Genomic DNA, 71,422 nt, shown 5'->3' on the forward strand with positions numbered 1-71,422 from the left:
CACCTCTGCCATGGCAGCTCTGCTCTTCGTTCCGCCTTGTCGGTTTATGTAGGCCACTGTGGTCACGTTGTCCGACTGCACCTGAACAGCCCGATCCTGTAGAAGGTGTGCTGCTTGTAGAAGGGCGTTGTAAACGGCCCTGAGTTCCAGGATGTTTATTGGGAGAAGTGACTCTTGATCCGACCATCGTCCTTGAAAGGATTCCCCCAGAGCGACTGCTCCCCAACCTCTTAGACTTGCATCTCTGGTCAAAAGGATCCAGTCTTGAATTCCGAACCTTCGCCCTTCCAGAAGGTGTGGAAGTTGCAGCCACCAGAGGAGTGAAATCCTGGCTTTCGGCGACAGGCGTATCCTCTTGTGCATGTGTAGGTGAGAGCCCAACCACTGGTCCAAGAGGTCCAGTTAAAAAGGTCGAGCATGAAACCTGCCATACTGCAGAGTCTCGTAGGCGGCAACCATCTTCCCCAGAAGGCGTATGCATTGATGAACCGATACCCGGGTAGGCCGTAGGACATCTCAGACCATTGTTTGAATCACCAACGCTTTCTCCACCGGGAGAAATACCCTCTGCACTTCCGTGTCGAGGATCATTCCCAGGAAAGAAGCTGCCTTGTCGGCTCCAGATGAGACATTGGAAGATTCAGGATCCAACCGTGCTTCCTGAGCAGCTGTGTCGTGAGTGCGATGGACCGCAACCTCTCCCTGGATGACGCCTTGATCAGGAGATCGTCCAGATATGGAATTATGTTCACCCCCTGTTTGCGGAGAAGAACCATCATCTCCGCCATCACCTTCGTGAAGATCCTTGGTGCTGTTGAGAGGCCAAACAGCAGCACCTGGAACTGATAGTGATCGTCCATCAGCGTAAACCTGAGATAAGCTTGATGCGGCGCCCAAATTGGAATGTGGAGGTAAGCATCCTTGATGTCCAGGGACACCAGGAACTCCCCCTCCGACAGCCCTGAAATGACAGCTCTCAGAGATTCCATCTTGAATTTGAACTCCTTGAGATAAGGGTTCAAAGATTTTAAATTTAGAATAGGCCGTACCGAACCATCCGGTTTCGGTACCACAAAAAGGTTTGAATAATAACCCTTGTTCCGTTGCTGAAGAGGGACCTGAACAATGACCTCTGACACCACCAATTTCCTGATGGCCTCCAGAAGAATCGTCCTGTCCGCCAGCAAAGCTGGTAAGCCTGACTTGAAGAAACGGTGAGGCGGGGGCTCTTGAAACTCCAGTCTGTACCCCCTGGACACTATATCCAGAACCCAGGGGTCCAGACCTGACGACACCCAGACGTGGCTGAACAGCCTGAGTCTCGCCCCCACCTGACCTTCCTCCAGGCCTAGCTGTCCACCGTCATGCGGAGGACTTAGGGGTATCAGAAGCGGGCTTCTGGGTCTGGGAACCTGCGGGAGCGGTTTTTTTTCCTTTGGCACGACCACCTCTGAAGAAGGTGTTCGAAGGCTTATTCTTTCTAGGCCTCGCGGCCCGAAAGGACTGTGACGTGTTAGATGAAAAGGGCTTCTTCGTAGCCGGTGCAGCTGAGGGGAGAAAAGGAGACTTACCCGTGGTAGCCGTGGCAATCCACGCATCCAGCGCCTCCCCATATAGAGCGTGACCTTTGTACAGAAGTCCTTCCACACACTTCCTGGATTCCACGTCCGCAGACCAGTTGCGCAGCCAGAGACCTCTGCGAGCCAGGACTGACTTGGAGAAGATCTCCGCAGCCATGGAACCCAGGTCCTTCATGGAATCCACCAGGAACCCTGCAGAATCCTGAATATTACGCAACTACAAATCAACGCCACCTTTGTCCAGCGTAGACAATTCCTCCTGCAGAGTGATCGACCACCTGGCAATAGCTTTAGCAATCCAATCACAGGCTATAGTAGGCCGCAATATAGCTCCCGAAGCCGTGTAAATGGATTTCAATGTAGCATCCACCTTGCGATCCGCCGGGTCCTTTAACGCGGTAGATCCCGGGACCGGTAAAACTACCTGTTTGGGCATCCTGGATACAGAGGCGTCGACTATCGACGGGGACTCCCACCTCGTCCTATCTTCCTCTGGGAAGGGAAAAGCCACCAACACCCTCTTGGGAATCTGGAATTTCTTTTCCGGAGTTTCCCATGCCTTTTCAAAGATAGCATTCAATTCTTTGGATGGTGGTAAGGTGAGGGGGGGCTTCTTATTATCTGTGAAGAAGGCCTCCTCCACCTGTTCCGGAGCTGTGTCTGAAATGTGTAAAACATCCCTAACAGCCTCAATCATCAACTGCACCCCCTTGGCAAGTGATGCCGTCCCCCGCAACACATCCCCATCACCGTCTGCAGCGTCAGAGTCGGTGACTGTGTCATCCTGCATAATTGCAAGCGCACGTTTATGAGAATGTACCGCCGGGAACCCCGAGGAGGCAGAATCAGACCATACCACCATAGAGGACTGGAGGACCTGAGTGGCGTGCTCAGTCCTAGCAACTCTATCAGAAATCTGGGAAATAGTCCCCCTCAGAGAGACTAACCATTCTGTCTCTCTAGCTGGGAACTGCGCTAAAACTGTGCAATCCTGATTACATGGTATGGAGTCCTCATGGGAGGACAAATCCTCTGCAGCATATGACACATTGTCCCTAGACATGTTACCACACACACACACACCCCACAAACACATAGGGTATTATGCAGGCAGAGTTTCCCCCTCAAGAAAGGCAGAGAGACACAGAGATTGGAGCCAACCCACACACAGCGCTTTGTAGGCAAAGTGAGTCCCTTCCCAGCGCTGACTGTGTCCCTTAATAGGTGACACAGCCTATTATGCAGCCTCCCCTCCCTTCTACAGCCCCCTGGTACCGTACAGACTGCTGGAGAAAGCTCTGGAGGGACCTGGATCCAGTGGATAGCGACTGCAGGCAGAGAAAATGGCGCTGAACGCTGGGTCCGCTCTGAGGAGAAGCTCCGCCCCCTTCAATGGCGCCGGCTTCCCGCTCTCAAGATTATACTGGCCTGGAGGATTTGGCTGACCTGGATCCGCAGATCCCGACATGTAGGAAACGACCAGTGCAGGGTCCGGCGCTGGCCCAGGGTGCTCCCCCCAGCGCCGCATCAAGGTACTGCTGAGCCTTCCAGGAGCGCAGTTAAGACCGTGCTCCTAACCCTCTAGCCGCCCACTTCACACTGTCCCCCCGCTTGCAGTGACTCACTCGCCATCTTCAGCTCCTGAGGGGGTGGTGGCTGGCTGCTGGGGCGAGCGTTCCCCTGCGGCGGGGCGCGATCGGACCCCTATGGAGCTAGTGCTCAGTCAGCGGGAGCAGTAGCTCAAGACCCCGCGGGGTGGACACTGCTCCCCCCTCCTTAGTCCCACGCTGCAGGGAGGCTGTCACCAACAGCATCCCTGTAAAATAAAAAAACTGAAAAGGAAGAAATAAACTCTTTTACTAAGAGAACTCTGTAGAGCTCCCCTAGCTGTGACCGGCTCCTCTGGGCACATTTTCTAAACTGCGTCTGGTAGGAGGGGCATAGGGTGAGGAGCCAGCCCACACTATTAAACTCTTAAAAGTGCCAATGGCTCCTGGTGGACCCGTCTACCCCATGGTACTAATATGGACCCCAGCATCCTCTAGGACGTTAGAGAAAATAGATTTCAGGCATCCCTCCACATGCTTATCTGTCGGTTCCTTCAATGAAGTGACAGTGGTGACAGGCAGAGTGGACGACACCACTAGGCGGGTGACATGAGAATCCACCGGCGGTGAATCTTCCCACTTGTTACATAACTCTGCAGGGACAGGATAGTGAGCCAAGGCCCATTTAGACAGAGGGAATTTCTTCCCTGGATTAGACCAGTGCTCCTGCCTGATGGCCACTAAATGGTCAGAATGGGGTAACATATTTTTAACTACCTTCTGCCGTTTAAACATATCAGTTTTCTTAGCCACAGTAGTGGAATCCTCATCATCAGTGATTTGTAGGATCTGCTTAATAGCAACCACAAGGGCAAGGACAATTTGCAAAGGAGAATCCTCGTCAGAAACACCTGATTCAGTGTCTGACATGACAGTATGTTCCCCCTCCTCTTCAGATGAAACATCTGAGAGATTGTGGATTGTGAGGAGGAAGCAGCTCGCTTAGATGACCAAGAGACACTAGAGTGACCTGGAGTAGATTTTTGTCTGACTAAGGAATGATTTAATTGCTGCAACTGGTTAGACAAATTTTCCGCCCAAGGCGGATTAACCATGGGGACAATGTGTGGCTGTAATGGCACAGGTGGTCCTATAGGGGCGTAAGGCGTTCCACCAGAGTACCCAGTAGGTTTGTTAACACAGCCCAGGGTGGCTCCTGATTGGTTACAGGAGCTGCGGACTGACTGAGAGATGTATGATACATAGTACACAGACCATCATACACAGCTTCCCCTTATGGTAAATCTTTGTCGCATGCTCTACATGATGTAAGAGCGTTCACAGACTTACTGCCCTTCCTGTTAGACATTGTACACAAATGCAACAACAGAGCGTATTAGTACGATAAAGCCAGACAGAGTACAATACCTGCAAATAAATCCGTTAGTATGTGACTGATAAATACGTTAGTATGTGACTGTAGACAAAGTACACAACACCAGCGAATAAATCTGGTATTATGTGACTGATTACACAGTAGAATACATGTAATAGGTAAATACTGTGACGCGCTATGTATATGACCCTGACGCACCTAGTCCCCTGGGGTACAGAATATAGTGATAGATATATCTGGGAAACACTGAAAGTGAAACCACACAGCAGATACAGGCAAACACAGTCACAGGCAATGCAGATAATTATTATGACAATAAAACTGCACTGGACTAGTATATGTACAGGTATATATATAAAACACAGCACGGTCCTAGACCCGAGGTATATATCAGAATACTCGTACAATATATCCTGTAAAAGGTACACTTTTTCTTAACCAACGCTGTCTGTATAAAAACATGTAGAATACTCTAGTGCAGTGTTTTTCAACAGGTGTGCCGTGGCACACTAGTGTGCCGCGGGGGATTGCCAGGTGTGCAGCCATCGCCCGCCCGTGATGCCCGCCGCCGCCCACCAGAGACCCGCCGCTGCCGCCAGCCAGAGGTGCCCTCCGCCGCCATTAGAGACCCGCCGCTGCCGCCGGCAAGAGGTGCCCTCCCGGCCGCTGCCGCCAGCCAGGGTTGCCCTCCAAAGCCATTAGAGACCTGCCGCTGCCGCCGGCCCCAGATGACTTCCGCCGCCCTTACTATCCAGAGCACGGGTAGCACAGCGCTACACTTCCATGAGAGCAGGCCTGTTTTCACGGAAGTACAGCGCTATGCTACCCAGGCCGTTCCATTCATGTCTGCCCGCCCACTGCTGCTCCTCGCTCTGTGCTGCCTGCTTTCACTTCTCCCCACTGAGAGGGAAATATTTCAGGTTCCCTTTGCACAGGTACTGTGTAACTGTATATCAAAATATATATATTAATCTGTGCAATTACAGTGGGTGGGGGCAGGCAGGCAATGTGTGGAATTACGGGGGGGGGGGAGGGCAGGTGTGTTGCATTACTATAGGGGGCAGGTGTGTGGTGTGTGGCATTACTGGGGGGCAGGTGTGTGTCATTATTATGGGGGCAGGTGTGTATAAGTACTATGGGGCAGGCGTGTATAACTACTATGGGGGCAGGTGTGTATAATTACTATGGGGGCAGGTGTGTGGCATTACTATAAATCTGTTTTATTACAGTGGGAGCTAATGTGTGGTATTACTGTGGGGGCAAATGTGTGGCACTACTGCGGGGGGGGGGGCAATGTGTTCAATTACTGCGGGGACCAATGTGTGTGTTTTATCCCCGTGTGGGCCAATGTGTGGGGGTTTTTTTGTGGTTTTTTTTTGTGGGGGGGAGTGTTACTGTGGTGTGCCTTGGCAATTTTAAGATCTTGGCTGGTGTGCCGCAATTTGAAAAAGGTTGAAAATCACTGCTCTAGTGTTTATAAAGTCACAGTGCTGTATACAGGCGGCTTTACAAGGAAGACCTTGCCCTGCAGTCCCAGAGACTAGCCGCAACTATGCTTATAAGATGGCGCCCAGCATCTCATTCAGGGTGTGAGGGAGAGTGTGAGGTAGCTCCAGGGCAGGAAAATCTACAGTCGCCCTGGGCCGGGGAGAGGCTACAGGTCAAGCGCCAGCTCCCCTATGCTGGACTTCTACCCCAGGTACTAGCGAGCCTTATTAAATGGGGCTTTAGTACACCCGATCTGTGCTCTATTGCCCTGGTGGTCTAGTGGGGTCCCTGCTCGGTGACAGTGTCCACGCTAGCGCCGCAAAACATCTCCCTAGATCGCGGACGGAACGCGATTTAATGGCGGGTCCCGCCTGGGGGACCCTCTTATCTGTTCCCGTAGCAGCCACGCGAACCAGGAGAGCGACTGGGACCGTGTGCCTAAAGCCGGAGCATCTCCGCCACAAGTACCCGGGAACAGGCCGCAGGAGGTATGTGACGCTGCTTCTGAGGTGATGGAGCTGCAGCGCTGAAGTATCACCATGAAATACAGCTCTGACAGCCCAGTTTTGAAGAAATTTTCTATCAGGAAAAGCTTTTTCAGGGCTGCCCAGTACAACTCACCTGTTAAGTGACCTGCTGCTGCAGACACCAACTGAAACTGAGCTCACAGTGCCTGGAGGCGTGGTTATAGAGGAGGCCCCAATGCATCCTGGGACAGCCTAAAGCTTTAGCCTGTTGGTGCCTCTTGATCAAGATCCACTCTACACCCCAGTGTTTCCCTGTGGAAACCAATGTAACCTGCTGCAGAAATATGGGGTCTTATACATTCCAGTCTTTCCCTTATCACCAACATGAGGTTAACGAGTATTTATCCCTACCTGGGTGTCAGGTTGTCAACCAACCCTTTTCCTTTGCTTCTTGTGTCACCCCTCCCCACTTTAGTGGTAGGATACTGCCAAAAATAATTTTCTGTTGACAAGTAGAATCTTAGCTCATTTGCTTTGACACAGGAAGCAAAGGAAAAGGGTTGGGTGACAACCTGACACCCAGATAGGGATAAATTCCATATCCCGCATTCAGAAATTTGTACAATTCTTTGGAGCCAATCTGGCATTAGTAATTGCTCCATCATCTTGTGTCTCACCGCAAACAGATTAATATTAATTAACAGTTATTCTTTTTTGTTTATAATGAAATTATTTGCTTAAGCCTATCTTTGCATGTCATTCTTATTAATTATTTTTGTATGGACTTTAAGCATTATGAGTATCTCATTTCTGTACTGTCCATGAAGCCACGCCTCCAGGGATAATCCAGTCTCATCTTGAGTTTTGCAGATGTGACTCACCGGAACTTGATGTTCTTGGCTGCAGTGCAAACCATGCATTAAATATATGCAACACTGTACTTTGCAGAAAGCCCGGCACTGTGTGTAAATCACGGGTATGGGTCGACTCAACTTAGGTCGATAGTCATTAGGTCGACCACTGAAAGTCGACATGGGCATTATGTCGACATGGGAATTAGGTCAACATGTACTAGGTCGACAGGTGAAAAGGTCTACATGAGTTTTTGGACTGTTTTTGGTGTCGTTTTCTTTGTAAAGTGACCGAGAACCCCAATTAGTGCAGCAAACTTCGGGCAAGGTGCCTCGCTCCACTACCGCTTCGCTCGACACAGGTTACCGTTCCAATCGTAGTCCACGTGGATCGTCAAGTATGGAAAAATCCAAGAAAATGAAAAAAAATTTTTTTTAAACTCATGTTGACCCTTTGACCTGTCGACCTAGTACATGTCGACCTTCAGTGGTCGACCTAATGACTGTCGACCTCAGCTGTGTCGACCTAACGACTGTATCCCGTAAATCACAATGCACTACAACCACAGGCCTGATGATCTAGCATTTTATACACAATTGAAGGAATTTATTAAATACATTATAAGACTTGCCGAGTGTCACCCCTCCTGCCTATTTAAACATATTCCGTTCCCACTCCATTACCCTGCTATTTACACTTCACCTTTACACACTGCACCAGGGGTTTAATATTTTAAGTCCACTTGGAGGTGCGACCACAACATGTGGGTCACCAGGGCACCATGTCCCAATAATTTGGATTTTGGTCTCACAGTCCTTTGGGGTTACCAGAAGTTCTCTGAAGTCCATCTACATTGCAGAGGGCATTATGTTTAATTCTGAAGGTTTCACAGTAAGAGTCTGCAATTATCTCTTGAGGTGTGTAGCTACTTTATAGGGTAGTGTTTAGTCACCACAGTAAAATACTGGTCATGCTAATAAGGCTGGAAGGTCTTCACAGCCCAAACAGTTGCCAAACTTACTGGCACAGTGCTGCTCTGTACTGACACGTCAGTTGTATAACCAATTTTTTTTATCAGAATTTGGTCATGATCAGTACTAGAGTTTCTACCACAGTTGGTTTCAGCACCTGAAATGTCAACTCACAAGCAGGTGTCCAGTCAACTGTCTCTGGAAGTTTCTTCTAAAGGTGCATACACAGGTGAGATTTTGACTATCTTTGATTTTGACTTTGCGATTTCCCCAGAACTCCCCAGAGCCCTGACCCACCGCTATTGACTATCTTTACTTGAGATTTTGACTAAGTGCCAATTTTGACTATACGATCTACTAGATTGTACACTATATAGTCAAGACTGACTTTCCTGCACAGTCTATCTTTCCTTGTGATACCGAACCTGCGGGAGTGCACACTGGTATCGCAGCTAGCTAAACACAGTCCGATTTGCACAAACTTTCCTTGCGATTTTGACTATATCGGCAAAATCAAAAGGATAAATCTCACGGTGTGTACACAGATTTTGATCTATCAGAGGTTTCGCCACAGAACTAGTCAGGTTACAAAGCATCTGTAGTAATCTGCAATCCCTTCGACGGCCTGGACTTTTCTCTGGCTTGCGGGCGTAGGCCAGTCTTGAATTGCCTCCTTTACCATTGCTGGTTTGGGCTTAACCTGCCTGTCCCCACACAATGCCCAAGTACTGTACCTCTGAAATACCATTTGGCACTTGTCTGCACTGATGATTAGACATGTTTGCCAATTCCTTTTTAACCTAATACCACATATCTCAGCTTCAACTAAAGATGGTGAAGTCATCCAAGTAGGCCTAACCAAAATCTCTGAAACCCTTAAGCAGTACATTGACTATACTCTAGAAGGTGGCTTACTATTGTTCATCTCAAATGGTGTGTTCTTAAACTCGAACAGGCCAAATAGGATGACATTTCCTTACCCTCAATGGTCATTGGTATTTGCCAATACTCCTTTGCTTAAGTTAAAAGTAGAGATGCACTTTGCCCCTGCCGACTCATCTAACAGTGCAGCAATGTGAGCTAGGAGATAAAGGCGTCTATTTACTAAGCCTTGGATGGAGATAAAGTCGCTGGAGATAAAGAGGGGCAGATGTATTAACCTGGAGAAGGCATAAGGAAGTGATAAACCAGTGATAAGTGCAAGGTGATAAACGCACCAGCCAATCAGCTCCTAACTGTTAATTTACATATTGGCGCTTATTGGCTAGTGTGTATATCACCTTGTACTTATCACTGGTTTATCACTTACTTATGCCTTCTCCGGGTTAATACATCTGCCCCAAAGTACCAGCCAATCGGACCTGCTATGCCACAGGCTGTGTTTGAAAAATGACGTTAGGAGCCGACTGGCTGGTATTTTATCTCCAGCGACTTTATCTCCATCCAAGGCTTAGTAAATAGACCCCTTTGTGCATCAATGTGGGGCATCAGTTTGGAAAGCAGTTATGCAGTCAACAATAATGCTGTCCAGTCAATATGTCGTCAGTTTATCCAGACAGGACAATGCAGGCGCAGCAGTAGTGGTATTTAAAGCTTTTTTAACCATATCGGCATTATTACTTTAAACACAATTTTTTAAAGTGATGTTTAAGGTTATAATCCAAACACGCTTAAAATGCTCTGAATAGCATTACAACCATGTTGGCATTCTCCCGTGGGCATCCCATTGGTATTCTCGATCACACTTATGCATCTGTTTGGATTTGACATTACAGCCAGTTTGCTGCTTACTGATGGAGGAATTGGAAAGTCAACCAATTCCTGATCTGGCAAATGCCAGAGGTGAGGGTGGTGTAGAGGAAGTGAGCTGAAGTGATGAACTAGGTGGACTGATTTCCATGCGCAAATCAGTCGCAAATGGCCGCGGCGGACATTTTCCAAGTGATTTCTGTCCATAGTGCAGAGCCGTTGCCGCAGGACTCCGGAGGGGTAAGTATAATATATCAGTGCAGTGGGTGTGTGGGCCCCCCTTGACCCAAGGGCCCATGTGCACCTTACCAAATGAACCTATTATAGAAACGCCTATGGGTATATAGTAAAATAAGAATTTACTTACCGATAATTCTATTTCTCGGAGTCCGTAGTGGATGCTGGGGTTCCTGAAAGGACCATGGGGAATAGCGGCTCCGCAGGAGACAGGGCACAAAAAAGTAAAGCTTTACTAGGTCAGGTGGTGTGCACTGGCTCCTCCCCCTATGACCCTCCTCCAGACTCCAGTTAGGTACTGTGCCCGGACGAGCATACACAATAAGGGAGGCATTTTGAATCCCGGGTAAGACTCATACCAGCCACACCAATCACACCGTACAACTTGTGATCTAAACCCAGTTAACAGTATGACAACAGAAAGGGCCTCTTAAAGATGGCTCCTTAACAATAACCCGAATTAGTTAACAATAACTATGTACAAGTATTGCAGATAATCCGCACTTGGGATGGGCGCCCAGCATCCACTACGGACTCCGAGAAATAGAATTATCGGTAAGTAAATTCTTATTTTCTCTATCGTCCTAAGTGGATGCTGGGGTTCCTGAAAGGACCATGGGGATTATACCAAAGCTCCCAAACGGGCGGGAGAGTGCGGATGACTCTGCAGCACCGAATGAGAGAACTCCAGGTCCTCCTTTGCCAGGGTATCAAATTTGTAAAATTTTACAAACGTGTTCTCCCCCGACCACGTAGCTGCTCGGCAGAGTTGTAATGCCGAGACCCCTCGGGCAGCCGCCCAAGATGAGCCCACCTTCCTTGTGGAGTGGGCTTTTACAGTTTTAGGCTGTGGCAGGCCTGCCACAGAATGTGCAAGTTGAATTGTGTTACAAATCCAACGAGCAATCGACTGCTTAGAAGCAGGTGCGCCCAACTTGTTGGGTGCATACAATATAAACAGCGAGTCAGATTTTCTGACTCCAGCCGTCCTTGCAATGTATATTTTTAAGGCTCTGACAACGTCCAACAACTTGGAGTCCTCCAAGTCGCTAGTGGCCGCAGGCACCACAATAGGTTGGTTCAGATGAAATGCTGATACCACTTTAGGGAGAAAATGCGGACGAGTCCGCAGTTCTGCCCTATCCGAATGGAAGATTAGATAAGGACTTTTATAAGATAAAGCCGCCAATTCAGATACTCTCCTGGCAGAGGCCAGGGCTAGTAACATAGTCACTTTCAATGTGAGATATTTCAAATCCACCTTTTTCAATGGTTCAAACCAATGGGATTTGAGGAAATCTAAAACTACATTTAGATCCCACGGTGCCACCGGAGGCACCACAGGAGGCTGTATATGCAGTACTCCCTTGACAAAAGTCTGGACCTCAGGGACAGAGGCCAATTCTTTTTGGAAGAATATTGACAGGGCCGAAATTTGAACCTTAATGGATCCCAATTTGAGACCCATAGATAATCCTGATTGCAGGAAATGTAGGAAACGACCCAGTTGGAATTCCTCCGTCGGAACCCTCCGATCCTCGCACCACGCTACATATTTTCGCCAAATGCGGTGATAATGTTTCACGGTGACTTCCTTCCGTGCCTTAATCAAGGTAGGAATGACTTCTTCTGGAATGCCTTTCCCTTTTAGGATCTGGCGTTCAACCGCCATGCCGTCAAACGCAGCCGCGGTAGGTCTTGAAAAAGACAGGGACCCTGCTGTAGCAGGTCCCTTCTCAGAGGTAGAGGCCACGGTTCGTCCGTGAGCATCTCTTGAAGTTCCGGATACCAAGTCCTTCTCGGCCAATCCGGAACCACTAGTATTGTTCTTACTCTTCTTTGCCGTATGATCTTCAATACCTTTGGTATGAGCGGCAGAGGAGGAAACACATACACTGACTGGTACACCCAAGGAGTTACCAGTGCGTCCACAGCTATTGCCTGTGGATCTCTTGACCTGGCGCAATAATTGTCCAGTTTCTTGTTGAGGCGAGACGCCATCATGTCTACAATTGGTCTTTCCCAACGGTCTATTAACATGTTGAAGACTTCTGGATGTAGACCCCACTCTCCCGGATGAAGATCGTGTCTGCTGAGGAAGTCTGCTTCCCAGTTGTCCACGCCCGGGATGAACACTGCTGACAGTGCTATCACGTGATTCTCCGCCCAGCGAAGAATCTTGGCAGCTTCTGCCATTGCACTCCTGCTTCTTGTGCCGCCCTGCCTGTTTACATGGGCGACCGCCGTGATGTTGTCCGACTGAATCAACACCGGCTTTCCTTGCAGGAGAAGTTCCGCCTGGCTTAGAGCATTGTAGATTGCTCTTAGTTCCAGAATGTTTATGTGAAGAGACTTTTCCAGACTCGTCCATACTCCCTGGAAGTTTCTTCCTTGTGTGACTGCTCCCCAGCCTCTCAGGCTGGCGTCCGTGGTCACCAGGATCCAATCCTGAATGCCGAATCTGCGGCCTTCTAATAGGTGAGCCTTCTGCAACCACCACAGAAGTGACACCCTTGTCTTTGGTGACAGGGTTATTCGCAGGTGCATCTGCAGATGCGACCCTGACCATTTGTCCAACAGATCCCTTTGGAATATTCTTGCATGGAATCTGCCGAATGGAATTGCTTCGTAAGAAGCCACCATTTTTCCCAGGACTCTTGTGCATTGATGTACTGACACTTTTCCTGGTTTTAGGAGGTTCCTGACCAGATCGGATAACTCCTTGGCTTTTTCCTCTGGAAGGAAAACCTTTTTCTGAACCGTGTCCAGAATCATTCCTAGGAACAGCAGACGAGTTGTCGGGATTAAATGGGATTTTGGAATATTCAGAATCCACCCGTGTTGTCTTAGCACCTCTTGAGATAGTGCTAAAGCTGTCTCCAGCTGTTCTCTGGACCTTGCCCTTATTAGGAGATCGTCCAAGTATGGGATAACTAATACGCCTTTTCTTCGAAGAAGAATCATCATCTCGGCCATTACCTTGGTAAAGACCCGAGGCGCCGTGGACAATCCGAACGGCAGCGTCTGAAACTGATAGTGACAGTTTTGAACAATGAACCTGAGGTACCCCTGGTGTGCGGGGTAAATCGGAACGTGTAGATACGCATCCTTGATGTCCAAGGATACCATAAAGTCCCCTTCTTCCAGGTTCGCTATCACTGCTCTGAGTGACTCCATCTTGAACTTGAACTTTTTTATGTAGAGGTTCAAGGACTTCAGATTTAGAATAGGCCTTACCGAGCCATCCGGCTTCGGTACCACAATAGAGTGGAATAATACCCCTTTCCTTGTTGTAATAGGGGTACTTTGACTATCACCTGCTGAGCGTACAGCTTGTGAATGGCTTCCAACACCCTCTCCCTTTCGGAAGAGACGGTTGGTAAGGCAGACTTCAGGAAACGATGAGGAGGATCCGTCTCTAATTCCAACCTGTACCCCTGAGATATTATCTGCAGGATCCAGGGGTCTACCTGCGAGTGAGCCCACTGCGCGCTGTAATTTTTGAGACGGCCCCCCACTGTCCCCGAGTCCGCTTGAGAGGCCCCAGCGTCATGCTGAGGTTTTTGCAGGAGCCGGGGAGGGCTTCTGTTCCTGGGAAGGAGCTGCCTGTTGGTGTCTCTTCCCTCTTCCTCTGCCTCGTGGCAGGTACGACAAGCCCTTTGCTCTCTTATTTTTGTAGGAGCGAAAAGGCTGCGGTTGAAAGGTCGGTGCCTTTCTCTGTTGGGGAGTGACTTGAGGTAAAAAAGTGGATTTCCCGGCAGTAGCCGTGGCCACCAAGTCTGACAGACCAACTCCAAATAACTCCTCCCCTTTATACGGCAAAACCTCCATGTGACGTTTTGAATCCGCATCGCCTGTCCACTGTCGTGTCCATAAGGCTCTTCTGGCTGAAATGGACATAGCACTCACCCGAGATGCCAGTGTGCAAATATCCCTCTGTGCATCACGCATATAGATAAATGCATCCTTTATTTGTTCTAACGACAGTAAAACATTGTCCCTATCTAGGGTATCAATATTTTCAATCAGGGATTCTGACCAAACTACTCCAGCACTGCACATCCAGGCAGTTGCTATAGCTGGTCGTAGTATAACACCTGCATGTGTGTATATATTCTTTTGAATAACTTCCATCTTTCTATCTGATGGATCCTTAAGTGCGGCCGTCTCAGGAGAGGGTAACGCCACTTGTTTGGATAAGCGTGTGAGCGCCTTGTCCACCTTAGGGGGTGTTTCCCAGCGCGCCCTAACCTCTGGCGGGAAAGGGTATAATGCCAATAACTTTTTTGAAATTATCAACTTTTTATCAGGAGCAACCCACGCTTCATCACACACGTCATTTAATTCTTCTGATTCAGGAAAAACTGTTTGTAGTTTTTTCACACCATACATAATACCCTGTTTTACGGTATCTGTAGTATCAGCTAAATGTAACGTCTCCTTCATTGCCAAAATCATATAACGTGTGGCCCTACTGGAAAATACGTTTGAATTTCTACCGTCGTCACTGGAATCAGTGCCCGTGTCTGGGTCTGTGTCGACCGACTGAGGCAAAGGGCGTTTTACAGCCCCTGACGGTGTTTGAGGCGCCTGGACAGGCATTAATTGATTGTCCGGCCGCCTCATGTCCTCAACTGACTGTTTAAGGGAAGATAAACCATCACGTAATTCCACAAATAAAGGCATCCATTCTGGTGTCGACCCCCTGGGGGGTGACATCTGCATATTTGGCAATTGCTCCGCCTCCACACCAATATCGTCCTCATACATGTCGACACCACGTACCGACACACACCGCAAACTCACAGGGAATGCTCTAATGAAGACAGGACCCACTAGCCCTTTTGGGGAGACAGAGGGAGAGTCTGCCAGCACACACCACAAAGCGCTATATATACAAGGGATATCCTTATATTAAGTGCTCCCTTATAGCTGCTTTAATATATATATATATAGCCATTAATGTGCCCCCCCTCTCTGTTTTACCCTGTTTCTGTAGTGCAGTGCAGGGGAGAGACCTGGGAGCCGTTCTGACCAGCGGAGCTGTGACAGAAAATGGCGCCGTGTGCTGAGGAGATAGGCCCCGCCCCTTTTTCGGCGGGTTCTTCTCCCGCTATTTTTCCAGTCAGGCAGGGGTTAAATATCTCCATATAGCCCCTATGGGCTATATGTGAGGTATTTTTAGCCTTGTATAAGGTTTATATTTGCCTCTCAGAGCGCCCCCCCCCAGCGCTCTGCACCCTCAGTGACTGCCCAGTGAAGTGTGCTGAGAGGAAAATGGCGCACAGCTGCAGTGCTGTGCGCTACCTTATGAAGACTGAGGAGTCTTCAGCCGCCGGTTTCCGGACCTCTTCACGCTTCAGCATCTGCAAGGGGGTCGGCGGCGCGGCTCCGGGACCGGACTCCACGGCTGGGCCTGTGTTCGATCCCTCTGGAGCTAATGGTGTCCAGTAGCCAAGCAGCAAATCCACTCTGCATGCAGGTGAGTTTACTACTTTCCCCCTAAGTCCCACGTTGCAGTGATCCTGTTGCCAGCAGGACTCACTGTAAAGAAAAAAACCTAAACTAAACTTTCTCTAAGCAGCTCTTTAGGAGAGCCACCTAGATTGCACCCTTCTCGTTCGGGCACAAAATCTAACTGGAGTCTGGAGGAGGGTCATAGGGGGAGGAGCCAGTGCACACCACCTGACCTAGTAAAGCTTTACTTTTTTGTGCCCTGTCTCCTGCGGAGCCGCTATTCCCCATGGTCCTTTCAGGAACCCCAGCATCCACTTAGGACGATAGAGAAATCTGCTCCTATTATACTCCACTGGCATTCCATTTAAGCAGACCAGAGCTGGCATAACGTTTAGTATCTCCCATAATAATCTATGTAGGCCTAGTATAGATTTATCTTCTACATTTTTCAACTGTCTCATTGTTTTATTAAATGTCATAGGTGCTCTGGTGAAGGACTAGCATACTGTACCTAAACTGCCTGAGAACACTGTCCATGCGCACATCTGCTGGGAATAGTAACCTGTGGCGGCAGCGTGGCGAGCGGTGCCAGCCGGCGAATGGGACACGTTATGTTTCACTGTCCAAACAAGTTTAATGATGCCTGAAACAGCTTAGTTATGCTAACCCAGGGGGTCCCATGTCCTGAACTTGAACCAAATTATTAATAAAACGAAATACAACGAGTCTTTGTTCTTAGGAGATAAAAGCTATTGTATGACTAGCATTTGGAACTACTTGGAAAATATTAACGTGCCGAATGCATTCATCCCCGGAAAGCTAAACAATGGGCAGATGCAGGGATGTAGCTGGTACTGCACACATTGCCTGTCAGCCATACGTCGTGTACCAACGCAATGAGATTCAGGGGCACAATTTACTAAACGCCTTCTTATTAACTTTGGCGTCACTCGGAGCCCGTTGGCTGCGCTCTCTATAATATCACGTGTTGCGGGGCAGCCTCAGTCCTCGGGTCGCATGGAGTTAGCTGCGGCAGGAGTGGGGCAGTGGGAGCCGCTGGAAGAAGCCGAGTGTCGGGGAAGCCCCGGGGATAGCGGCCACGTCTCACAGAGTCACAGCGTCTGCAGTAGTGCCTCCGTGGGTCTCCTGAACGATGAGGAAGTGGTCGGCGCGGAGTCATGTGACTGTATACTCAGGACAACAGCGGCTCAGCTGTCCGGCTACCTCCTCCCAGCAGAGCAGGCGGCAGAGGTGAGGGCGTGGCTCATTGCGTCGCCGCGCAGCTGCCCAGGAGGGGGCGCCCCTCTTCTAGTTCCATATGACGGCAATCATGGGTAGTGAGAGCACCCATATAGCTGGCTCCTGTGTATGTGCGCTCCCTGCGACTCAAGTCACAGCACATACATCATGTATTGGCACAGGAAAATGGCACTTTAGGTTGAAGCGCCACGGGGCTGCAGCTGTGTCACTACTTTGGCTGCATTACCACTAATTTTATTCCCCGTAGCCAGAGCTCTGCTTGGCTAGTGTTTTGCGATCTGTATACTGTATGTATATAAAATAAAGAAATAAGGCACAGAAGTGCTCTTGGTGACGCTAAAAATTAAATATAAGTCCTTTAAAAAACACATTACATATATGGATTAAAATGTTTGAACAAATAAAGTGTAACAAGTGCATAACATTGTATAACAAATAACAATTGTGACTTCTCTTTTGGTAAAGTGATACGGGTAAATTTACTAAGCTCCCGCGTGTCCAGGCTCGGACTGGCCCACAGGGGTACAGGGGAAACCACCGGTAGGCCCCACTGCCTGGGGACTGGGGGGCCTTCCTCCTCTAGGGATCAGGTTTTAGACTGCACTTGAATTATATACAGTGGCGTCACAAGGGGGGTGCGGGGGGTGCGGCCCCTCTCCCGGGTGTCACCCGCCGAGGGGTGACACCAAAATGCCGGCTTCTGCAAAGTGACAGAAGCCGAGTGCTGCACTGTTATATTATGTGCAGCACGCCACTCGGCTCCTGTCACTGTGTAGGAGCCAGCACTGCAGGGACAGCACCTCCCGGGAGTCAGCCCTCACCTCCCACACCCCCTAGTGATAAAAAAAAACGGGTGTCGGGATGCGAAGCCCTGCCCCTCCGCAAAGCCCCGCCCCCTTTGCGTGCCTGCAATTGTCTAAAAATGGGTCCCGTCCGCGAAGCCCCGCCCCTCTATTTAAGCCACGCCCATTCCAGTGAAGCCCCACCCCCTTTATCCTCGCTGCCGCACCGGGTGTCACAGAGGCGAGTGACGCCTCTGATTATATATTATACATATGTTACCGTATACTGCACAGGATTATGATGTATTCACTACAGTACATTGCTGTCATTAATCTCACACATTATCATGCATGCACTAGCATTAATTACTATATAAATTATCAATGAGTCCAGACCAGGTAATGTAATGGTTAGCCAAACCTCTGTGGTGGCTGGCCACACCTCTAATCATGGGCCCCTACCACTGCATACCCCCTGTGGGCCCTTCATGCTCCAGTCCGACTCTGCGCGTGTCTGCCACATCCAACCAAGGGGTATATTTACTAAGCTCCCAATTGTGACCGATTATTTTTTTTTATTTTTTTTTCAAAGTGTCATCTCGGGAATTTACTAAACAGAAATCTCGGCAGTGATGAGGGCATTCATATTTGTTTTGACGGCAGAGAACACAAATACGAATGAATACACCATCGGTCAAACATGCCTGTTTAGGTATACAACTCGGTAATTTACTGAGAATTCGTATTCACAATCACTGCCGGCAATAGACAAACACTGCCAGGAAATGTTAGAATTCGTAAAAAAAAAAAAAGCAGTTTTCACATAGACCTGCTTTTTTTTTAATCCGTATTCTGATAGGCATGCACGGATCAGTGAGATCCGTGCATGCTTATCAGTGGGAAGGGGTGTGAATGTGTTTAAAATAAAAATTTGTGAGGTTCCCCCTCCTAAGCATAACCAGCCTCGGGCTCTTTGACCCTTATGGGTGGCTGGAGGGGGGGGGGGGGGCCCTTGATTTGAAGGGGTCCCCACTCCTCCATGGTACCCCGGCCAGGGGTGACTAGTTGATGGGGTAATGCCACGGCCGCAGGGACCAGTATAAAAGTGTCCCCCGGCTGTGGCATTATCTCTCTGGCTAGTGGAGCCCGGTGCTGGTTTAAAAAATACGGGGGACCCCTACGTCTTTTGTCCCCCGTATTTTTTGAACCAGGACCGGACGCAGAGCCCGGTGCTGGTTGTTTAAATATGGGGGGACCCCAGTAATTTTTTCACCTGTATTTTTTCAACCAGGACCGGCTCAAAGAGCCCGAGGCTGGTTATGCTTAGGAGGGAGAACCCACGCAATTTTTTTTTCGATTTTTAACACTTTACAGACTTCATATAATGTACACAATGAAGCCCTGCATGGATCTCACTGATCCGGCCGAGATTTATTGTGTTAAATCCGGCAGTGTTTTACTATTCACTCCCGTAAAACACTGCTCGACAATACGAATCACATAGACATCGGAAAATACAAAAGAAGACAACTCGGCAGCTTAGTAAATTACATGCGCTTTATTCAAAAAGTTGAAAAAAAACACGAACGATGTAATTCGAGTTTAATCTCTCACCAAATAACTACAAATACGAACCTTAGTAAATATACCAAGATCAATCTCTGCTGACATCAGCCGTTTTCATGTCTATTTTTCAGCAAACAGACACGATAATTTACTAAACTCTCGTGTTTCTCTAATTCGTGTTTTCCGATGTCGATGTCTTCATAACCCAGAGCAGTGTTTTATGGGGGAGTTTTGTAAAACACTGCCGAACAAGAAGGCATGAAGCCCGGCCGGATCAATGAGATCTGTGCAGGGCTTCATTGTGTTAAGTAATGAAACAGTTAAAAATCAGAAAAAAAACCCAGCTTGAGGTCCCCCCTCCTAAATATAACCAGCCCGGGCTCTTTGAGCCGGTCCTAATTCTTAAAATACAGGGGGAAAATTGAGTAGGGATCCCCCAGTATTTTAAGAACCAGCACTGGGCTCTTGGACGGTCCTGATTCCAAAAATATAGGGGGGGAAAGGACATAGGGGTCCCCTGTATTTTTTAAACCAGCACTGGGCTCCACTAGTCAAGAAGATAATGCCACAGCCGGGGAACACATTTATACAGGTCCTTGGGGCAGTGGCATTACCTCCCCCCACAACTAAACAGCCCTGGCTGGGGTTCCATGGGGGAGTGGGGACCCCCTAATGAACGGCCACCCCCCTCCACGCACCCAAGGACCAGGGCTGAAGCCCGAGGCTGTCCCCAGCATCCGTGGACTGTGGGTGCCGGGGCTGATAGCCACTGTGTTAAAATCAGAAAAAATATTGTCTTTAACGTCCTAAGTGGATGCTGGGGACTCCGTAAGGACCATGGGGATTAGCGGCTCCCCAGGAGACTGGGCACAACTATAAAGAAAGCTTTTAGACTACTGGTGTGCACTGGCTCCTCCCACTAAGACCCTCCTCCAGACTTCAGTTAGATTCTTGTGCCCGGCTGAGCTGGATGCACACTAGGGGCTCTCCTGAGCACCTAGAAAGAAAGTATATTTAGGTTTTTTATTTTACAGTGAGATCTGCTGGCAACAGACTCACTGCAGCGAGGGACTAAGGGGAGAAGAAGCGAACCTACCTAACAGGTGGTAGTTTGGGCTTCTTAGGCTACTAGACACCATTAGCTCCAGAGGGATCGACCGCAGGACCCGATCTTGGTGTTCGTTCCCGGAGCCGCGCCTCCGTCCCCCTTACAGAGCCAGAAGCAACGAAGAGGTCCGGAAAATCAGCGGCAGAAGACTTCGGTCTTCACCAAGGTAGCGCACAGCACTGCAGCTGTGCGCCATTGCTCCTCATGTACACCTCACACTCCGGTCACTGATGGGTGCAGGGCGCTGGGGGGGGGCGCCCTGAGGGCAATATATGACACCTTGGCTGGCAAATATACATCATATATAGTCCTAGAGGCTATATAGATGTAAAATTACCGCTGCCAGTATTCCAGAAAAAGCGGGAGAAAGTCCGCCGAAAAGGGGCGGGGCTTCTCCCTCAGCACACTGGCGCCATTTTTCCCTCACAGTTCCGCTGGAAGGAAGCTCCCTGGCTCTCCCCTGCAGTCTGAATGCTACAGAAGGGTAAAAAAGAGAGGGGGGGGCACTAAATTTAGGCGCAGTATAGATAATATATATATATAAGATATATATAAAAAAGCAGCTATAAGGGAAAACACTCATTGATAGTGGGATCCCAGTGTTATATAGCGCTCTGGTGTGTGCTGGCATACTCTCTCTCTGTCTCCCCAAAGGGCTTTGTGGGGTCCTGTCCTCTGTCAGAGCATTCCCTGTGTGTTTGCGGTGTGTCGGTACGGCTGTGTCGACATGTTTGATGAGGAGGCTTATGTGGATGCGGAGCAGATGCCTGTAAATGTGATGTCACCCCCTGCGGGGTCGACACCTGAGTGGATGGTGCTGTGGAAGGAATTACGCGATAGTGTCGACTCCTTACATAAAAGGTTTGACGACATACCAAATGTGGGACAGCCGGCTTCTCAGCCTGTGCCTGCCCAGGCGTCTCAAAAGCCATCAGGGGCTCTAAAACGCCCGCTACCTCAGATGGCTGACACAGATGTCGACACGGATACTGACTCCAGTGTCGACGACGATGAGACTAATGTAACTTCCAGTAGGGCCACACGTTACATGATTGAGGCAATGAAAAATGTGTTGCACATTTCTGATGTTACCCCCGGTACCACAAAAAAGGGTATAATGTTTGGAGAGAAAAAACTACCAGTAGCTTTTCCTCCATCTGAAGAGTTAAATGAAGTGTGTGAAGAAGCGTGGGCTTCCCCTGATAAAAAGCTGGTAATTTCTAAGAGGTTACTAATGGCGTACCCTTTCCCGCCAGAGGATAGGTCACGCTGGGAAACATCCCCTAGGGTGGATAAAGCGCTCACACGCTTGTCAAAGACGGTGGCACTACCGTCTCCGGATACGGCCGCCCTGCAGGAATCTGCTGATAGAAAGCAGGAGGCTATCCTGAAATCTATATATACACACACAGGTGTTATACTGAGACCGGCTATAACTTCAGCATGGAGGTGCAGTGCTGCTGCTGCGTGGTCAGATTCCCTGTCAGAAAATATAGATACCCTAGACAGGGACACTATATTGCTAAACGTAGAGCATATAAAAGACGCACTTTTATACATGAGGGATGCACAGAGGGATATTTGCCGGCTGGCATCCAAAATTAGTGCAATGTCCATTTCTGCCAGGAGAGGGTTATGGACTCGGCAGTGGACAGGAGATGCAGATTCCAAACGACACATGGAAGTTCTGCCTTATAAGGGTGAGGAATTGTTCGGGGATGGTCTCTCGGACCTCGTTTCCACAGCAACAGCTGGGAAGTCTACATTTTTACCCCATGTTCCCTCACAACCAAAGAAAGCACCGTACTATCAGGTACAGTCCTTTCGGCCCAATAGGGGCAAGCGGGTTAAAGGCGCGTCCTTTCTGCCTAGAGGCAGAGGTAGGGGAAAGAAGCTGCAGCATACAGCCAGTTCCCAGGAGCAAAAATCCTCCCCCGCTTCCTCTAAGTCCACAGCATGACGCTGGGGCTTCACAGGCGGAGCCAGGTACGGTGGGGGCTTGTCTCAAAAACTTCAGCAATCAGTGGGCTCGCTCACGGGTGGATCCCTGGATCCTTCAAGTAGTATCTCAGGGGTACAAACTGGAATTCGAGACGTCTCCCCCCCGCCGTTTCCTCAAATCTGCCTTGCCAACCACTCCCTCAGGCAGGGAGGCAGTGTTACAGGCAATTCACAAGCTGTATTCACAACAAGTGATAGTAAAGGTGCCCCTACTTCAACAAGGAAGGGGTTACTATTCCACAATGTTTGTGGTACCGAAACCGGACGGTTCGGTGAGACCCATTTTAAATTTGAAATCCTTGAACACATATATAAAAAAATTCAAGTTCAAGATGGAATTGCTCAGGGCGGTTATTGCAAGCCTGGACGAGGGGGATTACATGGATGTCACTGGACATCAAGGATGCTTACCTACATGTCCCCATTTACCATCCTCACCAGAAGTACCTCAGATTTGTGGTACAAGATTGTCATTACCAATTCCAGACGTTGCCGTTCGGTCTATCCACGGCTCCGAGGGTCTTTACCAAGGTAATGGCCGAAATGATGATACTCCTTCGAAAGAAGGGAGTTTTAATTATCCCGTACTTGGACGATCTCCTGATAAAGGCGAGGTCCAGAGAGCAGTTGTTGGTAGGGGTAGCACTATCTCGGGAAGTGCTACAACAGCACGGCTGGATTCTAAACATTCCAAAGTCACAGCTGGTCCCTACGACACGCCTGCTGTTCCTAGGGATGGTTCTGGACACAGAACAGAGAAAAGTGTTTCTCCCGGAGGAGAAGGCCAAGGAGCTGTCATCTCTAGTCCGAGGCCTCCTAAAGCCAAAACAGGTGTCGGTGCATCACTGCACGCGGATCCTGGGAAAAATGGTAGCTTCCTACGAAGCGATACCATTCGGCAGGTTTCATGCTAGAACCTTTCAGTGGGACCTGTTGGACAAGTGGTCCGGATCGCATCTTCAGATGCATCGTCTGATAACCCTGTCTCCGAGGACAAGGGTATCTCTGCTGTGGTGGCTGCAGAGTGCTCATCTTCAAGAAGGCCGCAGATTCGGCATACAGGACTGGGTCCTGGTGACCACGGATGCCAGCCTTCGAGGCTGGGGAGCAGTCACAGGGAAGAAACTTCCAAGGACTATGGTCAAGTCAGGAGACTTCCCTGCACATAAATATTCTGGAACTGAGGGCCATTTACAATGCCCTAAGTCAGGCAAAACCCCTGCTTCAAAACCAGCCGGTACTGATCCAGTCAGACAACATCACGGCGGTCGCCCATGTAAATCGACAGGGCGGCACGAGAAGCAGGACGGCGATGGCAGAAGCCACAAGGATTCTCTGATGGGCGGAAAATCACGTGTTAGCACTGTCAGCAGTGTTCATTCCGGGAATGGACAACTGGGAAGCAGACTTCCTCAGCAGGCACGACCTCCACCCGGGAGAGTGGGGACTTCATCCAGAAGTCTTTCAAATGATTGTAAACCGGTGGGAAAAGCCACAGGTGGACATGATGGCGTCCCGCCTAAACAAAAAGCTCGAAAAATATTGCGCCAGGTCGAGAGACCCGCAGGCGATAGCTGTGGACGCTCTAGTAACACCGTGGGTGTACCGATCGGTTTATGTGTTCCCTCCTCTTCCTCTCATACCAAAGGTACGGAGGATAATAAGGAGAAGAGGAGTAAGAACTATACTCATTGTTCCGGATTGGCCAAGAAGAGCGTGGTACCCGGAACTTCAAGAAATGATGTCAGAGGACCAATGGCCTCTACCGCTCAGACAAGACCTTCTGCAGCAGGGGCCCTGTCTGTTCCAAGACTTACCGCGGCTGCGTTTGACGGCATGGCGGTTGAACACCGGATCCTGAAGGAAAAGGGCATTCCGGAGGAAGTCATTCCTACGCTGATTAAAGCTAGGAAAGAAGTAACCGCAAACCATTATCACAGCATATGGCGAAAATATGTTGCGTGGTGTGAGGCCAGGAAGGCCCCAACGGAAGAATTTCAGCTGGGCCGTTTCCTGCACTTCCTACAGTCAGGGGTGACTATGGGCCTTAAATTGGGTTCCATTAAGGTCCAGATTTCGGCTCTATCGATTTTCTTCCAGAGAGAACTGGCTTCACTACCTGAAGTTCAGACTTTTGTTAAGGGAGTGCTGCATATTCAGCCCCCTTTTGTGCCTCCAGTGGCACCTTGGGATCTCAACGTGGTGTTGGATTTCCTAAGTCACATTGGTTTGAGCCACTGAAAACCGTGGATTTGAAATATCTCACGTGGAAAGTGGTCATGTTGTTGGCCTTGGCTTCGGCCAGGCGTGTATCAGCATTGGCGGCTTTGTCATGTAAAAGCCCTTATCTGATTTTCCATATGGATAGGGCAGAATTGAGGACTCGTCCCCAGTTTCTCCCCAAAGTGGTATCCGCTTTTCATCTGAACCAACCTATCGTGGTGCCTGCGGCTACAAATGACTTGGAGGCTTCCAAGTTGTTGGATGTAGTCAGGGCCCTAAAAATCTATGTTTCCAGGACAGCTGGAGTCAGAAAGACTGACTCGCTCTTTATCCTGTATGCGCCCAACAAGTTGGGTGTACCTGCTTCAAAGCAGACTATTGCTCGCTGGATCTGTAGTACGATTCAGCTTGCACATTCTGCGGCTGGACTGCCGCATCCTAAATCAGTAAAAGCCCATTCCACGAGGAAGGTGGGCTCTTCTTGGGCGGCTGCCCGAGGGGTCTCGGCTCTTCAACTTTGCCGAGCAGCTACTTGGTCGGGGTCAAACACGTTTGCTAAATTCTACAAGTTTGACACCCTGGCTGAGGAGGACCTTGAGTTTGCTCATTCGGTGCTGCAGAGTCATCCGCACTCTCCCGCCCGTTTGGGAGCTTTGGTATAATCCCCATGGTCCTTACGGAGTCCCCAGCATCCACTTAGGACGTTAGAGAAAATAAGAATTTACTCACCGGTAATTCTATTTCTCATAGTCCGTAGTGGATGCTGGGCGCCCATCCCAAGTGCGGATTGTCTGCAATACTTGTATATAGTTATTGCTTAACTAAAGGGTTATTGTTGAGCCATCTGTTGAGAGGCTCAGTTGTTATCATTCTGTTAACTGGGTATTGTATCACGAGTTATACGGTGTGATTGGTGTGGCTGGTATGAGTCTTACCCGGGATTCAAAATCCTTCCTTATTGTGTCAGCTCTTCCGGGCACAGTATCCTAACTGAAGTCTGGAGGAGGGTCTTAGTGGGAGGAGCCAGTGCACACCAGTAGTCTAAAAGCTTTCTTTATAGTTGTGCCCAGTCTCCTGCGGAGCCGCTAATCCCCATGGTCCTTACGGAGTCCCCAGCATCCACTACGGACTATGAGAAATAGAATTACCGGTGAGTAAATTCTTATTTTTACAGTGGAACTATAGGTTCCAGCAAGCCCCCCCCAACCCCCCCCTGCATGCTGGTACTTGAAGAATCACATTTACGGGCCTGCTGGTACCTGTAGTTCTACAGTAAAATAAATATTGAAATAAACACAGGACACACACCTTACACAGTATATCTTGAAAATAAAGCATGCTCAGAGCCGGCCCTAGGCATAGGCAAACTAGGCAAATGCCTAGGGTATTTGGTATGCCTAGGGGCACAAGCAGATTCTGCTGATTAAAATGATATGCGTCATGACTGTGTGTGACTGTATCTGCATATGAAATGCTACATTACAGCGTATTCCTGGAAATCACTGTAACGTAGCATTTCGTATGCAGATACAGCCACAGTGGCACACAGAATATAGGCATGCTACATATCATTTTAATCAGTAGAAGCTGCTTGTACGTTCTAGTCACATAGCAAAGAAAATTAGATTAATTTTTTATGCATAAAAAGGCGCCCAAGGTTATCAGAGCTGGACGGGAGCTGCATGACATATTGAGGCAAGATGTATAAGGACAAATCTGTATCCAAGCAGAGGAAGAGGTCATAGTGTTAGCAGTCATGTGAGTGCTGTGTGTGGGTAGGTTCGTTGTGCAATAATGTTCGGCGTATGTGTAAGAGGCATTATGTGTGTCATGTGTATAAATGCATTAATAAAGGTTGGCATAATGTGTAAGGCGTATTATGTTTATAAGGACATTAATAATGTGTGTCATATGTGTAAGGGGCATTACTGTGTGCTATTATGTGTAGAAAGGCATTACTAATGTGTGGCATTATGTGTATAAGGTGCTCTACTGTATGGCGTAATGTATAGAAAAGGCACTACTGTGTGGTCTAATGTGAATAAAGAGCAATATGGTGTGGCGTAATTTGAATTGGGGGCACTATTGTGTGACCATGCCCCTTCCCAAAAGAACACGCCCCTTTTTGGGCTGCACGCTTAATGTGCGCACTGTTCCTAATTAAAATATAGGGGGTAGGAGCACCAAAATGAGGACTGCTATGACTGAGGGGTGATGGGAAAGGGGTGCAGGGTCAGAGGCGGAACTAGCAGCGGTGCTAGGAGGCACCTGTCAAAATCTTGCCTAGGGCATCATATTGATTAGGGCCAGCTCTGAGCATACTTACACACTCACACTTACATATACTGTAATTACCTACATCCCACGTGGGTGGTCTTCAGTATGCCGAATGTCGGGATCCCGGCGCACAGTATACCGGCGCCGGAATCCCGACACCCGGCATACTGACAGCTGTTCTCCCTCGTGGGGGTCCATGGCCCCCCTGGAGGGAGAATAAAATAGTGTGGCGCGCGCAGCGCGACACCGTGCCCGCAGCGTGGCGAGTGCAGTGAGCCCTCAAGGGGCTCCTTTGCGCTCGCCACGCTGTCGGTATGCCGGCGGTCGGGCTCCCGGCGCCGGTATGCTGGTTGCCGGGAGCCCGAGCGCCGGCATACTGTACTACACCCTCCCACGTAGCCATTCACGTCCATTTGTCCACAATACAAATTCATAGAGTAAAAAAAAAAAATTATACTCCCCTAATCCAGTATAGATTAGTCCTCTTCGTTCCATGTAGGCATCCCTGGGTTTAAAAAAAAATAACCCGAGCCAAGTGTATGTACATGTACATGTACACTTCTACTACACAAATAACGGCCTCCACATGACTGTCACTAGAGGGACCCAGCAGCCAATCAGGAGCTGCTGCCATAGCAACAGCTTCCTGATAGGCAGACCCCAGGTAGACCAAAGCCAATCACAGTTTGCCCATAAGAAAGAATGGAGACACTCTGATCCATTCACATCTATGGTGTTGCATTAGAAAAAAACCAAAAATAAAATATTTTTGGTATTAAAACAGTGTTAGATTAAGTGTTGCAGTTTGATGCCCAAAGCGGCCAGGCCACACCAACCTGGGTATGGGTCATTAGGTCGACCACTATTGGTCGACATGGTCATTATGTCGACATGAACAAGGTCAACATGGTTTTTTTTTGTGTCGTTTTCTTCGTAAAGTGACAGGGACCCCCAATTAGTGCACCGTGTCCCCTCGCATGGCTCGCTTCGCTCGCGATGCCTCAGGCAAGGTGCCTCTCTGCGCTCGGCACAGGTTACCGTTCCCAATTGTAGCCTACATGGATCGTAAAGTATGAAAAAGTAAAAAAAATGGAAACATTTTTTGGAAAAACTTACGTCGACATTTTTTCATGTCGACCAATAGTGGTCGACCTAATGACTGTCGACCTAATGACCACAAGCCCTAAAACTGACAAATTGTAAAAATGTATTCAGGACTTCGGGCCTGATTCAGGTTGGATTGCAAATTCTGCTAAGTAGCAGAATTTAATGCACAAATATTGGAAAGCTGCTCAATCAGATGTAATATCAGTCAGGTGCTAAAAGGGAGGGGTAATTCTGTGTAAAAAAAAACAATTTGTGTTCCCTAATGCACACTGAGTGAGTAATAATACTACATAATAATAGATAATACGGAGATCTTAGTTGCGTATATCTGCAGATATAGGGTTAAGCCCCCAGGCCGATCGACAAGGCTTCTCCGTCACTGGGGGTCCCTAATACTAGGTATGGGTCCGGGGTGCAGGACCCCATCATGCCGGCACAGGTCGGCTACCCCAGGTCAGCACACAGGTGAAAATTAATAAGGGTTAATAAGAAGCACAGAAGTGCTATATAAGTGAAGTGTGATTAAAAAACCAAAAATATATACAAAGTGATAGGGAAAATCATGAGTGTTAATAAAGTGTTAGGGTGTGCCGACCTGAAGCCGCCCAACCATACCGACACAGGGGCCACCGCACCCCACACCCACCCCATAAATAATTACATATATGTCTGGGTCTAAATGCCCAGTGTAAGGCCACATGATAATGGCTCCTACAGCATCTGAGAGCCAGCTTACCTGGAGACACCCCTGGCTTCTCCAATGGCACTCTGGAGTCAGCAATCCCTCCTAATGCTGACCCATCCATGCCTCTCTAAATACAATGCACAAATATTGGAAAGCTGCTCAATCAGATGTAATATCAGTCAGGTGCTAAAAGGGAGGGGTAATTCTGTGTAAGAAAAAAAAATTTGTGTTCCCTAATGCCTGGGGGCTTAACCCTATATCTGCAGATATACGCAACTAAGATCTCCGTATTATCTGATTATTATGTAGTATTATTACTCACTCAGTGTGCATTAGGGAACACAAATTGTTTTTTCTTACACAGAATTACCCCTCCCTTTTAGCACCAAAGTGCGCCAAAGAAAACATGTCTAAAGCAGATTGCCCAAGACCTTCATCCATTGCACTTCCATATTGATGATGCCAGGCAAGCCGCACTAAACCGATCCCAGTGGTGTACATTTATTAGAGATTCCCTGCCTTTGGCTGGCACAGTGTGGGCAAGCTTACCATACCAGCATTAACAAATTAAATCTAAGGGTAAGAGAACATTACACACGAGAGGTCTTGTTACCTTACTTATTGAACTACCCTAGTAGACTCCATGTGACTGGCTGCACGTTGTGACCCAACGCCCTAATAAATAACTGGGATTTCTATTTTTTTTTTTCTTGCTTTGTCCACTCTATATCTGCGTTACTGAAATAATGTAATTTCTAAATATAATTTTAGTTTTCTTTGCATTTAAAAAAATAATTTCAGTATTTCTTTATGAGAAATATCCTTTTCTAACATGAAACTTATTGGATTTATAATTTCTGCAAAGCAGGTTGATCTTTATAAACCTTACTATTCAATGTATATGTTTTTGTTTTTTTCAGATTGAGAATTTGGACAAGAGTTTAGAAGATCTTCTTGTCAGAGTTGACGAGTTTGTTGGGATGTTGGATATGGTAAGTACCATGCTTACACTGAGAGCATTAATATGGGACTTTTAGACTTCATCTATTTTAATACTAATCACAATTATTATCAAACAATGACATAAGTGTAGTGAATATTTTTATTATCTCTTTTGTAAAGATAATGCTGAATGAGATAAGGGGAAGTAACAGAATGACAAATGTAGAAAGTCAATTATTTAAGGCATGAGGAGAAGGATTCTGTGATTAATCAAATGAGTTCTAAAATCTGCTGATAGGGGAAAACATGGCACTGTACAGGGTAAGATGCTGAAAAGGTACCAATAAATGAATAGCTAACCGAAACCATCAACTACATTTCAAAATTTTACTTTGTAAAAACAGAAAAAGAGGAATTGATCTCACAGCTCCAAATTCACATTGTCTAATACCGCACCTTATCTTGTATTGTGCCATCAATTCATCCATCGCCTGATTTTACAAATATAAATATATATATTTATTTGTTCTCTTAGATTATTTGACATAGAGTATTTTGTGTTTATTTGACGTAAATCTGAGCAAATTATTTTTTTCCAAGATGCAATGCAATTAAATGAAAAAAATGGAAAAAAAGCAGCTTGAATACTTTTCTATTTATTTTTTTACAAAAATATATTCTTTCATGAACAGAGCAAGTATTCAAAAAACAAGTAATCAAACATTGTAGATCATACAAGATTAGTAGGGGATAGTGGAGGAAGAGAGGGAGGCAGCCAATTTGAGGGGGGATACAATCAGTACAGTAAATGAGTCACATAATAGAGGGATAACCCTTTGGTGACCTGCACTCTGTGTGGCAGCAGTGGCCGCACCGCCCTAGATATGGCCCTGGGTATTCTAAAAACTGGTGGTACCTCTAGTTGAATTGTTCATGTTCTTCTAGTATTCGTGGATTTCAGCTCAGGTCCACCATATATTCCACGGGGTGCCCCTTTGACTGCAGGAGTGCCACACATAAGTCAGACAATGTAGAAACATTGGAGAAGGGATGAGTAGGTACCAGAGACCATCTCAAACAGTTTGATTGCATTTGATAGCTAATAACGAATGTTGCATTTTTCTTGGTGATATATTTCTTTGTTGATTTTAACTTTTTTTTTTTTTTTTTTTTCCCCTCCCCTAAGATTCGGAATGACACCTCTCAAGTGGTTAATGAAAAAGTACCTCAAATTTACACTAAAGCAGCAGAAATGAGAAAACTGTATCAGAAAATTGACTTGCTTGAGGTAGGAAAGTGTATGCAGCAAGTACAAGCATGTTATGAAATTGCATACGTTCAGTCACTCTCACCGCCAATTTCTCCTTGCATAGATGAGCTTTAGAAGCCCGGTGTTGCAGAAGCAGCAGCAATCGGCAAGATTGACATCTTTCGTCTCTGCAACGTGTATTTATCTCCACTTTATCTCCACCAGAGGCTTAGTAAATAGACCCATAAGTGAGGATACTAAGGGGCATTGCAGGAGGTATGATGTAGCGTGTGGGGTCTCGGCAGTTAAAGAACAAGTGGCGATGTCTGATGGCATGTAATGTCCATTGTGGGAGGTCTCATGACATGTAGGAGGTATTATGAGGGGATGCGGTCAACATCCCGCCGGACGGAATCCCGGCGGTCGAAATACCGACACCGGAATCCCGACCGGCACAATCCCGACATATTCTCCCTCCGTGGGTGTCCACGACACCCATAGAGGGAGAATATAATAGTGTGCCAAGCGTAGCGAGGCACCGCACCCGCAGCGTGGAGAGCAAAGCGAGCCCGCAAGGGGCTGCGTTCCACTCGCCACCCTTGTCAGGATTGTGTGGTCGGGATTCCGGCGTCGGTATTTCGACCGCCGGGATCCCATCCAGCCGGATTACGTACTGATCCCATTATGAGATGTCTGATGTCATATAGGGGGGGACTCTGATGGGCATGTGGGAAGAATAACTTGAGTGTATTAAAGATGGGCATGTGAGGATCTCTGATGGCATTTGGGTGCTTGTCTGGTTGCATTGAAGGGGCCAGTGAGGAGGCCCAATGGGCCTATGGTGTATCATTTGGGCATGTGAGGGAACTTATTACGTGTGTGTGTGTGTGTGTGTGTGTGTGTGTGTGTGTGTGTGTGATCTTATAGTGAGTGCTTAAATGTGAGAGGATTGTGGCCATTTAAAAAAAAAAATTCCCTGCAGCTCGTGTGTATTTCTCTGACGTCCTAGTGGATGCTGAGAACTCCGTAAGGACCATGGGGAATAGTGGCTCCGCAGGAGACTGGGCACAAAAGTAAAAGCTTTAGGACTACCTGGTGTGCACTGGCTCCTCCCCCTATGACCCTCCTCCAAGCCTCAGTTAGATTTTTGTGCCCGGCCGAGAAGGGTGCACACTAGGGGGTCTCCTGAGCTTCTTAGTGAAAGTTTTAGTTTTAGGTTTTTTATTTTCAGTGAGACCTGCTGGCAACAGGCTCACTGCATCGAGGGACTAAGGGGAGAAGAAGCGAACTCACCTGCGTGCAGAGTGGATTGGGCTTCTTAGGCTACTGGACACCATTAGCTCCAGAGGGACCGAACACAGGCCCAGCCTCGGAGCTCGGTCCCAGAGCCGCGCCGCCGGCCCCCTTACAGAGCCAGAAACAAGAAGAGGTCCGGAAAAATCGGCGGCAGAAGACATCAGTCTTCAACAAGGTAGCGCACAGCACTGCAGCTGTGCGCCATTGTTACTCAGGCACACTTCACACTCCGGTCACTGAGGGTGCAGGGCGCTAGGGGGGGGGCGCCCTGAGCAGCAATGTAAAACACCTTGGCTGGCATAAATACACCACATATAACCCCCAGGGCTATATGGATGTATTTTAACCCCTGCCAGAACTTACAAAAAAGCGGGAGAAAAGGCCGCCGAGAAGGGGGCGGAGCCTATCGCCTCAGCACACAGGCGCCATTTTCCATCACAGCTCCGCTGGAAGGACGTCTCCCTGACTCTCCCCTGCAGTCCTGCACTACAGAAAAGGGTAAAAAAGAGAGGGGGGGCACTAATTTGGCGCAGTTTTGATACTAACAGCAGCTATAAAGGGAAAAGCACATTTTATAGTGGTATTCCTGTTTATATATAGCGCTCTGGTGTGTGCTGGCATACTCTCCCTCTGTCTCCCCAAAGGGCTAGTGGGGTCCTGTCCTCTATCAGAGCATTCCCTGTGTGTGTGCGGTGGGTCGGTACGATTGTGTCGACATGTTTGAGGAGGAAAATGAGATGCAGGCGGAGCAATTGCCTATTATACAGTTGTCACCCCCTAGGGAGTCGACACCTGAGTGGATGAGATTATGGAAGGAATTGCGTGACAGTGTCAGCTCTTTACGACAGACAGTTGACGACATGAGACAGCCGGCTACTCAGCTTGTGCCTGTCCAGGGGTCTCAAACGCCATCAGGGGCTTTAAAACGCCCGTTACCTCAAATGGCAGACACAGACACGGATACTTACTCCAGTGTCGATGATGAGGAGACAAACGTGACTTCCACTAGGGCCACACGTTACATGATTGAAGCAATTAAAAATGTATTGCATATCTCTGATAATACAAGTACCACTAAAAAGGGTATTATGTTTGGTGAGAAAAAACTGCCTGTAGTTTTTCCTGTATCCGAGGAATTAAATGAAGTGTGTGATGAGGCGTGGGTTTCCCCCGATAAAAAACTGATAATTCCTAAAAGGTTATTGGCATCGTACCCTTTCCCGCCAGAGGATAGGGCACGTTGGGAAACACCCCCTAGGGTGGATAAAGCGCTCACACGTTTGTCAAAACAGGTAGCACTACCCTCTCCTGATACGGCCGCCCTAAAGGAACCTGCCGATAGAAAGCTGGAGAATATCCTAAAATGTATATACTCTCACACGGGTGTTATACTGCGACCAGCAATCGCCTCAGCCTGGATGTGCAGTGCGGGCCTGGCGTGGTCGGATTCCCTGACTGAAAATATTGATACCCTAGATAGGGACAGTATATTACTGACTATAGAGCATTTGAAGGATGCATTTCTATATATGCGTGATGCACAGAGGGATATTTGCCGACTGGCATCAAGAGTTAGCGCGCTGTCCATTTCTGCTAGAAGAGGTTTATGGACGCGGCAGTGGTCAGGTGATGCGGATTCTAAAAGGCACATGGAAGTATTGCCTTATAAGGGGGAGGAGTTATTTGGGGTAGGTCTATCAGACCTGGTAGCCACGGCAACTGCTGGAAAATCCACATTTTTACCCCAGGTAGCTTCTCAACCTAAGAAGACGCCGTATTATCAGGCGCAGTCCTTTCGGCCCCATAAGGGCAAGCGGGCAAAAGGCGCCTCATTTCTGCCCCGTGGCAGAGGGAGAGGAAAAAGGCTGCAACAAACAGCCAGTTCCCAGGAACAAAAGCCCTCTCCCGCCTCCGCAAAGTCCTCAGCATGACGCTGGGGCTTTACAAGCAGACACGGTGGGGGCCCGTCTCAAGAAGTTCAGTGCGCAGTGGGCCCACTCGCAAGTGGACCCCTGGATCCTTCAAGTGGTATCTCAGGGGTACAAATTGGAATTCGAGACGTCTCCCCCTCGCCGTTTTCTAAAGTCTGCTTTACCGACGTCTCCCTCAGACAGGGAGGCAGTATTGGAAGCCATTCACAAGCTGTATTCCCAGCAGGTGATAATCAAGGTACCCCTCCTACAACAGGGAAAGGGGTACTATTCCACACTATTTGTGGTACCGAAGCCGGACGGCTCGGTGAGACCAATTTTAAACCTAAAATCCTTGAACACTTACATACAAAGGTTCAAATTCAAGATGGAGTCACTCAGAGCAGTGATTGCAAACCTGGAAGACGGGGACTATATGGTGTCTCTGGACATCAAAGATGCTTACCTACATGTCCCAATTTACCCTTCTCACCAAGGGTACCTCAGGTTTGTGGTACAGAACTGTCACTATCAGTTTCAGACGCTGCCGTTTGGATTGTCCACGGCACCCCGGGTCTTTACCAAGGTAATGGCCGAGATGATGATACTCCTTCGAAGGAAGGGAGTTTTAGTTATCCCTTACTTGGACGATCTCCTGATAAGGGCAAGATCCAGGGAACAGTTGGAAGTCGGGGTAGCACTATCTCAGATAGTGCTGCGCCAGCACGGTTGGATTCTCAATATTCCAAAATCTCAGCTGATCCCGACTACCCGACTTCTATTCTTAGGGATGATCCTGGACACAGTCCAGAAAAAGGTGTTTCTCCCGGAGGAGAAAGCCAGGGAGTTATCCGAACTAGTCAGAAATCTCCTAAAACCAGGCCAAGTCTCAGTGCATCAATGCACAAGGGTCCTGGGAAAGATGGTGGCTTCTTACGAAGCAATCCCATTCGGCAGATTCCACGCAAGAACCTTCCAGTGGGATCTGCTAGACAAATGGTCCGGGTCGCATCTTCAGATGCATTAGCGGATAATCTTGTCACCAAGGACAAGGGTGTCTCTCCTGTGGTGGTTGCAGAGTGCTCATCTTCTAGAGGGCCGCAGATTCGGCATTCAGGACTGGGTCCTGGTGACCACAGATGCCAGCCTGAGAGGCTGGGGAGCAGTCACACAGGGACGAAATTTCCAGGGCTTGTGGTCAAGCCTGGAGACATCACTTCACATAAATATCCTGGAGCTAAGGGCCATCTACAATGCTCTAAGCCTAGCAAGACCTCTGCTTCAAGGTCAGCCGGTGCTGATCCAGTCAGACAACATCACTGCAGTCGCCCACGTAAACAGACAGGGCTGCACAAGAAGCAGGAGGGCAATGACAGAAGTTGCAAGGATTCTTCGCTGGGCGGAAAATCATGTGATAGCACTGTCAGTAGTGTTCATTCCGGGAGTGGACAACTGGGAAGCAGACTTCCTCAGCAGACACGACCTCCATCCGGGGGAGTGGGGACTTCACCCAGAAGTCTTCCACATGATTGTGAACCGTTGGGAAAAACCAAAGGTGGACATGACGGCGTCCCGCCTCAACAAAAAACTGGACAGGTATTGCGCCAGGTCAAGGGACCCTCAGGCAATAGCTGTGGACGCTCTGGTAACACCGTGGGTGTACCAGTCAGTGTATGTGTTCCCTCCTCTGCCTCTCATACCCAAGGTACTAAGGATCATAAGAAGGAGAGGAGTAAGGACTATACTCGTGGCTCCGGATTGGCCAAGAAGGACTTGGTACCCGGAACTTCAAGAGATGCTCACAGAGGACCCGTGGCCTCTACCTCTAAGAAAGGACCTGCTTCAGCAGGGACCCTGTCTGTTCCAAGACTTACCGCGGCTGCGTTTGACGGCATGGCGGTTGAACGCCGGATCCTGAAGGAAAAAGGCATTCCGGATGAAGTCATCCCTACCCTGATCAAAGCCAGGAAGGATGTAACCGTGCAGCATTATCACCGTATTTGGCATAAATATGTTGCGTGGTGCGAGGCCAGGAAGGCCCCTACAGAGGAATTTCAACTGGGTCGTTTCCTGCATTTCCTGCAAACAGGACTGTCTATGGGCATAAAATTAGGGTCCATTAAGGTTCAAATTTCGGCCCTGTCGATTTTTCTTCCAGAAAGAACTGGCTTCAGTTCCTGAAGTTCAGACGTTTGTCAAGGGGGTACTGCATATACAGCCTCCTTTTGTGCCTCCAGTGGCACCTTGGGATCTCAATGTAGTTTTGGGGTTCCTAAAATCACATTGGTTTGAACCACTCTCCACTGTGGACTTAAAATATCTCACTTGGAAAGTGGTAATGCTGTTAGCCCTGGCTTCAGCCAGGCGTGTCTCAGAATTGGCGGCTTTATCCTATAAAAGCCCTTACCTAATTTTTCATACGGACAGGGCAGAATTGAGGACTCGTCCTCAATTTCTCCCTAAGGTGGTTTCAGCATTTCACTTGAACCAGCCTATTGTGGTACCTGCGGCTACTAGGGACTTGGAGGACTCCAAGTTGCTGGACGTAGTCAGGGCCCTGAAAATATATGTTTCCAGGACGGCTGGAGTCAGGAAATCTGACTCGCTGTTTATCCTGTATGCACCCAACAAGCTGGGTGCTCCTGCTTCTAAGCAGACTATTGCTCGTTGGATTTGTAGTACAATTCAGCTTGCACATTCTGTGGCAGGCCTGCCACAGCCAAAATCTGTAAAAGCCCATTCCACAAGGAAGGTGGGCTCATCTTGGGCAGCTGCCCGAGGGGTCTCGGCTTTACAACTTTGCCGAGCAGCTACTTGGTCAGGGGCAAACACGTTTGCTAAATTCTACAAATTTGATACCCTGGCTGAGGAGGACCTTGAGTTCTCTCATTCGGTGCTGCAGAGTCATCCGCACTCTCCCGCCCGTTTGGGAGCTTTGGTATAATCCCCATGGTCCTTACGGAGTTCCCAGCATCCACTAGGACGTCAGAGAAAATAAGAATTTACTTACCGATAATTCTATTTCTCATAGTCCGTAGTGGATGCTGGGCGCCCATCCCAAGTGCGGATTGTCTGCAATACTTGTACATAGTTATTGTTACAAAAATCGGGTTATTATTGTTGTGAGCCATCTTTTCAGAGGCTCCTCTGTTATCATGCTGTTAACTGGGTTCAGATCACAGGTTGTACGGTGTGATTGGTGTGGCTGGTATGAGTCTTACCCGGGATTCAAAATCCTTCCTTATTGTGTACGCTCGTCCGGGCACAGTATCCTAACTGAGGCTTGGAGGAGGGTCATAGGGGGAGGAGCCAGTGCACACCAGGTAGTCCTAAAGCTTTTACTTTTGTGCCCAGTCTCCTGCGGAGCCGCTATTCCCCATGGTCCTTACGGAGTTCCCAGCATCCACTACGGACTATGAGAAATAGAATTATCGGTAAGTAAATTCTTATTTTCGTGTCCAAAACAATATTTTGCCTAGAGTCCGACGGCGCCTTAGGGGGATATCCTATTAGCCCCAGTAAAACATTGGGTGCGAAAAAAGTATGTTTTTCGCTATTTTTCCCAATGTTTCACCAGTATTATTTTTTTACAGGCTATCCAGATTGATCGCCTGTAAAAAAAAAAAAAAAAAAGCCCTTTCTCCCGAAAACACACAGGTTCAGTGAAACGTGTGTTTTCGGTAGAAACAGCGGAACATGGCTCTTTCTGGGGATTCAGTTTCGCCTGCCTGAATCAAGGCGAATCAAAATCCCAGATGACGCCGGACAACCTGTAGCGTCCCATGCCCGCTGCAGCAGCAGGCTGGGACTGCAGGCATGGCGCCGCTGCCCGGAAGCTGCCACTCGGTATGGTGGCCCCCGGCAGGGAAGCCGGAGCAGCGCCGTGACCACATTGCCCCACCCCCGGCAGTGGTTACATGACGGGGGAGTGTCCATGTGACCGGGGGGAGCCGGAGGAGCAGCGCTGCAACGGGAGCTGTCAGGCTTATCGGGGGAAATAGTATAGGCCCTTTGTGATCCAGGGGTCTCACTATCAGTTTTGAGCTCTTCCATTCGGGCTATCATCAGCGCCCAGGGTCCTTACAAAGGTAATGGCAGTTATGATTGCTCATCTGTGCTCTCGGGGTGATCATAATAGCTTACCTGGACGATCTCCTACTCAAGTCCCCTTCATAGGAAAAGTTGTTGGCGGATGTAGCCCTATCACATCACTTTTTTTCTCCAGCATGGATGGATCATCAACTTCCTAAAGTCCAGCCTGGTGCCGTCTCAATGTCTCCAGTTCCTAGGGATGATTCTGGACACATCATTGCAGAGGGTGTTCCTTCCTGCGGAAAAAGCTTAGGCAATCCAGGACATGGTCTGTTTGGTGCTCATGTCGAAAAAGGTGTTTGTTCATCTTTGCATTCGCCTTCTCAGCAAGATGATGGCTACATTTGAAGCCATAGAATTAGTCTGGATCCATTCCAGACCATGCTAGCTGGACCTCCTGTCTCAGTGGACGGGTTCACAGGCATCGGCTGGTACGTCAGGCATCCAGGACCCACATTTCTCTCCTTTGGTGGTTCCAGATCAACGATCTGTTGGCAGTTCGTCGCTTCGGCATTCGGGACTGGGTTCCCCTGACGACAGACAGTCTCCGGGGCTGGAGTGCGGTGGTGTTGGACCCATTTCAGGGTCGCTGGTCTCAACACGAGGGTTTCCTGCCAATCAATGTTCTCGAGCTCAGATCTGTTTACAATGCCTTCCTCATGGTGTTTCCCCTACTGAACAGACTGCCCATTCAGGTACACACTATGCCACTGGTATGGCTTACATCAACCGATAAGGCGGAACTCGAAGTCGCATGTCCAGGCGCAAATTCAGTCGCATCCTGCAGTAGGTAGAAAGACATGCCATGGCGGTCTTTGCTGTGTTCATACCCAGCGTGGAGAATTAGGACTACCTCAGTCGCCAGGACCTTCATTCCGGGGAATGGGCTCTTCATCTGTAGTAGAACATACGCAACCTCAAAAAACAAACAAAAAAAAACAAAACTTGAGATTAATATTATTTACCCACATGCAAAAAAGTTAGTGTGTGTTTTAATAATTAGGTATTTTTGCTAGTAGATTTATATGCACATTAGCAAGAATTTTATGTTTTTGAAAATGCTTTTTTGGTGCATTTCAAATGCTTTTTTTTTTTTTACTTCTTGGATGATTGGGGAGTTTGACTGGAGCGGTACACCTGTAAAACCGTAACACAGATATCCTTAGGCGAGCTCAGGAAGAACAGTAGCCTCCCGTGGAGCAAAAGGGTAAAAGCTTGTCTCGAGGGATGACTATCAATAAAATGTCGATCGGCCCGTGGTTATATAGAATCTCCTGATGATTGTTTTATTGTTTGGTGTTAGTCAAAACCTTTTTTCTATATATCTTCTAAACAGGCCTTTGTTAAAAAGGTTGGAAGTGATGTCGCTCTGATGGAAGAGCAGGTTACGCAGGCGGAAACAAACCTGGGAAATTTCCATAATCCTCTCAAGAAAATCTTCCAAAATATCAGTGCCTCTCCTCTCTTTTCACCAGCTGTGAGTATCTGTGTGGGTCTCCCATACTGTTCTTGGTGCTGTAATTACAGTACATTGCTATATAGGGGGTGCTAACGTAAGTGTGGCCCAGAAAAATGCCCTGTTCCATATGATAGTTATTTGCATTACTCTATAAAAGTATGGATCAGAATGCTTAGAATTGCTGCTAAATAATGTCCCCAGACATTGGGCCTAATTCGGCATGGATCGTAGATGTGCGCAAACACGCAAACACATCGCACAACGGCGATGCTCTTGCATGTTTAGAATTGCCCTCTGTCTACGCAGCCTAGCTGCTAGGGCAGATGGCAACCCGACATATTTTGGGTCGCAACGGTTGCGTGCAAACGGTCCAAACACTCCTGCATTGTCTGGACCGCCCCCCCCCCCCCCCCCCCAATACCGCAACGCTGCCCACGAAACGCCAACACGACGCCCCCTCTCGCCCCGCGAATGCCTCTGCCTGTACTGTCAGGCAGGGGTATTTGCACATGTGAGCTGCCGACGCATCTCGCTGTGTGCGGTTTCTGGGCATGCGCACACTGCACAGGGCATCATCATGCATTATCCCTGCTGAATTAGGCCCATAATGAAGTACCTCCTACTATAGGAACTGGGAGGAATGGAAAACCAAGGTTAGTGTGTGGAAAGAAATGGTTCATTTTTTAAATTTGTGTATTTCAGGTTTGGTGCCCCAGCATTTAAAAATAACCCTAACCTGTAATAATGCATCAGGAGTTTTGAAAAGCATTGCTTATTTAAAGCATAGAGATAGACCCTTATACTTTGTCCTTGCTGCTTTCAATAATGTGTGTCTAGGGCACCTTGCAGCATAGTGCTCTGAGAGTTAACGCATATGAACATGGCATGCAGTGTTGAAATTGACACAGTGTGTAATAGACTTTAAGGGCGATATTCAAATCTTTTCACCCCCTTCCACACCCATTCTGTTTCTGCTAACGGGCGTGGTATAATAATTTCAGCTCGCTACCGTTCCAAATATGTTAACTATTTATTTGAACTGTAGTTGTATGGGTGGTCTCTTTTAAGGGGAAGCATCATCCAAACAGGAACTTTAAATGCAGATTTGCTGATAATCGTAGTAATTCAGTTGTTTTACCAGGCGCACAAATTACTAGGTGCTCATCAGACCAATTCAATTGTTGCTCTGATCTAGCGCCAATTACTTTACGTGCGACCAAAAGCATCCGGTGTAGCCGCATATAGTGGCTAAAGCCATCTAAAGTGCTGGTTAGGGCGCCCACACCACTGACTCTTCGCACATTTCTTCTCGCCACCTCAGAAAGCAGCTAAAAGAAATGCATCTCCCAGGGTTAATGGGCTCCCGATTGGAGCAAAAATTGAATTCCTCCATTAGGTTCCCATTAGTTAAGATGACCGGTAAAACAATTGCATTCCCCCATTAGAGTGATATTGTAAATTTCTGCTGCGAGGTACACTGGGCTCCACAAGGAATGCATACCTCCCAACTGTCCCGATTTTCGCGGGACAGTCCCGTTTTTTGGGGGCTGTCCCACCCGCGGGCCGCAGTGTCCCGCGGTGGGGGGGGCAGTTGGGAGGCTCCTGCACGCGCTGCTCTGCTTAGCAGAGCAGCGATGAATAGACGCTGTGCGCATGCGCACAGCGTCTATTCAGTGCAGACAGAGGGAGAGAGGGCATGCCAGCAGCTCACGGAGCGCTGGGCATGCCCCCTCAATGACGAAATCGGGGGCGTGGCTCGCGATCGCGGGTCCTCCCGTGAGGCCACGCCCCTTTCCCATAGGCCACACCCCTTTTTCGGGGGGGCGCGCGACTTCGCCGCGCGTGTGTCCCTCTTTACAAGCGGCTAAAGTTGGGAGGTATGAGGAATGGACAATGGGGGTGTAGAGTAGGATCTTGATCCGAGGCACCAACAGGCTCAAAGCTTTGACTGTTCCCAGAATGCATAGCACCGCCTCCTATATCACCCCGCCTCCCTGCACAGGATCTCAGTTTTGTAGTTGGTGCTGTAGTAGCAGGCACTTAACAGAGGGGCTGCTCCAGGCAGCCCTAAGAAGAGCTTTTTTTCTGAGGAAAAAAGTGAAGACTTCAAGGGCAGCAGCAGTGTTACATGTCAGTGGACATTCACGGCTGCAGCTCCAGCTCTCCCCAGCGGCGCTGTACACTCCTGAGCCCTGGTTGGCGGGTAACTACAGCAGGAGGTTCCGGTTTTCTTCTTGTCAGGCACACACGACGGGGGCTCTCCGGGATCGCGTGGCCGTGCTTCTGGAGGTGGTAAGTGGGTCCCGCTTGCGGGACCCGGTCTTTATCGCGATCCTGCGCGGTCAGTGGGAGGCGGGCCACGCGCGCTGGTGGTGGACACTGTGGCAGTACAGGGCATGGGACAGGTTAGGTTTTCTCTATAAACCGTTTTATTAGAGCCCGCAGTACCTAGTGGTTTTGCCAGCAGGGGGATAGAGCTTGGACCTGAAGCCCCTCCCCCAGCCCCAGGGCACCATTTTATGCAAATGTTCCTGCCCTGGAGCTGCATATCTGTCTCTCCCTCACTCCCTGGCAGTGTCTGCGGCGCCATTATCCCTCAGCTCACTGTTCCTGGGAATGCTTGGGCAAATCCTCCTATGTAAAGCCGCCTGGTTGTCAGTGCTGTGACTTTACAAGACACTTAAGTATTCTACCTGCCTTTTTTAGTCAGTGTTAGTTAAGAAAGAGTGCACTTAGTCAGGGTTTCCTAGTACAATTACCCTGTGATATACATCCAGTTCTTACTGTGTACTGTTATATCTATTGTTATATAGCTGTGTAAGCTAGTCCAGTGCAGTATTATTGTTAGTAATAACCTCTGCATTGTACAGACTGTGACTATTTGTGTGTGCATTTGATATCTGAGTGGTGTCCATTTCGTGTCTTTCACTCAACCTGCTATCCCTATATTCTATAACCTTGGTGCGTCAGGTTTTATCTAATATAGGATTTTCACAAAGATATACTGTTACGTATTTTTCTCTGTGATTTAGTCACCATATCTCTCCTTTATCTCTGCTGGTGCTGACTACACTGCGCAGGGGTTTGGGCTAGAGGTATTGTGCTGCTGACAAATTGTACTGTGTTACCTGATACTGCAAGTTATATCATGTCTGCTTCTGAGGGTAACGGTTCTGTGGCTGAACACACTGCCGGTGTTGCTGAAGCCGCAGATACCTATGAGGAGAATATAGCAGCTTTGGGCTCTGGTTCTGAAGGCTCCTTGCCCCCCAGTGGGACGGTGGCAACGGAGGCAAATAATGATCCGCCGTGGGCCGCTTTTTCCACGCTTCTGCATACGCTAGTTCATAAACTGACACCCCCTATGGGACCCCCAATGCCGATGCAACCGTTTGTGGTCCCTGCAGCTATCCCGCCATGGGCGGACGATTTATCTGCTCAAATAAAGAAGTTGAACCAGTCCCTGACTACTAAAAAGTCTGACCGTCGCTCGCCTACGTCCAAGGGGACGCTCGCCTACGTCCGAGCGCTTGTTTCCTCACAATCCACTGCTGTCACTGACACCTCGTCGGATGAAGACGGCACTTACACTGACCCCACAGGTTCTGACTCCGATACGGCTGATGGGGAGGTTGGTTCACATGTGGATGTTCCTGATCTTTTGGAGGCTATTAAGTTAATTTTACAGATTACGGATGATCCCGAGCCATCCGTTCCTCCTAAGAAACCAGATAGGTTCAAGCGTCAGAAGGTGATTAAACAAGTTTTACCTCACTCTGACCACCTAATTGATATACGTCAGGAACCCTGGGAACACCCGGGTACGAAGTTTGTGCCTCAAAAGAAGATGCTGGCTCGCTATCCCCTCGCGCCGGAGCTGTCTAAGAATTGGGAAACGCCTCCTCCAGTGGACTCGCATGTGGCTAGGATGGTGGTTTCCTCAGCTCTACCGGTCACCACTGTCACGTCTCTAAAAGAGCCTACGGATAAACGTGTGGAGGGTTGTCTGAAAGCGATTTACACCCTCACGGGTGCTGCACAAAGGCCCACTATTGCAGCTACTTGGGCTGCAGAGGCCATTGAAGCATGGGCATTGGAGTTAGAGGCTGAAATCTCCTCTGACCATGCTAGACAATGCTTGTCTTATATTGTCACAGCTTCTCGTTATATTAAATAGGCGGCTTCTGATGCCGGTATCCTGGCAGCCAAGGCCTCTACTACGTCAGTCCTGGCTCGCCGGATATTGTGGCTGAGATCCTGGTCTGTGGATCTGGACTCTAGAAAAACCCTGAAGGTACTCCCTTTTAAGGGAGATATTTTGTTTGGGGAGGATTTAAATAAGATTGTGGATGACTTGGCTACTGCCAAAACTGCCTGTCTGCCAAGTACTGCTCCTTCTGTGTCTAAGGCTAAAGGTACTTCCTTTCGCCCCTTTCGTCCTTCAGGTAAAGCAAAAGGTCAGGCGTGCAACAAGCAGGCCCGCACTTCCAAACCTGGTAAGCCTAAGCCCAAAAGAGCCTGGGCGGCCCGTCAGCCAGCTTCCAAGACAGATAAGCCTGCCGCATGACGGGGCGGGCCTCCCTCTGGGGAATCCCAGGATGGGGGGCCGGCTTCTAGGGTATACCTAGATGCCTGGGTACGGGAAGTCGTCACTCGAGGTTACGCCATAGCCTTCAAAAACCGACCCTCTCATCGATTTTGCCAGACAGATGTCCCGTTGGACAAGACAAAGGCAAACACTCTACAATCGGTGGTACAGACCCTCCTGGATACAGGAGTCGTAGTACAGGTGCCTCTTGCGCAGAGGGGCCGGGGGTACTATTGTCCGCTGTTTCTAGTCCCGAAACCGAATGGGTCCTTCCGGCCCATTCTCAACCTCAAGGCATTGAACAGGTTTGTGAAGGTTTCCAAGTTCCAAATGGAAACCCTTCACTCTATAGTTCTGGCCTTGGAACCTGGGGACTTTATGGTCTCCCTGAATATACAGGATGCTTACCTGCATATTCCTATAGCAGTGTCTCATCAGCAATACCCGAGATTTGCGATTGGCAACTGCCATTACCAGTTTCGGGCGTTACCTTTTGGTTTAACAACGGCTCCGCGAGTCTTTACAAAAGTCATGGCGGTGATGACGGTGGTACTCCGCCGTCAAGGGGTCAGGATACTGCCATATTTGGACGACTTGTTAATCCTGGCAAATTCCCCAGAACTTCTTCTGCGTCATCTAGATGTGACGGTCCGGTTTCTGCAAGCCCACGGGTGGCTCATCAACTGGAAGAAGTCATCCCTGCTCAGAGCATGGTGCATCTGGGAGCACTATTGGACACTCACAACCAACGGTTGTTCCTGTCTCAGGAGAAAGTCCTGAAACTTCAGGACAGGATTCGTTGCTTCCTATCTCGTCCGCAAGTGTCGATATATTCGGCGATGCAGGTGCTGGGCCTCATGGTGTCAGCATTCGACATGGTGGAGTACGCTCAATTTCACTCTCTCCCTCTCCAGAGGCTGATTCTAGCCAAATGGGACGGCCTGCCTCACCGGATCAGGTCTCGAATGATCTCATTGACTCCGGAGGTCCGTCTGTCGCTGTTCTTGTGGCTCCCGCACCAACAACTGTGCATGGGCCATCCGTTCTGGATATCCGACTGGGTCCTGTTGATGACAGATGCCAGTCTAAGAGGTTGGGGCGCGGTGTTGGAGCAACACTCCCTTCAGGGGCGGTGGACCAAGGAGGAGTCCCTCCTCTCGATCAATATTCTGGAGTTGCTGGCGGTCTTCAATGCCTTGAACCTAGCCCAGCATTTAATTCAGAACCATCCTGTTCAAGTACAGTCGGAGAACGCCACCACAGTGGCTTACATAAATCATCAAGGCGGCACTCGAAGCCGCCTAGCAATGAAGGAAGTCTCACGGATTCTACAGTGGGCAGAACGCCATCTACCGGCCATATCGGCAATATTCATTCCGGGAGTCCTGAATTGAGAAGCAGACTTTCTCAGTCGTCAGGACGTGCATGCCGACGAGTGGGGCCTCCATCCAGAAGTGTTTCAACTCCTAGTGGAAAGGTGGGGCCTTCCAGACGTAGATCTGATGGCGTCTCGACACAATCACAAGGTTCCGGTCTTCGGAGCAAGAACAAGGGATCCTCAAGCAGCATTCGTGGATGCGCTGGCGGTACAGTGGAGGTTTCGGCTGCCGTACGTGTTCCCTCCGGTGTCACTCCTGCCCAGGGTAATTCGGAAGTTCAAGCAAAAAAAAGGAATTCTGCTTCTCATAGCTCCAGCGTGGCCCAGATGGCACTGGTTCTCAGACCTGCAAGGCCTATCGTCAGAGCGTCCAATTCTACTTCCACAACGCCCAGACCTCCTCGTTCAGGGCCCCTGTGTCTACCAGGACCTAGCCAGGCTGTCTTTGACGGCGTGGCTCTTGAAGCTTCCGTCTTAAGGGCTAAAGGGTTTTCTGAGGCGGTCATTCAAACTATGTTGCGGGCCGGATTTACTATAGGGTCTGGCATTCTTACTTTGTTTGGTGCGCATCTAACGACTATGACGCTTCCAAGTTTAGTATAGCCAAGTTATTGGCTTTTCTTCAGCAGGGCTTGGACTTAGGCCTGCGTCTGGACTCCCTCAAGGTTCAAATATCTGCCTTGTCGGTGTGGTTTCAGAGAAAAATTGCGACCTTACCTGATGTGCATACCTTTACTCAGGGCGTGTTGCGTATCCAACCTCCCTATGTCCCGCCTGTGGCTCCTTGGGACTTGTCGGTGGTTTTGGAGGCGTTACAAGAGTCTCCGTTTGAACCTCTTGGTTCAGCTGACCTTAAGTGGCTTTCCCTTAAGGTGGTGTTTCTGCTGGCTATTGCTTCAGCTAGAAGAGTGTCTGATTTGGGTTCCTTGTCCTGTAGTTCCCCATATCTGATATTACACCGTGACCGGGCGGTTCTTAGGACTCGTCCCGGCTATCTACCTAAGGTTTCTTCGTTTCACCTTAATCAGGAGATTGTAGTTCCGGCACTTGTTTCTCCTGATCTGTCTCCCAAAGAGCGGTCTTTGGATGTGGTACGGGCTCTCCGTATCTATGTGAAGAGAACTGCTCCTATTAGGAAATCTGATTCTCTTTTTGTTGTGTTTGGGTTTCACAAACGGGGCTGGCCTGCTCACAAGCAAACTCTGGCCAGATGGATTAGAATGGTGATTGCACATGCTTATGTGAGGGCTGGTCTATTAGCTCCTGATCACATTAAGGCCCATTCTACTCGGTCTGTTGGACCTTCTTGGGCGGCTCAACGTGGTGCGACCCTTGAACAATTGTGCAAGGCGGCTACGTGGTCCTCTGTGAACATGTTCATAAGGTTCTATGCCTTCAATACTGCCGCTTCCCAGGATGCTTCTTTTGGATGCCGGGTTCTTGTGCCCGCTACAGTGCGTCCCCTCCCATAAGGAATGCTTTAGGACATCCCCATTGTCCATTCATTGTGGAGCCCAGTGTACCCCGCAGCAGAAAACAAGTTTTATGGTAAGAACTTACCTTTGTTAAAACTTTTTCTGCGAGGTACACTGGGCTCCACAAGGTGCCCACCCTGACACACTTAGCTTCTTTGGGTTGGTATGGCATTAGCCGCTGACATGTCTCCTGTCGTGAGAATGCGGTGTTGTGGCTACTAACCGTTGTCGTCTCTTTTCCTGCTACTGCATTGGACTGGTTAACTGAAAACTGAGATCCTGTGCAGGGAGGCGGGGTTATAGAGGAGGTGTCGCCGTGCATTCTGGGAACAGTCAAAGCTTTGAGCCTTTTGGTGCCTCGGATCAAGATCCTACTCTACACCCCCATTGTCCATTCCTTGTGGAGCCCAGTGTACCTCGCAGAAAGAGTTTTAACAAAGGTAAGTTCTTACCATAAAACTTGTTTTATGCTCGGTAGAGTTTTTATTTTTTGTTTTGTTTTTCTTCTATTCGTTTTTAGTAAAGACTATCACATTGCAAGGTTGGATCATATATTTTCTCACATTATGGATATCATTAAGACTATAATTTAGTTGTTGTTTTTTTTTGTTTTTTTTTTAGAAAGCTGCAAATTTTCAAAGACCACAGCCAACACGATACGAGCCTCCAGCAGTGTTCAAGACTGAGGACTTCTTCCCCCCCAATAGTGGCAGCTGATGAGCAGTGCTTCAGTACTGTACTATTGGGATATGGACAATTGGACAATACCACACTTCTTATCGCATAGGCTGCTTCCTGCTAGACACTAATCAATATAAATGTTCTTTGACTTATGCTTATGTCAAAGAGCTCTTTACTTATATAAAATGAAATTATTTCTATTTATAAAAAAAATGCAAAAAAACACGGAAAACTGTGAGTTAACATTGCTTTCAGGTTTACTCTGATATATGCAAACTCTGTAATCTATTCTTGTTAAATGGACTTCCATTACCAATATTTCTGAAAGTTCTTGTTACTATTATTTGTATTAAATAAATTGTTTAAAAAATATGTTGTCAACATACACATGGTTAATAAAATCTAAGGCTTTACCATATTATTCCCATGGCCACAGGGCAGGAGATAGAAGCGATCAGTCTCTCGCCTCTGTCACCAGTGTATTTCTTACTGGGCTAGACTGGAGGTGCCTCTCTCAGAAGTCATACTGTATTTGGCAGCCCTATGCCTTTTGCTGCAGATGACGTTTAGGTGCTATCAGGCGGTAACAGTTACAGCGACACTCAGCTGCAGGCACTGTATACCGGCCTCACTTCTATATCTCACTAGGTGGTAAGCAGCCATCTTTCCAGACAGACATCATCTCTGCTGTTCCTTCAAGATTATAGCTTCTTTGTTGTCCTCAAAATAACAAATAGTCACAAAGTTCAAAAGCAAATGGATGCAGTATTCTAAAGAGGTATGGTATGCCGGCAGCCGGGCTCCCGGCGACCAGCATACCGGCGCCGGAAGCCCGACCGCCGGCTTACCAACAGCATGGCGAGCGCAAATGAGCCCCTTGCGGGCTCGGTGGCGCGCGTTCTCCCTCCAGGGGGGTCGTGGACCCCCACGAGGGAGAAAAACTGTCGGTTTGCCGGCTGTCGGGATTCCGGCGCCGGTATACCTTGCGCTGGGATCCCGACAGTTGGCAACCTGAAGACCACCCTTCTAAAGTCACTGGGGGCTCCCATTGTGTCTGTCACAGGTAAGACTGATTTGAAATCTAACTGGTCCAGGTAAGAGTGGTAATGATGCTGGCCAGTCTATTTATTCTAACTAGGCTGTTCCCATTTCTCTTTCTGGTATGGTGTGTAAAGATTAAATGAACCTCTCTAGAGGTCAAGTGCCACCACAAATCAAATGATTTATTGAAAAAAATCCATTCTTGTAGTGAGTCTAAATGAGCATACACACTGTGCGATATGAACTACCTATGGACTATATAGTCCATATCGGTAGAAAATATAGTACATATCACACAGTGTGTAAACCACTTGCGATGCCGATGTGTGATCCCACGGGGTCGGTATCGCAGGAAAAAATAGTGTGCAGGTCAATTTTGACTAGAAAGTGTAAAATCTACAATAAGCTATTTCTAGAATAGTCAAAATCGTACAGTGTGTATAGTCAATATCGGTGGTTCTGGGCTCCAGATCGAGCATAGTCAGAATCGCACCATGTGTATGTGCTTTAACATTAATGACAAAACTCCTGTTGTATTTCACATATGGATTTTCTTTTTTTAATATAGCTTATTAACCACCAGTAAAGTGTAGTTCTCTGTGGGTACTGTGCCTATGATCCCCACACCTCATCAAATTTGGATAAACAACCTCTGTAGATATAAGGCAGTTCCGCAAACACTACTCTGGGAAGTGTGGGGAGAGGATTTGTAGGAATGGAGCTTTCTCACAAGCTTTGTTCCTGCATGTGACATTTATATTCAAGTATTGCATTGCGCATTTGAGAGATTTTATGACATCCCATCCACAGATTGTAACAATTTAGGGGGTAATTCAGAGTTGATCGCAGCAGCAAAGTTGTTAGCAGTTGGGCAAAACCATGTGCATTGCAGATGGGGGAGATAGAACATTTGCAGAGAGAGTTAGATTTGGGTGGGTTATATTGTTTCTGTGCAGGGTAAATACTACCTGCTTTATTTTTACACTGCAATTTAGATTTCAGTCTGAACACACCCCACCCAAATCTAACTCTCTCTACACATGTTACATCTGCCCCCCCCCCCCCCCTGCAGTGCACAGGGGGGTCATTCCGAGTTGATCGCTCGCTGCCGTTTTTTGCAGTGCAGCGATCAGGACTCTACTGCGTATGCACTGCAATGCGCATGTGCGTCGTACGGGTACACAGCGGATCGTTGTTGAGCTATGGATTTAACGAAGAATCCATTCGCACGGTGATCGCAAGGAGATTGACAGGAAGAGGGCGTTTGTGGGTGGCAACTGACCGTTTTCTGGGAGTGTTTGGAAATACGCAGGCGTTTGCAGGGCGGGTGTCTGACGTCAATTCCGGCACCAAAAAGACTGAAGTGATCGCAGCAGCTGAGTAAGTCCAGACCTACCCAGAAACTGCACAAAATGTTTTTGCACTGCCTGGCTGCACAGGCGCTCGCACACTTGCTAAGCAAAAATACACGGACAGTATCAGAAATGTTGTGGAAAAGTGATGAGCGTTCCAGGACGGTGGCTGGGAAGTGGCTAGGGATACTTGCAAAAATGGTCCAATAAGTGGGCGTGTTATGGGAGTATCATGGGTGGGTCAGTGAAAGTGGCTGGATATACAGACGCACAGATACAGGCATAGGAGGCCATAGTCATAGGGCTGGTGTAATTAAGGGTGGCACCTAAGAACGCAACAATCTGTATTACTGCGTGTACAGATGCTGAAAGTTGATGTCTCAGTCTTTGCACATTCAGCCGCATAGATCGATGCAAGGGAAGGAGTTTGTAGCATCATTTGCATAAAGTTGCAGACAGGCTAATAGATGCTGCTGCGGGCGCTTCTGCGTACGACTCCGAATCAGGCACTTTGAGAGAGAACTAATCTGTGGAGAAAGTGTGGAACAGTGCATATCTTAGCACAAACCAAGCATGAAGTCAAAGGAATTATCTGTAGACCTCCGAGACAGTATTGTCGCGAGGCACAAATCTGGGGAAGGGTACAGAAAAATATCTGCTGCTTTGAAGGTCCCAATGAGCACAGTGGCCTCCATCATCTGTAAATGGAAGATCGGAACCACCAGGACTCTTCCTAGAGCTCGCCGGCAGTCTAAACTGAGCGATCGGGGGAGAAGGACCTTAGTCAGGGAGGTGACCAGTCACCCTGTCAGAGCTACAGCATTCCTCTGTGGACAGAGGAGAACCTTCCAGAAGGACAACCATCTCTGCAGCAATCCACCAATCAGGCCTGTATGGTAGAGTGGCCAGGCGGAAGACACTCCTTAGTAAAAAGCACATGGCAGCCCACCTGGAGTTTGCCAAAATGCACCTGAAGGACTCTCAGACCATGAGAAACAAAATTATCTGGTCTGATGAGACAAAGATTAAACTCTTTGGTGTGAATGCCAGGCATCATGTTTGGAGGAAACCAGGCACCACTCATCACCATGTTAATACCATCCTTAGAGTGAAGCATGGTGGTGGTGGCAGCATCATGCTGTGGGGATGTTTTTCAGTGGCAGGAACTGGGAGACTAGTCAGGATAGAGGGAAAGATGAATGCAACAATGTACAGAGACATCCTGGATGAAAACCATTCAGCAGGACAACGACCCTGAGCACACAGCCAAAATATCAAAGAAATGGCTTCAGGACAACTCTGTGAATGTCCTTGAGTGGCCCAGCCAGAGCCCAGACTTGTATCTGATTGAACATATATAGAGAGATCTGAAAAACACTAAATAATGAAGGCGCACAACAGGGCCGTAACTAGGTGTGTGCCGGCGTTGCCTGGCACACAGCGCATATGCACTGTGGGCGCAGTACCGCCGGCAACACCTGTATTTCTGTAACGTAATCTGTGATGTGTCCGCTGTAGTGTTTGTTGTCAGTGCAGCCGCGGGCAGCAATGCCTGATCCCACCCCCCCACCCCTCTGCCGCCAGAGCTTACAGTGCAGCTCAGACACGGGCATTTTCCACGGAGGTTACACTAACTCAGCATCCTCCCCGCCCCAACAACAGGCGCTTACAGTGCAGCCCGTGCAGTGACCACCTCCGCCCCCAGTGAGCCACGGACAATGTTGCCTGATGCCCCCGCACTGCTGCAGTCTGAATGTCCTCTTCCCGGCCATGGAGGTTAGTGAGCCAAGGGCAATACTGCCCGAGCTCCCCCTTCCGCAGCCGCCGCCGCCGCTGGAGTTTACTGTGAGCTGCGGGCTGTAATGCCTGACCCCCCCTTCCCATCTCCCTGCCGCCACTGCAGTTTAAAGTCTTGCTTACAGTGACCCGCTGTAACGCTGACATCCCAGCTGTCGCCAGCGTTCACTTTACTATGAACCGCAGGCTGTAATGCCCGCCCCCCCCTCCCTGCCGCCTCTGGCGCAGCAGCTTAATGTCCTCTCTACCAAAGCTAAAAATGACCCATGGGCTGAAATGCCGGACCCCCCTCTCCCTGCCACGGCCATAGCTTACAGTAAGCCGCATCTGTAACGCCTGATCCCCCCCCCCCCCTCAGAGTAACAGTGCAGGCCCACAAACCTTCCCCCCCCCGCGGATACACAAAGCCGCGGGTATTCTTGTTCTCACCCCCCCTCCCCGCAGAAGTCAAAGTGCTGTAATGCCCGATTCCCCCCCCCCCTGTAAGACTTTTACAGTGCAGCCTGACAATCCCCCCAAAGGATACACTGAACGTGGGGGCAGTCATGTCCTAACCCTTCCTCCCCTCCCCACGGAGGTCACAGTGCTCAGGAGACTACCTGCCGTAATGTGTTAAAGGGGACTCTGCCTGCCGTAATGTGTTAAAGGGGGCTCTACCTGCCGTACTGTGTTAAAGGGGGCTCTGCCTGCTGCACTGTGTTAAAGGGGACTCTGCCTGCTGCACTGGGTAAAAAGGGACTCTGCCTGCCGTAATGTGTTACAGGGGACTCCGCCTGCCGTAATGTGTTACAGGGGACTCTGCCTGCCGTACTGTGTTACAGGGGACTCTGCCTGCCGTACTGTGTTAAAGGGGACTCTGCCTGCTGTAATGTGTAAAAGGGAACTCTGCCTGCTGTAATGTGTGACAGGGGTTCTTCCTGGTGTAATGTGTGTAAATGGTGCTCCTGTGCGGTGTAATTTGAATAATGGAGACTACTGTGCAGCATAATATGAATTGGTATTATTTTGTGGTCACGCCCCTTCCCCATGAAGCCACGCCCCCACTTTTTGTCACTGGCCCTATTTTAAATATGGGGGGGCGCCGATGCTGTTTCTTGCACACAGCGCTAAAATGTCTAGTTACGGCATTGGCGCACAATCATATAGGTAAGATGGAACACAATTATTTGTTCTCAATCAAGGCACATATCAGGCTCCTGGTTTGATTCTACACCAATATTTATTGTGTTTAAAAATCGTTATTAAAATTAATTAAATTAAAAAACAAATGATTACATATAGGTGGTCATTCCGAGTTGTTCGCTCGCTAGCAGTTTTTAGCAGCCGTGCAAACGCTATGCCGCCTCCCACTGGGAGTGTATTTTAGCTTAGCAGAAGTGCGAACTAAAGGATCGCAGAGCGGCTACAAAATAATTTTGTGCAGTTTCAGAGTAGCTTCAGACCTACTCAGCGCTTGCGATCACTTCACACTGTTCAGTTCCTGTTTTGACGTCACAAACACGCCCTGCGTTCGCCCATCACGCCTGCGTTTTTCCAGACATGCCTGCGTTTTTTCGAACACTCCATGAAAATGGTCAGCTGACACCCAGAAACGCCCTCTTCCTGTCAATCACTCTGCGGCCAGCAGTGCGACTGAAAAGCTTCGCTAGACCTTGTGTGAAACGACATTGTTCGTTGTAATAGTACGAAGCGCGTGCGCATGCGCAGAAGTGCCGTTTTTTTGCCTGATCGCTGCGCAGCAAATGAAAGCAGCTAGTGAACAACTCGGAATGACCCCCATAAACATAAGCAACAAGTAAGAATTCAATAGCACTATTTGTCCCCACAAAGATATCAATTAGTAATTAACGGATTGCTGGTTTAGTTCAGGCATGTGTTAGTTTAGCATGCACATGCAGCGTATTAATAAGCTTGGTAGAATTAGAAACAGGCACTTGGTATGTTTATACTTCACCCATTCAATATGTATGCCTCCTGCTATGGATGGTATGGCAAACCTCTTATGTTCTCCGTTTTATATATTTGAATGTCCCGGTTATAAAGTTGAAGTCGTGGTTAGTGTGGAGAAAGTGAGGCTGGTTTGCTCCAGGCGCTGTATGTACAGACTGTGCAGCAGCTCCCGAGATGTAGTGGGCTCAAAGCGCTGTATATACAGACTGCAGCAACTCCCGAGAAGTAGTGGGCTCAAAGCGCTGTATGTGGAGGCTGTGCAGCAGCTCCAGAGAACCGGGGGACGCTGGCTACGATTCGCGTTGCAACTTCCGGGTTCGGGGCTTCCAGTTTTGCGTTCCACCTGTGGTTCACTCGTTGCTTACGTCATCTGATGCGTTTTTCCGCCTAATTGGACGGCGGTTTCATCAAAGGATGGGTCTACAGTCACTGTGGTCTCAATTTATCCCCATCAGGGGTGCCTAATTGGTTGAAATGTTTAACCATTTCCTGCCTTTTCAGAAGCCTGGATATCTCTTGCATGTTACAAACCGGCGGTATTTAAAACCAGCAACATATTAGCATTAATTAGAATCCTCCTTCACATGGAAACTTTAACCATATAATACATTTCATAATTTTAATAAAAATAAATATAAAAACACAGTGTCGACATGAGCCTGTGCGGAGTTTGTATATTCTCCACCGTACGTGCGTGGGTTTCCTCCGGGTACTCCGGTTTCCTCCCACAATCCAAAAATATACACGTAGATTAATTGGCTCCCAACATAATTAACCCTAGCGTGAATGTGTCTGTGTGTACATGTAATAGGGAATATAGATTGTAAGCTCCACTGGGGCAGGGACTGATGTGAATGGGCAAATATTCTCTGTAAAGCGCTGTGGAATATGTGTGCGCTATATAAATTGTAATAATAATAATAATATCAAATTAATCAGATCAGGCTCCCAGTGCGTCTTAGTGGCATTGCACTGCAACTGACGGATTTTTGGGGTAAGAGGACTAGAAAAACATTCCAGGCACTAGAAGAGTCACACAGGACCTGGGCCCTCATTCCGAGTTGTTCGCTCGTTAGTGGTTTTCGCAACGGAGTGATTTGTCGCAAACTGCGCATGCGCAATGTTCGCAGTGCGTCTGCGCTAAGTAAATTTGCCAAAAAGTTAGGTATTTTACTCACGGCTTAACAAAGAAATTTCTTCGTTCTGGTGATCGGAGTGTGATTGACAGGAAGTGGGTGTTTCTGAGCGGAAACTGGCCGTTTTATGGGTGTGTGCGGAAAAACGCTGCCGTTTCTGGGAAAAACGCGGGACTGGCTGGAGAAACGGTGGAGTGTCTGGGCGAACGCTGGGTGTGTTTGTGACGTCAAACCAGGAACGAAACTGACTGAACTGATCGCAGTGGCAGAGTAAGTCCTGAGCTACTCAGAAACTGCAAAGAAATTTCTATTCGCAATTATGCGAATCTTTCGTTCGCAATTCTGCAAAGCTAAGATTCACTCCCAGTAGGCGGCGGCTTAGCGTGTGCAAAGCTGCTAAAAGCAGCTAGCGAGCGAACAACTCAGAATGAGGGCCCTGGTGCGCCGAGAGGGGCTGTTTGGCACAACTGCATTAGTAATGTACTGTATAAGGACACATATCTAGGTTGCTCTTTTGATCAGGAAGCTGATCTAAAGAGTAAATGCCAATATTTCTACAGCTAATCTCAGTCAATGATTACACAGGTTGCAATGAACCATGGGGCTAATTCAGACCTGATCGGTGCTTTGCATGTTCACAGATCAGGTCTGAAGTGCGCATGCGCCGACAGCGGTCTTAGCCCTGCGATCGCCTCGGTCGCGGGGCGGGCCGGCGGCGTTTGGCCACTGTTTAGGGGGCGTGGTCCGGGCAACGCAAGCGTACCTGGACCATTGGGGGGGCAGGCCGCGGCAGCTGCATGACCTCACAGGAGCTGCGCTGGCTGGGAGCTACTCCTACAGTACAAAAGCATTGCCGCTGTGCGATGCTTTTGAACTTGTACGACGGGGTAGGGCCTGACATGCGGGGCGGTCTAGCCCTGTGCTGGGCATCACCCGCATGTCAGGGAAGCTGATCATAGATTTGCTAAATTTAGCACATCTACTATCAGGTCTGAATCACCCCCCATATGCTGAGTAATTTTTGAACTAATCCTGAACAGGAGTGTTTTATATTACTATCCATACATTTTAATATATTTCTTGTAAATTCCAGAGGCTCAGTAAAGGCTTCATTTCATGAATGTACTTACTTGATTAGTTTTGAGCAAACACAGTGGGAGCTGCTCAAATCAATCTGGCAGTACTCTTCAGGTGCATGAAAAGGAGGGGTCATACCAAACAGAAAGCACACTAACTAGTACCTGCAACAATTCTTGAAATACTATATGGTAATATATTCAGAGATATTTGTTGCATGCATTTGCAAATTCATGGTGAGCCACCAAGCCACATCACGGCTTCTCACTCTGATACCGGTGATCCTTACACTATATACTAACAGCACCCACTGTGGGCCATATCATTTTAATTTAGTGTGCTGGGGGACACCTGGGGGAACAACCCACTTTTGTGTTTGATTTGTTTTGATTGAATGCACCTATTTCTAGCTAATATTTTTGATTTGCACTTCTGCTATGTATCTAAATCTTTGTTTGAATGTTTATGTCAGCTTTTATTGACAAGTATTCCAGGTATTGATCCATGGTGATACATTCCAAATTGTGTAATTTTGTAAAACATAGAAGGAAATATAAGTAGTAGTTGTATTAGTAGGTAGCAAACATTGTAATCAGTACACTTTACCAAGCTCATTACCCACTTGGTGATTCCATTACCACAGCATGGTGCTTCCATTGTAGATGTTTCCCCAGGATTTTCCCATCTTGCAATAAAATTGTGAAAATCTAGAATTTGGAAGCTGGCATGTCTCAGGAATGGTCATTCTGTCACTGACTTTGAAAGTAGGCTGATTTATCATGGATGACTTACACAAGAGATCTATTAAGATATTTGTATAGTATTTTATATGATATATATTGTGGGCTGTTGGGTTATGATGATTTGTTCACATTACTGGTGACAATTCGAGTTTATCACTGAAAAAAAAGATGATTCAGTTACCTACAGTAGAGGTAGCCAGACTTTTACAGTCGGAGATCTACTCTGAAAACTGGAAACCTTTGCGATCTACTAAGGTTGCACATTTGCATGCCCCCATAAAGGGGGCGCTATGTAACATAAATGGGGCATGGCCTTGCTGCACGGGGTGTGGTTACTGTCTCACACATTGGCCCCCCACAGTAATAAACACAATGCCCCCACAGGGAAATAGAAAAACAAAACACCACGCACACATTGTCCCCACAGAAAAAATCCAACTATACTGTCCCCCCACGGGGAAAATAAAACAAAACATCCATGGAAGCAGAAGCAGCAGCCTGTGATTCCAGAGCAGTGGTGGTCGGGCGAGACGGCAGGCAGTTGCTGCCATGCCCACCAGTCTTTATTGGTAGAGGGTCCCAGAGTCAGCCGCATTGTGCCCACCTAGCCGGACCTGACCGTGTGCCGCTCCCCCCCCTTATTAGATATGGGGCAGATGCTGAGAGAACAGACATCAAGCAAGAGAGCAGACCCAAGATAAGGTAGAAAAGAGTGACAGACAACCTATTGGAAAGACAGGTGAAGGCAGGCATAGGGCAGAGTGTTAGAGAATGACACTGGTGTAAAGTGGAGAGACATAGGGGTATATTTACTAAAGTATGGGTTTATAGAAGTGGAGATGTTGCAAATAGCAATCAATCAGATTCTATTATGTTCTACTCTAGAATGTGCTAGATAAATTATAAGTATAATCTGATTGGTTCCTATGGGCAACATCTCCAATGTTATCAATCTGCCCTTTAGTAAATATACCCCATAGATAGCAAAAAAGGGCCCTACCATGCTGGGAAAGCAAATCATAATGGGAAAGTGGTTTTTGAGTGCCTGATAGGTGAAATCAGTGGAGAGGGAGTTTGTGGAGGTAAGGCAGAGGAGATGTTAGAGGAAGTGAAGGGGAGAATGGGGATGAGTACCTGACTTTAGCCAGTGATAGAGGGTCCAGAATGCTGCACTGCAATATTGTTATTGGGCACACTCCTAGGGGTTTAGTGCTAATCACTGCAGTGTAGACAGTTACCAGGCACTGTGCCGGGCTGTGGGGCCTTGTGGTATAACCCCTCCTGTGCAGCCATACTGTAGCACCAGCTGTAGTCTCTGCGGTTATGGGCAGGGGCGAATTGGGATCGAACACCAGCCCGGGAAATTTATGGAAGCAGCCCTAATGGGGGCGGGGTCTGTTGAGGGGGAGGGGCCTGTCAAGAGGGCAGGTTCACTACTCAGAGGTCCTGATTCTGAGATAGACACAGTTGGGGCCTCCTTTGCTTTACATTATGCTACTGTTTACCTGTGACTGTGGCCCTCATTCTGAGTTGATCGCTCGCTAGCTACTTTTAGCAGCCGTGCAAATGCATTGTCGCCACCCGCGGGCGAGTGTATTTACGCTTTGCAAGTGTGCGATCGCATGTGCAGCCGAGTGACACAAACACATTTTGTGCAAAACAAGACCAGCCCTGTAGTTACTTATCCTGTGCGATGATTCTAGCGACCCCTTTTTTTAACCTTATATGTTTCAAAGTACAGGGAGGAGGAGCACACACTACATACAGCACAGTACAGGGAGGAGGAGTACACACTACATACAGCACAGTACAGGGAGGAGGAGCACACACTACATACAGCACAGTACAGGGAGGGAGCACACACTACATACAGCACAGTACAGGGAGGGAGCACACACTACATACAGAACAGTACAGGGAGGGGGAGCACACAGTACAGGGAGGGAGCACACACTACATACAGCACAGTACAGGGAGGGAGCACACACTACATACAGCACGGTACAGGGAGGGGGAGCACACACTACATACAGCACAGTACAGGGAGGGAGCACACACTACATGCAGCACAGTACAGGGAGGGGGAGTACACACTACATAAAGCACAGTACAGGGAGGGGGAGTACACACTACATACAGCACAGTACAGGGAGGAGGAGCACACACTACATACAGCACAGTACAGGGAGGAGGAGCACACACTACATACAACACAGTACAGGGAGGGGAGCACACACTACATACAGCACAGTACAGGGAAGGACCACACACTACATACAGCACAGTACAGGGAGGGAGTACACACTACATACAGCACAGTACAGGGAGGGAGCACACACTACATACAGCACAGTACAGGGAGGGAGCACACACTACATACAGCACAGTACAGGGAGGGGGAGCACACACTACATACAGCACAGTACAGGGAGGGAGCACACACTACATACAGCACAGTACAGGGAGGGGGAGCACACACTACATACAGCACAGTACAGGGAGGGGGAGCACACACTACATACAGCACAGTACAGGGAGGGGAGCACACACTACATACAGCACAGTACAGGGAGGAGGAGCACACACTACATACAGCACAGTACAGGGAGGAGGAGCACACACTACATACAGCACAGTACAGGGAGGAGGAGCACACACTACATACAGCACAGTACAGGGAGGGAGCACACACTACATACAGCACAGTACAGGGAGGAGGAGCACACACTACATACAGCACAGTACAGGGAGGAGGAGCACACACTACATACAGCACAGTACAGGGAGGAGGAGCACACACTACATACAGCACAGTACAGGGAGGGGGAGCACACACTACATACAGCACAGTACAGGGAGGGGGAGCACACACTACATACAGCACAGTACAGGGAGGGGGAGCACACACTACATACAGCACAGTACAGGGAGGGGGAGCACACACTACATACATACAGCACAGTACAGGGAGGGGGAGCACACACTACATACAGCACAGTACAGGGAGGGAGCACACACTACATACAGCACAGTACAGGGAGGGAGCACACACTACATACAGCACAGTACAGGGAGGAGGAGCACACACTACATACAGCACAGTACAGGGAGGAGGAGCACACACTACATACAGCACAGTACAGGGAGGGGGAGCACACACTACATACAGCACAGTACAGGGAGGGAGCACACACTACATACAGCACAGTACAGGGAGGGAGCACACACTACATACAGCACAGTACAGGGAGGGAGCACACACTACATACAGCACAGTACAGGGAGGGAGCACACACTACATACAGCACAGTACAGGGAGGGAGCACACACTACATACAGCACAGTACAGGGAGGGAGCACACACTACATACAGCACAGTACAGGGAGGAGGAGCACACACTACATACAGCACAGTACAGGGAGGGAGCACACACTACATACAGCACAGTACAGGGAGGGGGAGCACACACTACATACAGCACAGTACAGGGAGGGGGAGCACACACTACATACAGCACAGTACAGGGAGGAGGAGCACACACTACATACAGTACAGGGAGGGAGCACACACTACATACAGCACAGTACAGGGAGGAGGAGCACACACTACATACAGCACAGTACAGGGAGGGAGCACACACTACATACAGCACAGTACAGGGAGGAGGAGCACACACTACATACAGCACAGTACAGGGAGGGAGCACACACTACATACAGCACAGTACAGGGAGGAGGAGCACACACTACATACAGCACAGTACAGGGAGGGGGAGCACACACTACATACAGCACAGTACAGGGAGGGAGCACACACTACATACAGCACAGTACAGGGAGGAGGAGCACACACTACATACAGCACAGTACTGGGAGGGAGCACACACTACATACAGCACAGTACAGGGAGGAGGAGCACACACTACTTACAGCACAGTACAGCGAGAGAGCACACACTACATACAGCACAGTACAGGGAGGGGGAGCACACACTACATACAGCACAGTACAGGGAGGGGGAGCACACACTACATACAGCACAGTACAGGGAGGGAGCACACACTACATACAGCACAGTACAGGGAGGAGGAGCACACACTACATACAGCACAGTACTGGGAGGGAGCACACACTACATACAGCACAGTACAGGGAGGAGGAGCACACACTACATACAGCATAGTACAGGGAGGAGGAGCACACACTACATACAGTACAGGGAGGGAGCACACACTACATACAGCACAGTACAGGGAGGGAGCACACACTACATACAGCACAGTACAGGGAGGGAGCACACACTACATACAGCACAGTACAGGGAGAGGGAGCACACACTACATACAGCACAGTACAGGGAGAGGGAGCACACACTACATACAGCACAGTACAGGGAGGGAGCACACACTACATACAGCACAGTACAGGGAGGGGGAGCACACACTACATACAGCACAGTACAGGGAGGGAGCACACACTACATACAGCACAGTACAGGGAGGGAGCACACATTACATACAGCACAGTACAGGGAGGAGGAGCACACACTACATACAGCACAGTACATGGAGGAGGAGCACACACTACATACAGCACGGTACAGGGAGGGAGCACACACTACATACAGCACAGGGAGGGGGAGCACACACTACATACAGCACAGTACAGGGAGGAGGAGCACACACTACATACAGCACAGTACAGGGAGAGGGAGCACACACTACATACAGCACAGTACAGGGAGGGTGCACACACAAGTAGTGAAACACAGAAACAGGGGACCAGCGCAGCAGAATCTGTCCCAGTGGCCAATCCGCCCCTGATTACATACATAGCCACCATATTACATACATAGCCACCACATTATTACATGAATAGCACCACATTATACAAATAGCACTGCATTACACGTATAGCACCACATTACACGTATAGCACCGCATTACATGTATAGCACTACACGTAAAGCACTGCATTACACAAATAGCACCACATAAAACGAATAGCACAAAATTACAGGTATAGCACCGCACTACACGTATAGCACCACATAATGGGGGTCATTCCGATCCGATCGTCCGCTGCAGTTTATCGCAGCGCATTGATAGGGTTGGAACTGCGCCGGCGCCGCAGTATGCCGGCGCATGCCAGCCATCATTGCCTAGCGATCGCCTCTGAGGCAGAGGTGGTCGCTGGGCAGGAGGGAGATGGACGGCGGCGTTAAGCCACCGTGTAGGGGGCGCGGTCCGGGCAATGCAGGCGTGGCCGGACCGTTGGGGGGGGCGGGCTGCTGCGACTGCATGATGTCACACGCAGCCGCAGCGACCCGGGGCAGCGAAGAGGTTCTCGCGGCCAGCCGCTGGAGCTGCGCTGGCCGGGAGTAACTCCTGAGATGCAAAAGCATCACCACTGTGCGATGCTTTCGCATTTCTTGCGGGGGGGGGGAGGGGGGACTAGCCCTGTGCTGAGCGTTCCCCCGCATGTCTGAGTGCCTAATGGTAGCTGTGCTAATTTTCGTACAGCTACGATCAACTCGGAATGACCCATCATCATGGACAGACATTGGGCAGCTATAGGGCTGAAGGACGTTGCATTAGAGATTGTCCCAGGGCTGGCTGTGAGTGCTGCCTGGTCAGCTGGCATCCTGAGAACAAAGTACATCCTGCTCCTGTCCAGTCCCCAAACCATACACTGTGACCGGGACGCCCTAACCTTTACACTAACATGATAATGCAAATAATGTAATAAAAAAAAACCTCTGCCGGGTCCCCTTCAGTGCTCAGTCGCCGCTCTGGCCAGTTCAGTGAGAGTGCGGGAGCTGGGGTGGCAGCGGGTGTAGTGAACCCGGCTCCGACCATCGCTTTGCTGCTGCTCCTGGGCCGGGCTCATTGAAGAAACCTTTGGACGGGGCCGGGGAGTGATGCTGCTGGGCTGGTTAACTTTCTCAAGGTCCTTCCATTGGTAGAACAGCATCACCACTTTTCACGGCTAGCGGCACCTGGAAGTGCCCGCTAGCCTAACTTCCGGATTACATTCCAATGAACCGCAAGTACAGGAAGCAGTGTGAGCCAGCCCAGCCTGAGTGTGAATCGGCCTGGCTGAGGGGGATATGGAACCGGTCCATCGAAATCTGTCATGGTGTCCTGGTGGGCCAATCCGCCCCTGGTAGCTGCACTCCCTGCACCTATGGTAGCTACACGCAGTGCTGTAACTAGGCATTTTAGCGCTGTGTGCAAGAAACGTCATTGGCGCCCTCCCCCCATGAAAGACAGGCGCAGTGCGCGCCAAATATATAGGGGCGTGGCTTCAGAGGGAAGGGGCTTGGTCACAAAATAATACCAATTCATACTATGGTGCACAGTAGTCTCCATTATTCAAATTATGCTGCACAATAGCGCCACTACACCAGGTAGAGCCCCTTTTACACATTACGGCAGACAGTGTCCCCCTTTTTACACATTACGGCAGACAGCGTCCTCCTTTTTACACATTACGGCAGACAGCGTCCCCCTTTTACACATTACGGCAGACAATGTCTCCCTTTTTACACATTACGACAGACAGCGTACCCCTTTTTACAGATTACGGTAGACAGTCCCCCTTTTTACACATTACAGCAGGCAGCGTCCACCTTTTACACATTACGGCAGACAGCGTCCCCTTTACGGCAGACAGCATCCCCTTTTTACACATTACGGGCAGACAGCGTCCCCCTTTTTACACATTACGGCAGACAGCGTCCACCTTTTTACACATTACCAGCAGTGCCACCCACGCCAGGGGGTAGAATGACATAGTAGTTCTCACTGAGTACATCCCTTAGCAGTGCTCATCCACTGCTGGACTCTCAGAAGCGTATTGCACTCTGACTCTCTCTGTGACTATGGTCACAATGATGGTGAATATACAGTAGCCAGGGGCACTTCCAGGTATGGGGAGGGCCGAGGCACCTCCTCTTCCTCATCCGCTCCCCTTCTCATTGGTCCCACGCGATCTGTCACCAAACACCAGCCACTACAATCAGCACCAGTCAGCAGTGCAGCCTGAGCATACCTGTACATTTTCTGCGGTACCATAGCTGCACTGCATGGTCTATCCTGGCAGTCTGGATCACAGCTTACAAAGAGCTCTGTGTGGAGAGGTATCTAGACCAGTGACTGCCTGTCCAGCTATGTTGAGACTACAAGTCCCAGCACACCTTGTCAGTTGGATTTGCTGGGACATGTAGTGCCACCACACCTAGAGAGGGGTTTTTAACTGTATGTATGTGTGCATATATCCCCTCGGTGCCCCTGTCCACACCCTCCTTGTAATTCCCGATTAGTGTCACTGCCCGCACCATCTCTGTAACTGCCGCCTCAGTGACCCTGCTCATACACTCCTGCAATTCACTCTCAGTGTCCCTGCCTGCACCCTTCCCATAATTCCCATAATTCCCCTCAGTATCCCTGCTTACACCCTCCCTGTAATTCCCTCTCAGTGTCCCTACCAGCACCCTAACCGTAATTCCCCCTCAGTGTCCCTGCCTGCACACTCCTCGTAATTCCCCCTCAGTCTCCCTGCCTGCATACTCCTCGTAATTCCCCCTCAGTCTCCCTGTCTGCACCCTCCCCGTAATTCCATCTCAGTGTCCCTGCCCGCACCCTCCTCATAATTCCTCCTCAGTGTCTTTGCTGGCACCCTCCCCGAAATTCCATCTCAGTGTCCCTGCCCGCATCCTCCTCGTAATTCCTCCTCAGCAGGGTCACAACTAGGTGTGTGCCAGCGGTGCCTGGCACACAGCGCACATGCACTATGGGCGCAGTACCGCTGGTAACACCCGTAGTTCCGCAATGCAATGTGAGCCTGTGGTAGTTAAAGCCCTGCCCCCACCCTCGGAAACATGAGCTTACAGTACAGCCAGACCACTCGCCCCCCCTCCACCAGAGGTTATAATGAGCCGCGGCAATATGAGCTGCGGGTTGCTGTAGTGCCCGATCCTCCCCTCACTTCGTACCTGCTCCTGCCAGAGTTACAATGCAGTGCATACAACGGCAACCCGGCATGCATGTCCTCCCCCTCCTGCACTGAGGCCAGAGAACTGCATGTAATGTTTAAAAGGGAACTCTGCCTGCTATAACGTGTAAAAGGGAGCTCTGTCTGCTGTAATGTGTAAAAGGAAGCTCTGTCTGCAGTAACATGTAAAAGGGAGCTCTGCCTGCCGTAATGTGTAATAGGGGCTCTACCTGGAGTAATGTGTAAAATGGTGCTCTACCTGGCGTAATGTGTGTAAGTGGCATCATTTGATTAATGGAGGAAACTATGCAGCGTAATATGAATTGGTATTATTTTGTTGCCACGCCCCTAACACATAAAGCCACACCCCTGTAGTTTTGGCGCACACCTACAGCGCGCACTGGCCCTATTTTAAATATGGGGGTCTAGTTACGGCACTGCTCCTCAGTGTCCCTGCCTGCACCTTTCCCATAATTCCATCTCAGTGTCCTTGCCTGCACCCTCCTCGTAATTCCTCCACAGTGTCCCTTCCCGCACCCTCTCTGTAATTGCCCCTCAGTGTCCCTGACCTCAGCCTCCCTGTAGCCCCCCCTCTCATTTTCCCTATCCAAACCCACCCTGTAATTCCCCTAGTGTCCCTGACCTCCGTCTTCCTGTGACTCCCCGCTCAGTGTCCCTGCCCACACCCTCTTGTAATTCCACCTCAGTGTCCCTGCCTGTACCCTCCCCATAAATCCCCCTCAGTGTCCCTGTCCGCACACTCCTGTAATTCCCCCTCAGTGTCCCTGCCCACACCCTCCCTGTAATTTCTACTCAGTGTCCCTGACCTCAGCCTCCCTGTAAGCCCTCCCCCTCTGTGTACCTAGGTGGGGGAGGGGGGGGGGGCGCCAGTCCCTTACTTTGCCAGGGGCGCTCAGACCCCTAGATACACCCCTGGCTACACCCTGTATATAACACATGTAACTGTGACAGGGAAGGTGGCCCCTCTCAGCTCTGGGCACCTGTAATCCAGACAGGTGTGTGGGCGGAGACTCTGCAGAAGTGAGCTGTGTGTGCAAGGAGCAGGTTGTGAGGAGGTGAGCTCAAGCTGCATAGAGTTTTACATAGGGAGTTTCCCTGCTGACTTTCCCGGGTGGGATGGATCTCCCCGGGGGAGAGAGCTCCCTGAATATGGACTGCGTCCAGAGCACTGAAAGTGCTACAACAGTACACTCTGGAGCCATAGCAATAGGCAGCCAGCCAGTGGCAGAAGTGGCCAGTGGTTCCATTAATGCATCCTCCCCCAAACTGCAGGAGGGTGCTCCTCTGAGTGAAGGTGTAACTCAGGGTGGAGTTGCAGCAGCTGTTGCCAGCCTGACTGTTAGTGAAGCGGGGGGGGTCCCGGCCTTTGGACGCTGGGGAGAATGTGCCGGCATCCCCGGGAGATACAGAGGATGAGGAGGAGATGGAGATGTATGAAAGTTACACTATTAAAGAACTGCAGAGAGAAAGCTTGTCTCTGAACAATAAAATTGCAAGTAAAAAGAAGAAACGGAACTCATGCTATAAATGGGAGCGGCCAATTTTGAAAGAAGAGCTTCTTGTGCTAACATCTGCCCTTGTAAGGGTTAAAGCTCAACTGGCAGTGAAGTGGTTACAGGAGAAAAGCAAAGCAAAAAGTGACTTACCCGTTGTTTCCTGTGAGTTTGTGGTGAAAGATAATCAAGAAATGGAGGTCTGTCAATCGGACAAAGTTCTGTTGTGGAGGTACCTGTGGCTGAGGAGATTGGGGCTGGGGAGGCGTCTCTCCAAGATTCAGCAGTAATGCAGGCAGGAAAGGGTGCACAGGATGCTGAGGTGGCAGGTGCAGCAGTAATTGCTGCTGAACTTGCTGGGCCGACGCCCATGCTGTGTAAACCTTCTACTGCTGGTGCAGCAGCTGAAAGTGAAGGTCTGGAAGTGGAGCGTTCTGACTTCCAGCTAAGGATGGATATTATTGGCGCAGAAATCTTGTTGGCGGCAAGGGCGGAAAAGAGCACTGAGGCAGGCACCTCTGGGGCGACTATGGGTGCAGGTAGGTGTTCGGCACCGAATGGCAAACCAGGGGTTAATGCCCAAGAAGTGCAGTCTCTTTCTTCCACAGGTACAGAACAGCAGCACCAGCGAACAGTACAAGGAATGCCAATTTTGCATAAGAATAAACTGTCATCTGTGAACAACAGATCATTGAGACTGTATATGGACAAATGCTGGTTCCAGAAAGAGCGCAAGTGGCAGCTCAGTTATTGCATAAGGAGCAAGTAAGATTGAATAAGGGGTCTGCGGAAGGTAATGCAATGTCTGTGCCATTGGATGATGTGAATAAGCAGCCAGTCCCAGGTACTATTTCCTATGCTAACATGGTTAATGCTAAGCCAGGTATAAGCTCTAATATTTTCAAAACAAATGTGGGATCAGGTCAGGTGGGGAAGAGGATAAATTTAATTCAATTTAAATGGCTGGGAAAAGGTGAATCACCTTCCAAAGAAGTTTTTCTGCAAATGATCTTTAGTTTGGGATTCCATGCAACTGACCTATACGCCTGTATCCATCCAGTAAAGACTGCAGATTTTGATCTGAGTTTTATTTCATATCAGGGACTTCGGATAAAGTGGCAGGCGTATAGGTCATCTAAGCCATATGATGCATATAAGGCAGAGCTGGTTACAAAACAGGATAAGGTAAAGGTAAATATTTTGGTGAGGAATGAATCCACTCCTGTGCAAGATATAAAATACTGGTTAACAAGGTTTTGTGATGTGGAATCAGATTTGATAAAGGTTGGTTTTACCATGGGAGTGTGGGGAGGAGCGTGGGTTGCAATGGTCACATTAAGGAATACAGACAGGGGATTTGCACATATTCCTTCTGCTGCCTATATTGGTAGAGATCGTATACAATGTTTTTACCAGGGGCAACCAAAAACATGTTTCCATTGTGGGGACTTCCGCCATTTAAGTAGCGATTGTACTGTGACTAAATGTACTTTATGTGGTAAACTGGAACATACTTCGAAGGAATGTAATAATTATACGTGTAATCTGTGCGGGGAGGAGGGTCACTCCTACAGCAGATGCCCCTGGGCAGAACACAATATGGAGGAGGATGTGCCAAATGGGGGAAAGAAAGATGGTCAGAAGCAGGCATTTCAGTGGGTAGCAGGTAAGGAAGCAGCAGGTCAGGAGGGAAATCAGAAGACTGTGAATAAGGAGGTAACATCTGTTGTGGTAGTGGAAAATCATACAGTAGTGGATAAAAATGATTCCTTTCAACAAGTAAAGAAAAGTAGTAAGAAAAAGAGAAAGGGGGAGGAAGCACAAGTGAGTTTAAGTAACCGGTTTGATGTTTTAACTTCAGATGAGGAGAATGAAGGGGAAATTGTTAGAAATGGGGGAGAGCCCATTTTAGTTCCCAAGGTGAACAGACGCAGAGCAAGGTAAGTAGTAGTAAGCCCTAAGGTAGGGGTGGTGCAGGGCAAAAAGAGTAAGGAAAAGAAAAAGAATATTAGAAAGAGACAGGCAGCGGAAATAGAATCTAATGTGGAAATCCAGGACAGTCTGGAATGGGACCCAGTTGGCACAGAGCTGGTTAAAGAAAGTGTGGAAAGTATGGGGGAAGAAAGTGACCTAAGTGATGTGGAATTAAGTGGTGGTAGGAACAATTTAGAATCATCTGGTTCAGTAATAGGTCCAAGTATTCCACTGGAAGATAAGGTACTGGGTGATCAGTGCCTTAAAATTAAGTCTGCTTGTGAACCACCAGACCCAGGACCCCCTCCTAGTGAGGACTCTGGGAAAATGGTGGTTAAGAAGGGTAGAGTCACTTCCAAGAAGGTGACTAGTCAGAATGCTGGATCCTCTAGGAGGGTCTCAACAAGGTTTGTAAAGGAAAAGTGAGCAGGGTCCTGCTTCTATAACCCAAAGAAACATTGATCCCCCAACCCATACGATGTGCCACCATTAATGTGGCTTCCGTAGTTTCTGAGCGAGCTCGTTATATGGCCTTTGACTTTTTCAATACAGTTGAGATTGATTTTTTGTTTTTGCAAGAGACCAGAATTAGTAGGTTGGACATCCTCCACAAAGCGAAAAGGGAGTGGAGGCGTGGGCCTTCCTACTGGCCGTACAGTGGGGTGGCGGTGCTTTTTACTGGTATGGTAACCGTGCACAGGGTTATAGAACTACAGGCAGGTAGATGTATGATTTTAGATGTCAACCTAAGGGGACATGACCTGAGGCTCATTAATATATATGGGCCACAGTCAAAGTGGGACAGAAAATGTCTCTTCAGGGAGATAAAACCGTTCCTTTTTATGGCTCAGCAGATTGTCTTTGGTGGTGATTTCAACACCATTATTAGGCCAAAAGACAGGGGAGGTTCAAAGACAGGCCTGGGCTATGACTCTAATTTTTTTTAGTTAGTATGATTAGACAGGCAGGTTTGGTGGATGTGCATGTTCGCCATTCTCCAGATCTCACAGGTTACACTTTCTTTAGTGGTAGTGGTAGTCATAGATCTAGGATAGATAGGTTTTTTTGTTAAAGAGACCTCAAAAACTTTGCCTCCAGAGGTAAAGCAAGTAGAGTTCTCTGATCACGTTTTTCTCTCTGTCATTTTGAATGCTTCAGTAGCTGCTCAGAAGGGGCGGGGCCTATGGCGACTGAATTCTGAGCTCCTAAAGGATGAAAAGATTAGACAATCCCTTAGAGACTTCTTTCAATCTCAGGAAACACTTTTGGAGGCTGGATGGAGTAGATCTGAGTGGTGGGAAGAAATTAAAAAGAGAATTCGGAGATTCTTCAAGAGGTTGGTAGCAAAAAAGAACTTGATAAAGCAAAATATCTACCAGAGTTTGAAAAGGAAATTAGATTTCCTGATTTCTGGGTGTGGAGATAGTGGGGAAATCTCCCGAGTGAAGGCTCAGATGAAGGAATATCAGTATAACCGGCTGGATTCTTTGATTTTGGAAAGGGATTTTGGCAAATACCACTCGCCTGATCCTTACCAGAATTGTGGAAGATCAGTTGAGATGAAGGAGGTGAGGGGTCTTTATGACAAACGGGGAGTTCTTCGTGAGGATAAGGAAGGCATCTTGGGAGTCATTAGATCTTATTACTCCGATCTTTTGTCTGAGCAGCCACTTATTAGAGACAGGATGGAAACATTTCTGTGGGAGACGCCTGGACTTTCTAATCCAGATGCCTCGATTGAAACCTTGGGTAGGAATGTGACGGCAGAGGAAGTTAAGATGGCAATTGATAAATTAAACTGTAAGAAATCCCCAGGCCCAGATGGCTTAACATCTGAGTTTTATAAAGTATTTGCAGACCTCTTAATTCCTCGCCTAGTAGAAGTATATAATGAGTGCATGGGTGAGGGAACCCTCCCTCCTTCTATGAGGATATCTGCCCTTATATTACTGTCCAAGGGGAAAGATCCATCTCGTATTGAGAACTGGCGCCCCATTGCCCTTTTCAATACAGATAGGAAGATTTTGGCAAAGGTACTTTTCAACAGGTTGTCAGAATTTTCAGAACAACTGCTTTCCCCTTCTCAGCATTGTACGGTGAAGGGCCGAAGCACATTTAGTGCTGTCCTTGGTGTCCGGGAAGCCATAGAGCGGTGCCGTGCTGAGAAATGGGGAAAATACTTGCTGGCATTGGATGAGTCTAAGGCGTTTGACTGAGTAAATTATGAGTACCTATGGGCTCTACTTGAAAGGTATGGTTTTCCAGTCAGGGTGGTGAATTGGCTCAGAATAATATACAGTCAGGCCGAGAGCTTCCCGCTTGTTAATGGTTGGGTGGGTCCTACTTTTGAGGTGAGCTCTGGAGTCGGTCAGGGTTGTCCCCTGAGCCCCCTCCTGTATGTATTCGCAATTGACCCCTTCATAAGAAGGGTAGAGAACGGTACGGTGGGAGGGGTGCAGCTGAGCCCAGAGTTCCCTTTTAAGGTGGTGGCTTATGCAGATGATGTCACAGTGGTTCTGTCATCAGTGGCAGAGGCACATGACATTGAAGAGCTCATCTGTGAATACTCTGTAGCCTCGTGCTCTAGGGTAAACCAAGAGAAGTGTGAAGCTTTCTGGATGGGGGAAGAAGGGAAAGAATTTTCCCTTCCAGACAGCCTCCTCCGGGCCAGTCCTCAGATAAAGATTCTAGGTATTTGTTTTGACCATGGTGATTATGCCACTCTAAATTGGGTGAGGTGTCTGGAGAATGCTGCCAAGAAAGTGGAGTGCTGGAAGAGATGTAAATTCTCTTTCAGGGAAAGGGTGGACTTGTGCAAAACTTACCTGATCCCATTATTTTTATATGTCAGCTATGTGTGCTTTTTGCCTCAGTCTTTATGGGTCAGATTGAACTCCTTGTTTTTCCTTTTATTTTGGGGAAACAGGATGAATCTAATCAAGAGAGGTATTACTTACAAGTAGAGGAAAGACGGAGGGGCTGGCATGATCAACCCTGTAGTCTTTTTTGTTACAACCTTT

General features: G+C 48.7%; 1 protein-coding gene across 1 annotated transcript; it reads left to right on the forward strand.

Annotated features, from left to right (window-relative positions):
- Window positions 1-16,713: 16,713 nt before the first annotated feature.
- On the forward strand, window positions 16,714-48,195 carry LOC134928046 (biogenesis of lysosome-related organelles complex 1 subunit 4-like). The gene is made up of 5 exons (XM_063923287.1): window positions 16,714-16,995; window positions 29,674-29,745; window positions 30,882-30,983; window positions 39,579-39,719; window positions 47,764-48,195. Exons 1-5 carry the CDS (start codon window positions 16,762-16,764, stop codon window positions 47,857-47,859), a joined length of 645 nt encoding a protein of 214 aa, XP_063779357.1. The 5' UTR covers window positions 16,714-16,761; the 3' UTR covers window positions 47,860-48,195.
- Window positions 48,196-71,422: the final 23,227 nt, after the last annotated feature.

The sequence above is a fragment of the Pseudophryne corroboree genome, chromosome 5 (assembly GCF_028390025.1).
Source record: "Pseudophryne corroboree isolate aPseCor3 chromosome 5, aPseCor3.hap2, whole genome shotgun sequence".
NCBI classification, from domain to species: Eukaryota; Metazoa; Chordata; class Amphibia; order Anura; family Myobatrachidae; genus Pseudophryne; species Pseudophryne corroboree.

Bases quoted from the DNA above. Each gene is read 5' to 3' on its own strand.
- LOC134928046 (XM_063923287.1), top strand. From the start codon at position 16,762: ATGGAGTTAGCTGCGGCAGGAGTGGGGCAGTGGGAGCCGCTGGAAGAA. The intron at 16,996-29,673 runs GTGAGGGCGTGG...TGTTTTTTTCAG, and splicing joins CAGCAGAGCAGGCGGCAGAG to ATTGAGAATTTGGACAAGAG. The intron at 30,984-39,578 runs GTAGGAAAGTGT...TCTTCTAAACAG, and splicing joins AGAAAATTGACTTGCTTGAG to GCCTTTGTTAAAAAGGTTGG.